Raw genomic sequence first — 72,089 nt, forward strand, 5'->3', positions numbered from 1 at the left:
CCCCAATAGCATAGTCAGAGGCATCTGTCTCGATCTCAAATGGTTGTTGCAAGTCTAGTAAAGTGAGCACTGGTGTAGAAAATAGGTGATGTTTCAACTCTACGAATGCCTTATATTAAGTTTCAGACCAAAATAATTTTGCTTTAGCTCCTCCCTCAGTGACTTGACTCAAGGTCCAAGTGATATGAGAGAATCCCAACATGAACCTGCGGTAGAAATTAGCAAGACCCATAAAGTTGCGGAGCTCCGTCAGAGTGGTTGGGGTTGGGCAATCCCGAATGACTTGGATCTTGGTTGGATCCACATTCACCCCCTGTTCATCAATAATGTATCCCAGATACTGAACCTGGGTCATGCCAAAAGTGCATTTCTCCAAATTGGCACACAGCTTGTGTTGCCACAATGTTTGGAGAACCTTTTGGATGTGGCGAGGGTGCTCTTCCCAACTCTGGCTGAAGATCAAGATGTCATCCAACTATATCACTACAAATGAGTTGGTGAATGGCCGAAAGATGTCATTCATCAACCTCATAAAGGTTGGAGGAGAATTCGTCAACCCAAAGGCATAACCAACCATTCGAAAAGGCCCACCTTTGCTTTGAAGGCAGTCTTCCACACACGGAGGGTTCGATTGGTACCTGGTGATATATGGACTTGAAGTCAATCTTTCTGAAATATTTTGCCCCCTTGAGTTGGTCCAGAAGGTCATCAATCTATGGGATATGTTACTTATTCCAGATAGTGATCTTGTTCAACTCCCGATAGTCAATACAAAGTCTCCAAGTCCCAACCTTCTTCTCTACCAACATGATCGGGCTCCCACAGGGTGATAAACTCAGCCAGATGTCACCTTTCTGAAGTAGCTCCTGAATTTGCCTCTTGATTTCGTCGTTCTCTAGAATGGATCGCTAATAGATTGTTCCATTGGGCAACGACGCACCTGAGGTCAGATCGATGGAGTGCTTTACCTGACAGTGTAGAGGCACCCCTACGGGGGAGGTGAAGATGTCCTCGTACTCCTCCACAACCTTGTCCACCTATTGTTTTCGTGCAGAGGGGCCCTATCCGAAGGTCGTGGCCACTGTCTTCTTCTTTCCCTGAAGGTGTATCATGAGGAAAACAAATTTCTCGATTTTGGAAATGATCTTACTACATTGTTTTGCAGTAACCAAGGAGATGGTGATAGGCAGTGCTACCTCCGGTATCCTGTACAACTTATTTCCCAAAGTAACAATAACAGCGCGAGGCCTTGACTCATACACAGCATGTTTCTTCCACAAGTATGGTTGGCCTAATAATACATCACAAACATCAAGGGGAGAAACGCCACATAATACCTCATTGTGAAGGGCTTGATGTTGTATGGAAGGCGACACTACTGGCTCACGCGAAGATCCCGTCCTTCGTGAAGCCACCCAATGGTGTACGATTGTGGGTGTGTTGTGGTCGGTAAGCCCATCTGCTTCACGACCTCTACCAAAATGAAGTTCTTTTGGCTCCCGCCCTCGATAATGAACTGTAGCGAGGAACCCTTTACCTACATCTGGGAGTGGAAGAGGTGCTCCTCCTCCTCTGGATCTTTGGGTTCCTCCTTCTAGCTCTTAATGGTGGAAACAGTGGTATTGGGCTCTACATCGATAATCTGCTTCCCTTTTTCATTCCCCTTGTCAGGTTCTGACTCAGAGTCGGAACATGCATCTGATTCCAAAGCCTTCAACTCGGCCACCAGTGACTGCTTGGCCCAACACTCACTTTTGTTGTGAGTGGAGCTCTTACGGAACTCACACCACTTTCCCGTGTCCTTCATCGACTTCGCGGTGTTGTTCTTTGCTTGTGGCTTTGGCGGGTTGTCGTGGGCGCCCCACCTTGGCTTTGTCCTTTGTTCTACAGTTTGGGGGCACCTTTCCCCTACTTCATATTCACAAATTCAAAGTCTCTCTTCTTCTGTTTAAACTTTTGCTCGATCTTGACAGCGTAGAGGTACGTCGTGCCGAGTGAGGAGATGTCCAGGAACTTGATCTCATCCTGGATGTACCTGTATAGGTAGTCACAATACTTGAGTACCAAATGTTTCTCAGAATCCTTGATACCCAACTTCGTGTGAAAGGTATGAAAAACATTGGTAAACTCTGGCACATCTTGGTCCCTTCCCTGCCGCAGTGTTGTCCACTTTATGTATTTATCCTCATAGCTCCCGACAGGGTAGTATTGCTCCTTGATGGCATCCCAAAATAAATTCCAAGTGGGTGTGTCTGAAAAAAGTGAGCTCCTACTTTCATCCTTCTGCTCACAGTAGGTTTCCCACCGGTCCTTGACGTGGAGGGCAACTTTGAGAAGAGCAAAAGTAATATTTTCTCGGCTGGAAAAATCATGAACATAAAAATATCCTTCTAGCAAATTTGAGCATTTATCTATGGCATCTGCATCTATTTGGCCCTCAAATATGGTAATGTCAAAGTTTACTTGTACCTTAAAAGGAGTGGAGACTCCAAAGTGGTTGTTGGATGTGGATGCACCACCAGTGGGCAATGCTTGAAGGATCTGAGCAAAGTTATCCATCATCGTGTTCCTTTGTTTCTTGAGGACCTCCTCAAGCAATATTTTAATAGGATCTCCTACCCCCTCATCTTTCTTTTCCTCCCCCATAGGTGGACGTCTTTGTTTGCGACGCTGATCTTGCAAAGGTTCAACCAGATCAAGCCCTAACTCCTTATATCTCGACCTTGTTGGGGACATGCAAATAAAAACAGAGAAGGAGCATACCTCTCTGATACCACTGATCCAGATTTAAACAGGAACACAAAAAATTACATATATAACTATAAATACAAAGATGCAGTAGAAACAACACTTCATTTCCTTAATATCAAATATTGAATTATGCTTACAAACATAATGGAAATAAGAGTAGCTCGGGCGATGGTAGCTTATCTCTGAGAAGAGATGTGGCAGCTACATGCCTCTGAACTATGTTACAATGAGGCTCAAAGGCCTATTTATTATTAATAAACAATGGAAAACCCTAAACATCCAAAAATCTAACCCTAAGAGATGAAGCTCCAAACTATTGGCCCCGTTTGGGTAAATTGGTACATCAACTTCCCGGGGTTGTAACTTTGGCATACGATCTTCGTTTTATGTGCACAATACCTCGTTAGAAAGATCTACGAGAGGACAACAACTTATGAATGACAAAAATTCTTTTATGACCCATGTTGGTCCAAGTCTTCCCTAAAAACGTCATTTATGGCCTCAAAACGGCTCTAGAAGTTCAGGACCCAAAAAACTACCCAAAATAGCAAATTGTGCTACAAATAAGGAAACTGAAAAACTAAAAGAAACAATGGTGGGGGTCCAAATGGAATAGGCAAGTGGTCACCAATATCCCCTTGGATCAAGAAGGCTCAAAACCTACAAATCCATATAAGCGAGAGTTGTGATCTACTGTCCATATGAAACAACAACTTCTGGATCTTGTAGTTCTTGAATGACTGCATCATTGGAAGAAAACACAATTGTTTTCCCATCACCAAAATGGTAGGTCTGATAAATAGAAAGTAAATTTGCAGAGATGTCAGGCACAAGCAAAACATTCTTGATGCAACCATCATCTAACTGCACAGGTCCTGATCCATGAACATCAAGTTGTGAAGAGTCTCCCACTGCAATCTGGGAAACACTACAATCAGATGGAGATGGAAGCAACTTACTAGAATGAGTCATATGATGAGATGCACCTGATTCAAGTATCCAACTGTCTGAGAATGCATGTAAAGCTCGAGCAGATAAAGCATGCCCTCTACCAGATGAAAAGGGTTTGGACACTGAAATATTTTGCTACTTCATCACTTCATTCAGTGACTCAAGTTTCTTATAACACTTGGAGTCTGGATGCCCTTCTCCTCCACAAAAGGTTCAAGCTTCATTTGACCTCTTCTTCCATGGATTCGAGGAAAACCTTTTGGACTTGGAAAAGGATGGGGAGGTCTTTGACTTTTGCTAAGGTTTGGAGAGACACTCACTACTTTGAGTAGAATCCTTCTTCTTTTAAGGACTAGCTTTGGATTCGCCTTTGGAGATATGTGCTACAAGAGCTTGAGATGTAGAGCTAGAAAGAGCATCTAACTACCGAAGTTTAGATTGTTCTCTTGTTAAGCATTCACAAAATAACTCAAAAGAAGGCATTTTAAAATTATCACCAAGTGCATCCATTGTAGAATAAAATGTAGAAGCAAATACCTGATACAGACCCTTTAGCTTGGATAGAATTGGGAAAATGCACTCATTGTCTGATTTGATGTCTCTGCATCCTTTCTGTTGTGCAACCAATGGTCGAAATTTGACAAGAGAGTCTTCAATAGAGTCATGTTCATCAGGGATCAATGAAGACAATTATGTTTCCAATTGTAAGGCCTTGAACTCATTGACTTTGCTAAATAGAGAGGTCATCTTGTCCCAACTTTTCTTTGGAGTATCACATTTATCAAGATGGAATAGCAAATTTTCCTCAACATGAAGCCCAATTAACCCCATGGCTTCATCAAGCTTGTTTTTGTAAGCAAACTTCTTCATTTCTTTGGTGAAGGTGGGTTGATTTTCTACTAAAGTTTGCCACAATCCCTTTGATTGCAAGAGTTGCTACATTTTGAGCTTCCAAGTATGATAATTTTGGGGAGTGAGGAGCTCAACCATCCTAAATTCGGCCATATTCTCACAAATAATAATAAAATCCCGATTCAAATGAAGCCCACAACAACCAAAAATTGCAAAAAAAAACGTTCAATTAAAAATACCTTTAGTTTCAAATTTGCGGATGATATGTAGTTCTAGCACTGAATTTTAAATGCATAGCGACAATTTTCCAGCACTTAAGAAAACATGTCACACTGCAGAAAAATAGAAAAAATGGGCAAAAAACCAATATGGATGGATGCCAAACTTTTGGCACGATCCAAAAAATCTTCCAAACACGAATTAAATAAACTGTTTGCACTATCTAAAGAAAGGGTGCCACAATCTCAATGATTGCAAAGCTGAGGAATCAATCTAGCTCTGGCAATCATAAGTCTGAACGTGCCCCACCAATCCAAGAACTAATGGCAACAAAGAAGCCAAATGTGTCAACAAAGAAGACAAAAATTTATGTTGTGATTTGCAATTATTTTGCTCCAAGATTGATATAATATGGGTCTAATATGTATGGATATAACTCCAAGAAAACAATCAACAAAAAATCCACGGAAACAATCAAACAAAGAGAAGGTGCTTGCAGATCTTCTATGATACCATGAAAGAGTCTCAAACTGTCCAGGATCAAAGTGCAAAGCCAACCTTCTACTTTATTAAACACAAAAAAATAAATAAAAAAAATAAAATAAAAAAAATAAATAAATAAAAATGATTGTGTATATATATAATGGCATGAGCCCCATGGATAACCTCCATGGTGGGGAAAATAGAAAACCGATGTGAGCTTACAACTCACAACACAACTAGGAAAATTAATTTCCTTTGAATTTACTTTCTTTTGAAATAACCAACACCAACATAATGCATACAAGCAAAAAGAATGGTGCAGTTTAACTTATAGACAAAATGATCTTTTTTACCTAAATCTAGCTATACAATTTAAAGCAAGATTGTGATTTTGTGTTATTTTAAATACATTTTTGAATGCATAAATGGATTCAGTGCCTTGAAAAACCCCTAGGACACCGGAATTCTCTAGATTAAACAACTTAAACTCAAGTTTTCAAAAATCTTTCCCGGATATATATATATATATATATATATATATATATATATATATATATATATATATATATATATATATATATATATATATATAGTTGAGCTAAGGGTGGGAAAATCGATAAGTAATGCCAACACTACAACATGAAAGCACTAAGGTATCATCAATGCCCCGAGGAGAAGGTGAAGGTCAGCACAATAGCTACTTCACAGGATAAAGTAGTATTCCATCCTTAGAGGCCTTACTGTTGTTGCAAGTTAAAGTAGTATACCTACATTAGGAGACCTACTAGTTGTAAAGGGAGTGAGCTATTATCCATCCTAGCAACTATCATATAACTATAAACCAACTTATGGCTTACTTGTTTAATTTTAGCACAAATGTCAATACTTTCCCAAATTAGACTAACGAGATGAACTCACCTTCCAAATCTTTATCTTAATCAAGAAAGATAAAGTGTCTTCCCCATTGTTTGGGAAATCAATCATGTTTTTATCACATCATTATTAAGTTGTGAAGGATTTATTTATGTGTAGTTTAATTTTAGAAAAATTGTAAATACTTTTAAATTTAGATTAAAAATATGACCTCACTATTTAAGATTTTGCCTTCATTTATATAAAAATAATGGCTTCCCCTTGCTTAGGGGTATAAAACTCTTTCTCGTTGAACTCAAACATTACTTTTAAATTTTGAGTCTTAATTTATTTTGGCCATCATATTTATTGAATTTAATATGTTGAAAATACCTAAATAAGCATCATAGTGTTGAACTTTGGCCTCTGCTATAATTAAATGTTCTAGAAATTACGATGTAAATTTGCAACTACTCGTGAAGTTTTAATCAAAATCACAAGAGAAAACCTACTCTATTGCTCTGTGGAAGTTAATTCACAATTTAGAACAAAAATCTCAAACATGCAATAAGGAATCACACACATGCAAATAGTATTTTTCCTGGGGAAAGAAAACTACTAAAAACCTCAATTCTTGTTTGCATTAATTTGATGAATAGATATTATTATAATTGCTTTTCTCAACTAAGCACAACCTGCAAGTGCATAACCTATCTCTCTGCTCACTAAGAAGCTTTGACCCAGACTTAGTCAATTTATGCCTCTGCTTGAGCCCCTATTTTCTTGCACAATTCTTGAGGAAATAGGCCCCTATTAATTAGGAATTTCCTCCAAAATGCTTACGCAATTCCTCAAGGTTGATCACCTGACCTCATGCAACACTTGTACACTCAACTAGTTTACAACTGTTGTTTAACCGCCTTGGAAACTCCACCACAACTAGACAACTCGTATGAGCTAATTATTAGTTGTTTGATCAGTTAACTAGATGATCTCTGAGTTAGACTGATGTCCCACTACTTAACTAACCATCAACTAGTCCTATTAACAGTTAGAACTAGTTTAACTGATTACAGCTGAAATTAACTCAACCTAGGCTCCTAAAATTTAGGAATCACTATATATAATTGAACTTCATGCCCCTAAGTTGAATTAATTGAGCTAACTGAGTGACAAGAGCCATGTCACCTCAGTGAACTCCTCCAAGTTGTCTGTTGATGTGGAATTTCGAATTTTCTCAATTTAATTAAGGCAAAATCAAATTGAGAATTTCTTGTTGCATTTTTCAACAAATGTGTGATTTAGTGATAGTAGCAGGGTCATTTCTTGGGTGTATAATGATTAGTTGTTTGGGTATGTGTAATGAGTTTGATTATTTGGGAATGAATATGTTGTTTGGTTTATGTGTAATATATTTGTTTGGAAATGGGTGAGGGAAAAGTAATCACATTGTGACTAATGATGCAATTTTGTAATTGTTGGCTAGTGTGGCTCACCATTTGGTGTATGGGTAATGATTCAATTGCGTAATTGTTGGCTATTGTGGCTAATTGTTCATTGTACCAGTAATTATATAACTCTATGAGGTTATTTACAGGGGAATGATCCCTTATTTTTTTAGCATCATCTTGACCCCTATTTGGGTAGTGGGTGCATCATATGTCTTGGGCACAATAGTGCCTTGGTGGCGATAGTATTATATCATCTTTTATAATGGATAGAAAGTGTTGTTTTGTACTCTAGATTGAAAGCAATGATGCTAATACCCTCACAAATTGTAGGGTTTATATTTTAAAACTTTGTCTTTTACATGGGAGAAAATTTCCTCAAAGTGCCTTGAAATTATTTGGTTACTCTATTTGCATTCATTATAATAATTGCCTCTTCCCTTAATTTATCCACTAAATTGGTCAACCTTCTCCTTTTTTAAAGTTCATTTGTAGTCATGTCAAGCTCCTCGGTCCTCTCTTCTTCCTTTTCAAGTTTTTGTAGCTCTTCCATCATTATTTTTCATGTGTTAAAAGTTGTTTAGTTGCTCTTTTTCTTTCCTTTCCTTTTCTCTTTGAAGCATTTCCTGCATTGGTTGTTCATTTGCAATAATCCTTGTGATCCTCCTATCATTCACAAGGCCTTTCTCCTGTTATTTCATTTCTTACATCTCCTTTATCTTCTCTTCTACCTCACGAAGAGCATGATGTAGCCTCTAAACTTAGTAACTAGGAACCCCTACTTAATTGAAAGAACATATTTGGGTTTTGTTCCTATATCTATCTATCTCATTATACTAGTAGCCTTAGGGATTGCGAGAGTAATGGACTAGTACTTGAATTATTGTGAGATTAATAAGGAAATTATAATTCTTCACATTAGCACCTCTATTTGGATTTTCTTCATCTCTAACTCCTTTTTGTTCTTCGAAAACTTCAAAATCCACAAAATAATGGACAACTTCATTCTTGTTCATATGTGTTGGCAAGGAAGGTTGTTACGCAGCATTTTTTCAAGTGTCCCCGCACTCCCCATCCACAATCCTGGAGGACCTCTACAATGAACCCTACATGCTTTTCCATCATGAAGAAACTTTCAGTATGTCCCTCTTCATTAGCAGAATAATTCCCCTTTGTGTCATTTCCTAAGAATCTTCCTTTTACCCCAGTTTACAAGACCGACGCTACTGACCAATTTCCTCCTCGCACTGATTTGCAGAGATTAACACTAGTACTAGCGTCATATGGAGCCACTAAGCCCTTTTTCAGTCGTGCCGATCCTCTTTTGGCAAGTTTTTTAAATATTGAGTCGAAGCTTCCAGGTATAGAAGCTTCGTAACAGAAGTCTGGTAGATGGTTGGGCTGGATGGAGCTGAGGAATTCAGTTTGGGCTCCTTTCCCCTATTAGGATGGAACAAACTCAAGAGATAAGACCTTCTCCCATGATGAGAGGAACCATCTCCCATCCATCCAGGCTATATAAACCTCTCTTTTCCCAAGCTAAACTAGTTTGGGAGTTTCAGTGTTAGTTTTAGAGTGAGTTTGAATGATCAGCAAGACATCTATAGCTTGTAGCCTTCTAGTGTATGTTTGAGGGAGAATAGTGTGTTTGGTTTGAGTTGAGACTAAAGGGAAGAGGCCTTAAAACCTCAATTGTTAGGGCTATCCATGAGATTCTAGCAGAAGTGTGGGAACCCGGATACGTCAAAGGAGACCAAAAATGTCAAGGCATTGGTTGTAATCTCTTTCTGAATTTATATGAATACAACTATTTATTGATTTCCTACATGAAGTTTTAGCTTACAACTTTATGGCTTAATTTTCCTTGACCTATTAAGTAGGTTCAATACAATATTGTATGTTATCACGTTTGTTGTTGTTGTTTGCTTGTTTCAGGTATTCGAAGGAAGGAAACGAAAGATAGTTAGAGTGAGGAAGCAGGATCATCACCAAGCGAAATAGCATTCTAAGAGGTAGGCCCTCTTATTTGATTCTAGCTTAAGGAAGTTTTCCATAGATTGTTTGTTTGTGGCTAGACCTGCTCTCTCGGGCTAGAGGAATTGTTTGTGTCCACACTAAGAATTTACTTGCACCATAAAGGCATGTTAAGGATTCTTCATTAGTGTTGGTAGCAATACTTCAATTTGTATTCATTGTGGCTTTTTCTAAGCACCTAGGTTGGGTTACCTGGCTTGACAATGTCAATTTCTCATTTATGCTTCCCTTTGCTTGAAAATTGTCAATCATATTCAATTCCATAATGTCATTTTGATTATGTTCTACAAAGTATTATGTGTGATATATTTTTGAATAATTAGTTTTTCGTTGTATTAATATCAATTACAGATTTCTAAACATGTGCTTGCTTATTGCTTTTTGAACTGAGGTTTCTTTAGCTGTTTGTGTATGTCAACAGGTAAATTTCCTTAAGTTTAATATGACATTCATGAGAAAAATAGCTTCAAAAACAAATAGTAAACAACAGACATTCAAAGTACATCAAACCATCAAAGAGACACTTTAACATAGTGTTTTGATGAAGGAGTTCACCCCTCTTGGGCTACATCTCCTTACTTCAGCTTCCATGGCCTGGGCCTCTGTATTAGCTCAATGTGGCAAAATGTTGTTTTACAAAGCTATATGGCTCCTGATACTTGCACAAATGTGTTCAGAATGTCCAAATTAGCCAAGAACACCTCTTCCTGTGCTCAATTTGGTCGAAAAATTCCTTCTTTATGACTCAGACAATCTTTTCCTACAATTTCTCCTCTAATTATGGAATTACTCTAGTTAGCCCTGCTAAATGTGGAGGCATGCCTGAAATTGGGGCACCGCAAAACTAAACTCGGAGTTAACTAGTGGTAAACTTCACTTAATTGCTTTAAACCTAGATTAATTAACTTAAATCCCGCGATTAGTGTTAACTGAAATCTTTATATCCGACGTTTTGGTGGGTTGTCACATGTGACGGTTAACATCGCATTAACTGCTGCATTAAATGTACGTCGAAAGTTCTGACCCTTAGGGGTTATGGCAATTGCATTCACATGTGGAGATTGACCATCGCGGTATGGTGAACTATCCACCGAGTTAATTGTAACCATTTGCAGTTTGTAACAAATGCATTCACATGCGGGAGGGTTGGCCCTCCGCTAACCGCCCAACTCCTAACCATTGCACTTTAAATAAATGTGGAGAACATACATGGTAAGAACCACAGTGGTAGCGGAGGCGGTTAAGGTATGTGGAAGGTGTGTCGAAGGTCACGGGTTCAACCCTAACCTCCACCATAATATTTTTCTCCACTGTGTCGAGACTGTCAAGGCCCTTGGGACATGCCACATGGTGGCCCCTGGGCTTGCCACGTGGCATTCTTCCATTGCCCAAAATGAACCAATAGAAGCATGTCAACATACCAACTGAAACCCAATAGAATGATGCCACTTTTCCATTTATGATTCGTCATTGACCATACCTACTCACTTGCCACGTCAGTAATACGGACTACTGACTGTGCAGTGACTAGGCAATTTTTTTGCAAATTTCACATGTTTAGCAAAGCGATCATAACACAATAACTTTCTCATACGAACTTGGTTTTCAACGAAACGAGTTGTGGAGGATCATTTTCCGAGACGGGCACGGTCGTTCAAGTTTCGAGCCATTATGAGAACTTTGATTTTTGAGCTAAATACTAAGCACCTAATCATTCCTCCCCACTAGAAGCCTTTTGGACCCAAAAAGATACTATAATTTTTTCAACAGGTGAGGGTACAACTCCCTCACCTTCTCGATCTAAAACCATTTGGCTTGAGAAGGCTTTTTTCCCTTGAGTCCCACTTTAAGGTATTCAACATCCCCTCTCTTTGAAGTTCTGATTCTTTTGTCAAGTATGAGATCTTGATAAAGCTCATCTAGATATTCTGGCAAGAAATCATGTATTGATGGAAACTGAACATGCTCTCCTTGATCATCAAACAAACAAGACTCAAATAATCTCAAATTCTCAACATTAACAATAGAGTATATTTGCATATAAGGAGGCAAATCAAGCTTAAAAGCATTGTTAACAATCGTTTCCAGAATTTTAAAAGGACCATTACGGAATGGCTTAAGCTTTTTACCTTCCCCTTGAAGTCTCTCTTTACTAATATATAACCAAACTTCGTCGCCCACTTTAAATTTGTGATCAACCCGGTGTTTGTCATGCCTTGCCTTGTAGCTGCTTTGACTTTTCTCAAGTTGTTCCTACACTGTATGATGTATTAACTGAATTTGCTCTATGAACTTCCTTGCCTTATTGATGTCACTATGACCATTGATGGTGACATCTTTTTCAAAGATGAAGTCCAATGGTGATATTGGCAAGTACCCATAACATGCCTCAAATGGCGATGTGTTTGTGAAGAATGCTTTGCCCAGTTGTATGCGTGTTGTATGTAATGCAATTGTTCATCCCACATCTTGGGATGTTTGTTGCAATATCCTCTAAGAAGGTGAATAACTATTCAATTGACCACCTCAGTTTGTCCATCTGTTTGTGGATGAAAGGTTGTACTCTTCGTCAACTTTGTGTCCATCATGTCCCACAAATTTGACCAAAACTTCCCAACAAATCGAGAATCTCGATCACTTACAATAGAAGTAGGAAGGCCAAAATGAACCCAAATGTTTTGGAAGAAAAGATGAGTTGTTTGTTCACTTGTAATTTTCTTTTCACATGGTGTTAGTATGCACATCTTGTTGAACCTGTCTACAACTACATACAAGTAATCATGACCTTTCCTTGACAATGGAAGACCTCCTACAAAATCCATTGAGATACTCTCCCATGGACGTGAAGGTACCAAAAGTGGAGTGTATAAACCAAGGTTCCTATTGATAGGATTACTTGCAGCACATAAAGAACATCCTCTTATGAAACGAGAAACATTATCCAACATGTGTGGCCAATAGCAATACCTTTGAAGATTCGCTACTTTCTTTCCTACACCAAAGTGTCCATAAATCAATGAAGTGTGCACCTCCCTTATGATATTGTTTCTTTCTCCTTGTGGAATACACAACTTGCCCAAGTGATACAACAAAATGTTATGTACATGATAATCCAACTCTTCAATTTGGTTTGCTTGACTCAAGCTTGCATATACTTCTTGAAAGTCACTATCATTTGCATATTCTTCTATGTAACTTTCATGCAAAATAGAATTATGGTTGAGTATAACAAATGAATTTACAATAGGACTTGAAAGCATATCAGCTACCTTATTGTATATTCCCTTTTTATACCTGATAACCAAATGAAATTGTTGTAGAAAATCCATCCATATGAAATGTCATGATTGTTGCAACTTTGACTGTGACTGTAAATACTGCAATGGTTGATGGTCGGTATGGATGATGGTCTCCTTCCCCATCAAATAGTGCTTCCATTTCTTAACACTTTGTACCAATGCATAAAGTTCTTTTTCATAGGTGGGATAGTTAGTTACAGCTCCATTAAAGATTTCAGAATGAAATGAAATGGGCTTACCATGCTACAATAGAACTACTCCCATGGCATAATCGCTTGCGTCCGTTTGAATCTTGAATGGTTATCTGAGATCTGAAAGTTCCAATGCCGGTGTTGAACTTATCTTTTGCTTAAAAGCATCAAATGCTTTTTGATGTGCATCTCCCCAATGGAAGACTTTCTTGACACTTGTCAATGCATGTAATGGAGCTGCAACGGAAGAAAAATTAGCAATAAACTTTCTCCAATATTATGTTGCCCCTAAAAATCTTCTTACCTCTGTAGTTGTATTGGTCTTGGGCCAATTCAGAATGACCTCAACCTTAGAGGGGTCGATCTTCAACTCACCTCCTCCAACAATGTGTCGCAAATACACCAAAGAAGTCTTGCCAAATTCACACTTCGACATCTTTAAAAACAACTATTCTTTTCTCAAGACATCAAGTACTTTGTTTGCATGCATGATATGTTCATCTCTTGACTTGTTGAATATGAGGATATCATCTAAGAAATGGTCTCAATACATCATTCATTACCCTCATGAAAGTAGCTCGAGCATTTTAAGAGCGAAAGGCATAACAAGCCACTCAAACAATCTGTGTTTAGTTTTAAATGCAGTTTTCCAAATGTCTTCTTCAACTATCCTAACTAGATGATAACCACTTCGTGAGTCTAACTTAGTGAAATACTTTGCATACCTCAACTAACCAAGAAAATCATCAATTCTTGGGAGTGGATAACGATTCTTTACCGTGATTTTGTTCAGTGCACGGAAATCCACACATATGCCCAAGTTCCATCCTTCTTTGGCACCAAGACAATGGGCGAACCACATGGGGAAGTAGATGGGCGTATGATACCTTTGTTCAGCAATTATTGAATTTGCTTTTTGATTTCCATGCTCTCCATAATAGACATGCGATACATGCCAATTTTTGGAAGTGGAACATCCTGTTGCAACAGAATCTCATGCTGAATTCCCCTCTTGGTAGGTAACCCCTTTGGTTCCTAAAACATCTTGCAATGCTTTCTTACCACATCAAACAAATCAGATTTCAATTTATCATCACAACCTTCAAAAGATTCATAATCAATATCATTCTTTTTCTTGATCATGGGAGGCACAAAATTTTTACTTGCATTTACTAGTCTCTTCATCTACCCTACATTAACCAAAGAAATGTTCAGCTTTTTACGATGGGATCTCACAATGTACTCCACCCCATTATTGATCAATATATATTTGTTGTCATGGCGATAAAATACTCCTTTCTTATCATACAAATAATGACTAACCAAAATGATTCCTGAGATGTCAAGTGGAACTACATCTAACTCAACTTCATCAATGAACTTTTCAGTAATGGTGAACTTGAATAAACACTTCCTTGTAACTTGTAAGTTTGCATTGCTAACTATCCAACCCAATGGATATGACTTATGATGAAGTACAGTTTCAAGGTTTAGTTTTTTTACCAAGTCTTCTGAAATCAAGTTTGCTTGTGACCCACTATCAAAAAATGCATCAATCTTTGTATGATTTGAAATCACTCTTACATGAAACAACTCTATTCTTGACTCTTCATTTGGAGTGTTGTTTTGACTATGTGATGAACTAGTGCTTGCAACATTTTCTTTCCCTTTCATAACCATGGCTTAAATCTTGGTCTCATCACCAGAATCTGAACCAAGTTCACGCTGTGTGGTAGTGGTCATCTTTTGTTTCCCTTATTGTTTTGTTTCTTAGGCCTTAATTCGAGATGCAATTTCCAGCAGTGGGCTTCATCATGCCCCTCTTTGGAACAATGTTTGCATGTGATTTTCTCCCCTTGTTTCTTCACACTCGCATTTTTCTGTCCCTTCCCTTTTCCACCCTTCTCTTTCTCCTTGCCCTTGAATGGCTTCCTCTTACTGCCCTCTTCCTGAATGTTCTTTCCTCTAGATTCAAGGTGTGTGGCTTGCACACATACCTCATCTAAATTGTTTGGATTGAACATAAGGATAGTATGTTTCAAATAGGAATGTAAACCCCTAATATATTTCAGCAGTGTATCTTGGGAATTCAGATTCACTCCTAACAAAAAATCCCTTTTCCTAAACTCCTGTGTATAATCTTGGATTATTTGGCCTTTAAGCTACCTAAAATTAACTCAACTCATAATGGCTTTTTGCATATAGGCTAAAGGATAAAACTGTCTTTTAATTGCATAAAGAAATTCAACCCAAGTAATGGATATCTTACCATGGATTCACATTTCCTTTTGAGTCTTTGCTTCCCACCAAACTAAGGCAGCTTATTCTAGCCTCAGTGAATCCAACTGGATTTTTATGTCGTCTTCTTGAAGGTTCTGAATTCTACAGTATACCTCCAACTATCGAATCCAATTGTCCAACTTTTTTGCATTCACCTCTCCATTGTACATGGGAAGTTTCAATTTTATGTCCAATTTAAGTAAAGGAGTCTTTCCTTTTGGGGTTTTTGAATGAGTATGGGCAGTTTCAATGGTGGTAGTGGAAGATGATGTTGTGTGAGATGGTGAAGATGATGAGGATGGTGGAGATGGAGTTGGATTTCCACCATTCCCTTTGGAATCCTTCATCTCGTCTTTTTTATCCTCTAAGCTTCCTTCTCCATGTGGAGGTTTAGAACACTCTCCAACCATTCTAGTGTTCCTCTATTAGTAGAGGACTTTAACCATCTCAGTCAAAGTATAGAAATATTTCTTGAATTATTCGTCTTCTAAAGAAGGACCTTCAGGCTCTCTTTCTCCAAACATAATGGCTATGGGTTCAGGCTCAGAAACTAGTATTGCTGGTACCTCTTCAATCTTAGTTGAAGGCAAAACTTGAGGAGTTTCAAGTGCATCTAGAATTGGAACTTTGGGTGGTGGAGATTGTGACCTTGTGGCTCTCCTTCTTCTGGGCATTACCTCAGGAGTTGCAACCAATAGCTTCACTTCTCCTTTCTGCAACTTTAACATTGTAAGCATCACAATTTTGCAACCATTAAAACCCTAATTGCACAAACTCAAGCAATCAAGCAATTCAACCTTTGCTCTGATACCAACTTGATCTGTTTTGGAATGATTAGTTTTTTTTTTGTGCTAATATTAATTACAGATTTCTAAACATGTGATTGCTTATTGCTTCTTGTACTGAGGTTTCATTAGTTGTTTTTCTATGTCAACAAGTAAATTTCCTTAAGTTTAATATGACATTCATGAGCAAAATAGCTTCAAAAACAAATACTGAACAATAGACATTCAAAGTATAGCAAACAATCAAAGAGACACTTTAACACAGTGTTTTGATGAAGAAGTTCACCCCTCCAGGGCTACATCTCCTTGGTCCAACTTCCATGGCTTGGGCCTCTGTATTAACCCAATGTGGTAAAATTTTGTTTTGCAAATTTCTATGGCTCCTGATACTTGCAACGATGTGTTTAGAATGTCCAAATTAGTCAAGAACACCTCTTCCTATGCTCAATTTGGTCGAAAATTGCCTCCTCTATGATTCAGACAGTCTTTTCCTACAATTTCTCATCTAATTCTAGAATGACTCCAGTTAGCCCCGCTAAATGTGGAGGCAGGCTCAAAATTGGGGCACTTCCAAACTAAAATCAGAGTTAACTAGTGTTAAATTGCACTTAATTGCTTTAAACATGAATTAATTAACTTAAATCTCGCGATTAGTGTTAACTAAAACCTTTATATCTGGCGATTTTGGTGGGCTATCACATGTAACAGTTAACATCGCATTAACCGCTGCGTTAAATGTCCGTCAAAAGTGTTGACCGTTAGGGGTTATGGAAATTGCGTTCACATGCGGAGACTGACCATCGGGGTATGGTGAATTGTTCATTGGGTTAACTGTAACTGTTTGCGGTTTGTAACAAATGTGTTCACATGGGGGAGGGTTGGCCTACGGGCTGGCCCTCCTTTAACAACCCAACTCCTAACCGTTGCACTTTAAATAAATATGGAGAAAATACATGGTAAGAACCACGGTGGTAGCGGAGGCGGTTAAGGTATGTGGATGGTATGTTGGAGGTCACGGTTCGACCCCAACCTCCACCATAATATTTTGCTCCAATGTGTCGAGACTATCAAGGCCTTTAGGAGGTGCCACGTGGCGACCTTCGGGCTTGCCACGTGGCATTCTTCCATTGGTCCAAAACAAACCAATAGTAATGTGCCAACACACCAACTAAAACCCAATAGAACGATGCCACCTGTCAACCTATGATTCTCCGTTGACCATGCCTAATCACTTGCCATGTCAGTAGTACGAACTGTTGACTATGCGGCGATTGGGTTTTTTTTTTTTTTTTCAAATTTCACCTATTTAGTAAAGCGATCAGAACACAATAACTTTCTTATATGAACTCGGTTTTCAATGAAATGAGTTGCACTCGGATCGTTTTTCCGGGACGGACGCGGTCGTTCAAGTTTCGAGCCATTCTGAGAACTTTTATTTTTGAGCTAAATACTAAGCACCTAATCAATGTGGTATGTGTGATGCAACAACTTATGTAATATTTTGAACCGTGTAATTAACTTTGAGTAGAACTTACATGTTCATCATCGACATCACCTACTTGATGCAATTGTCCTTGAGAGAGGCTCAACATGTTCATTATAGCATTTGCATTTCCTCACCACGTATATCAAAAGCTTAGTTGTGAGTTATATAATTGGTAAAAGAAACATAATTTAGTGGCCAAATTCCCTAGTTACATAAAATCCAACATTGACACTAAAGGGTGATAACCATTTCAAAAATGTTACTACCAAGTTATATTGATTCAAACCATTTTACCTTTATCCCTAGGTTATTTGCCATCCATAATATTCTTAGAGTTGAAATAATACTTAAAAGGCCCAAACATACCCACATGAATGGGTTGAAACCTATGAGTAGTGTGTGCATGCAATGTTAACAAGTTTATGCCTACCTCATTTACCTCCTCCACAATTTTTAAAGCTATGTGGCTGTCATGGCCATTAAAAATCAAGAAGTCTTTTTTCGTATGTGAGATACCACTGAGCACAAAAGAAACAAAAAGATAAATAAAATTCATAAATAATTCTTTCATCATCCATGCATTGATATGTGTAGCCATGCACTCCCTTGGTTCACTATTTTAGATATAGTTATTTCTTTCCCTTAGAACAAACATAACCCAAGGATCGATAAAATGATTATGTAACACCCCCCGTTAAAAATTCATGTAAAAAATATAAGACCAAGTTAATGGGACACTTATTCCAAGTTGAATGGTGGGTAAATCATCCTAGTGGGTGTTCATTTGGTTTATTAATGGCTAAGGAAAATGGAAAAGGCTTTGGAAAGGCAATTGGCATTAATTGACATTTTGTTTATGAAGATAATGGAAATTAGGAGAAAGGGAAGGTGAAAGGTCATAGGTTACATGTGAGGAGGAAAATTGAGGTAAACAATGGAAAATTGAAGAAATTAGAGGCCTCTTTAATAAAAAGGCTTTTGAGGATCAATTGGAAACTTTTGCTCAAACTTTTGCCAATTGAGTTTTGGAGATCTCTTATTCTCTCTCTCTCGTACTCTTGGACACTTAGAGATTCTTGGAGCACTCTTGGAGGAGTGTGGCATACCTGGAGTTTTGGAGAAAGAAAGCAAAGGAAAATCAAGAAAGTGCAAGAGGGCATCAAGATCAACAGCCACAACGGGTTTTGCTTGCAGGTACCAAGTTGCATGTATGATTTCATTACTAGTTTTGGCATGCATGGCATATGCATGTGGTTATTTGGTTATGATTTGTCATTGGCATGGAGGATTCCCTGGATTGACAATGGTTTTGCCTAGCCTTGCCATTTACTAAATAGTGATGGTGTTGTAGGTTTTCCCTTTTGTTTTCTAGTTGCCGCTCATGTTCCTTATGGTTGTGGGTTGAGTTATTGGTTCCTGGAGCTTTGGTTGGACAAATGCTCTGGAAGCCCTGTAATGGCTTGGGTTGAGTTACTAGTCCTAGAGCCTTGGTTGGACAAATGATCTAAAGCCTTGGAACAACTTGGGTTGAGTTATTAGTCCTCGAGCCTCGGTTGGACAAATGATTTGGAGCCCTTGGTAGGTTGAGTTACTAGTCCTGAAGCTTTGGTTGGACAAACGCTTTGGAGCCCGACAATAGCTGTGGGTTGAGTTACTAGTCCTGGAGCCTTGGTTGGACAAACGCTCTAGAGCCCGACAGTAGTCATGGATTGAGTTACTTGTCCTGGAAGCCGGGTTGGAACAAACACACTCTGGAACCCTCAACAGCTTGGGTAGAGACTAATTTGGTGATGGTTAGTGGTGTCTGACTATGAGGTGGAATCACTGGTTAAGGGTTGAGGTGGTTGGCCTCTAGAAGCCCTGGTTTGGTTGTGCTTGATGTGTTTCATGAGATCCCAGATTCATGCTTGGAATATGGCACAGGGGTGACTGGTTGAAAGAAAGATTTGGTTCAACATGTTCTATGGTTGGTGGTTTGTGGAAGTCCCATACCTAGTCGTCTTATGCAATCATCAATAAGAGCTCTCTTTCTCCTTGGTATTTTATGGGTAAATATACTTGTTTATATGTGGTTTATATGGTTTTTATTCCCTTGATATTTTTGTTGGTTATATGTTGGTTATGAATGAGTTTTATGACAATGGAAATGTATGGCTCTCATCATGTTTTCGTTAATCACTAAATGTACAATGAATATATGGCTTAATAGATGGTAAATGCAGTTATTATGATGAGGTATCAATGCTTCTCAATGATACTCAGATAAGTATGAGACCCCTATGCTCAGATTTTATGTTTAAGCCCATAGATTGCATCTTTGTGACATGTTTGATGAAATGCCAGTCATGGCTAGTATGGGTCTAGTCAAGTCCTTGTTCAAGTAATTGCATTTGTATCATTATTTCGCAGTTATCTTTGATTTTTGGAAGTGTCATGGAGTTTTGGGCAGTGACTTGAGCCTTAGGCTTGAAAAATTGGCACAAAATCCGGAGTCTCAGGCACATAACTGCTTGGGAAAGTCCCTAGTCGTAGGCATACCCATGTCGTGGGAGTGACTATAAGGTCTCAGTTACACTCATGCCCATGTCATGGGAGCGACTGCAGGATTAATGTAGTAAAAGGTCATTTTGTCTCAGGGGCTAGTCACCTAAAAGGTTTGGAAGGCTCCTAAGGGTTGTATGTCTGGAAGGTCTACGTAGTGTGTTCTGTCAGTTCCACTTCCTTAAGTGACACATGGGGAGTTGAATCATATCATAGTAACTCTTCGTTGCATGTTTACCGCGGTTGGTCGGTTACTTGGGTAGATGTGGGAGGAGGGTGTTACAAAGTGGTATCAGAGCGGGGTTCGTTCTATTTGGGTGGTGTCTAGTTTTCGTTCTCTTTGTGTGATATCTGATATCACAGAGTGGTATCAAAGCATGGTTCAACATTTGGGTTGGATGGGTGGAATGAGTTTGTCATGCATGCATGTAGGTTGTATATGTGTTTGTTATGTATGCATGGTGGTAGTCATTGTTGCAGTTGTTTTTTCATGTAGAAGTTGATGATGTTGTTGTTGGGATGTATTTGTCATAAATGCATGTTAGTTGTGTATGCATTTGTTATGCATGTCAGTTGTATATGCATTTGTTATGCATGTCAATGTATATATGTTGTTATGCATGCATTGTCATGGCTACAGTTATGCGTGTATAGTAGGTCAAGCATGCATTGTGAGGCCATTGTATGCAATTAGGTCATCATGATGCTAATGTGTTGGTTGAGATAGAGGAAGAGATGTAGACCATCAGAGTGAGGTTGCAGCACTAGACTTTGGGGTAAGAGAAGATCGTCATACAAGTATTGTATGTTTGTAATGCAGGTATGTTAGTTAATGGATTGTTATATGCATTAGGTTTATATACGTGTTTGTCATTTTATTTTTGTTGTGGTTACATGCATGGTAGATGCTAGTTGATCCGTGTAGTCATATGCACATGTATTGGATAGTCATGCATGGTAGTAACTTGTTGTTGTTTTGTGTTAGTTAACTTGATGATTAGGGTTATTGAATTTAAGATCTTGATATTATATGTATTGTGTTAATCTGGATTGGCCTATGCAGATTGTTATGGTTATGCCATTCAAGTATGAATCGACCTATTTGTGATATTATGTTATATTAATATAGACTAATTGTGCATATGTGATTATTATGCATGAATGATAATTGTTTATGATTTTATGATGTGAACATGTTAGCTAGTTATTGTTATTGATATCATGACCTTATTTATGTTTGAGTTGATGTGTTGTGAAGTTATATCATGCTAAACTAGATTGATTGTGAAAACAAGATAGCCTCCCCTAAGATACATCAAGGGCAACATGCTTGGTATTAGCATGAGAAGGTAATAGTTGATTTTCTTATATATACTTAACAGTTGGGTGAAGTGATAACATATAGTAAGACTCAATTGTAGCAAGGTAAATGGTAAAAGAAAGGAATTGGGAAAGAATTCCTTTGGATATGTTTGGAAAACCTAATTCCAAATGAATGAGTGGTTTACATACAAGAATTATTCTTAACCTTTGATTTTTTTGACATTATGTGGATATGTGCTATAGTTATGAACATGTATATGACAAGAATATCAACTAGTTTCTAGTTATAGTTGGATTCATCAAGGAATTGGGGTCCCTTGAGAGATGGCATGGATGTGTTAGGTTACAAGGCAGCATGCTTGGCACAACAAGATAAGGCAATTGGTGTATTTTTATGTTTATTTATGCACTAAGAGTTATGCGTTTATGGCAATATGATATAGGGGATTGCATGGAAAAAGAGACTATTGTGAAGTTGTGAAGAAGGCTCAGGTTGGGTTTTCCCTTAGAGGCTTTGGGAACCATGGGGATTGAGTCATGGTGTTTGTTGTTATTCTTGTGCTTTTGGTCTTTTGTGATTTGTTGCTCTTGATTGTGACTTTGTCTATGTCTAGTTTATGGCCATACCACTTTGTTTGTGGTGTCATATTGCTATTGGTCTTTCATGGTTTGCTTCTTGTTTGTTTCTTGTTTTTCCTTTTATGTTTTGAGGGTCTTGGGAATTGGTTGAGGAAGAGGAAAGTTAATGGATCTCGGGGAGAGATGAATGAAACCTAGCAGGTAATGTAAGACCCAAGCGAAGATCGGTGCATGCGTAAGGGAAGTTGAAGGTAAGAATATGACAATCGGTTGGATTGTTTTGGTCCATTGGTGTAAATGGACAGTGGTAGTACATTCATGAGCAAGGTAATCAGGAAACGTAAGGTAAATAGATTTGAGTCGTCAAATGCCTTGGTTATGTTGGGAAATGTTGTTCTCGATGCTTTGCATGTTGTTCATGGATAAAGTGTTTTCTCTTAAACTTGACCTTATGTTATCTGGTAATCATTTTGTGATCATGATTATGTTGATGTTTATATGTATATATGTGTGTATGTATGTCATTGTCTGACAGGATCATGAATGTTTTATGCTAATGTTTATGGATATCTATGTATGTATCTATGTCACTATCCCACAGGGTTGTCATGGATCATTCTTGTGGAGGAGTGATTGCTTATGTAGGTGAATGGAATGAAGAGGTTCTTGGTCTTAAGGGAATCAAGTGGGAAGCGTAGCCTCAACAAATTTATGAGGTTAGTATCATGTGGATATGAATTTATATTATGTGATTATACTATGTTTATGTTATGGACAGGTAACACTGAAGAATACATCAGTGGAATGAAAGCAGTGTGATCCACGACATGCTGGGACAAGCATGGGAAGTTGGTAAAACATTGGAAGCATGGATGCTTGGTAGAGACAGTTTGGTTTTGGATGTGCAATGCTATTGTTGTGTATATGTTGTGCATATTGTATATTCAACGATTGTACCTATGGTGTTGAGTGTCTGTTGTATATATGGTGTTGTGTGCATATTGCATATGCAGTGTTGGGTATAGATGGTGCTATGTACATGTTGGATATGCAGTGTTGTGTACATATTATATTGTGCACATGATGTATGTGAAGTGTTGTGTGCATATGGTGTTGTGCGCATGTTGGATATGGGGTGTTGTGTACATATGGTGCTATGTACATGTTGTATATGCAATGTTATATATATATGGTGGTGTGTTCATGTTGTACATGTGGTGCTATGGACATATGGTGTTGTGTACATGTGGTGTCATGTACATGTCATGCATGTGGTGTTGTGTACATGTGGTATTGTGTATATTTTGTACAGGTGGTGCAGTGTACATGTGGCGTTGTGTACACGTTGTGCAGGTGGTACCATGTACATGTGATGTTGTGCATACATTGTGCAGGTGGTGTTGTTAGAGATGGTATTGTGTACATGTTGTACATATGGTACTAGTATACATGTGGTATTGTGTGCATGTCACACATGTTGTGTTGTGGGCATGTGGTACTATGTATGTGTATTGTGTATTTGTGGTATCATGACATGTGTATTCGTTGTGTTGTACTTTGTGTATGAATGTATATTGTGTTGTACACCGGATGTAGGTGTATGTATTTTGTTGTGTTGTACACCGAGTGTAGGTGTATGTGTTGTATGTCAGATGTAGGTGCAGGTATTGTATGGTGTTATATGTCATGTGTGGATGTATGTGTTGTGATGTACACTGTGTGTATGTATATGTGATTGAAGAGAATTAAAAGCACAAGGTGTTTTCCGGGTGTGGCAACCTAACTGATGGGTGTACAGAAAGAACAAAGGCAGATGTAAGGACCGATTAAAGGATAAGTATCATTATTTTATTTCAGTTTTATTATACATATGATCTATAATTGTGATTTATGATGGTTACATGAGATCTATGATTATGGTTTATGATGATTTCATGCGATTCATGATTTTAATTTATGATGGTTGCATTTTGAGCTAAATGGATGTAATATGTTTATTCATGATGATTTGATCAAACAGTTTGTTTGAGTTGTTATGACAGGAAGTAAACAAAGTTACAAGTGTACCTTATTGACGAGCTATTAATGAGGTATGATTTGAGGTTATTTCAATTTATTTTGAATCTAATGGAAGTGATGTGCTTGGTACAGGAAATCATGGAAATGACCGATTTGGGATGGTTGAAACCGACTGCAAGAACTCGCAACATCACTAAAAGGAATTGGAACATGTAGCATTATGTTGGTAAAGCACTTCAAGAGCAGGGCCATTGTGGGACACTCGTACCCAATAGTGTCCAATCGTTTCCATAAGCATGTTATGGCCGGTATTATGGTTTTGAGGTAGGTACGTGCCTTGGTTTTGTATCTTCTGATGCAAGGAAGTCTTCCCAAGGGATGGACTGCCCAGGATGGGGGTGCCAACAAAACTTGGAAGGTGTGTGACTTCACAGAAGGGGGTGACTGGATTACCTGAGGGACTATGTAGAAGAGAAGGGAAGCTCGTGGATGAATTTGTTTTGGTCATTAGCATTGCCATATGGAATCAGACGCATATTGGGAGTGAGCCTTGGAAAAATGAGTCGATCATTGTTCATTGAGGGTATGGTAGTGCATGACTATAGCGTTGGATGTTAGATGCAGGCTTTGACTTTGGCAGTGGATTTTGGACTTCCTGGGAAGGAGGTGAATCCTGGTACTACTTTGAGGATGGAGGTGTAAGCCTCTGAATTCCCTTGTTGCTCATGCAGGCATCATATCCTTTATTTGCTGGTTGAAAAAATATAGATATGTGTACATTATTGTAAATATTGTATTGAGCTGGATTTATAAAGCTCCATAGACAATATGGTTATTTGTTGGTTGCAGCAAATGTGCATTTGTATATGTGGTTATTATTGAAAATACTGTAGTGATCCGTGTTATAAAGCTCCAATAAGCGGTACGCTTGTCATGTTTTCAGCAATGGTCATTGTAAATACTGCAATGAGTTGTGTTATAAAGCTCCATGGGCAGTATGTTTTGCTTTCGCAATCTTATTGGTTGTAGGTGTAATTGAACACTAAGGGTGGTGTTCCCCAAAGGGGAGGGTTTTGTAACAACCCTGGTTAAAAATTCATGTAAAAAGTATAAGACAAAGGTCATGGGACACGTATTCCAAGTTGGATGGTGGGAAAAACATCCTAGTGGGTGTTCATTTGGTTTATTAATGGCTAAGGGAAATGGAAAAGGCAATGATAAAGGCTTTAGAAAGGCAAGTGGCATTTTATTTATGAAAATAATGGAAATTAGGAGAAATGGAAGGTGAAAGGTCATACGTTGCATGTGAGGAGAAAAATGAAAGTAAATAATGGAAAATTGAAGAAATTAGAGGCCTCATTAATAAAAAGGCTTATGAGGATCAAATTGCAAGATTTTGCTTCGACTTTTGTTAGTTTAGTTTTGGAGCTCTCTCTTTATTCTCTCTCTCTCTCTCTCTCTCTCTCTCTCTCTCTCTCTCATACTCTTGGACACTAGAGTTTCTTGGAGCACTCTTAGATGAGTGTGGCATAATTAGATTTTGGGAGCAAGAAAGAAAAGGAAAAGTAGGAAAGCGCAAGAGGACGTCAGGATCATCAGCTACAATGGGTTTTGCTTGTAAGTACCGAGTTGCATATATGATTTCCTTTCTAGTTTTGGTATGCTTGGCATATGCATGTGGTTATTTGGTTATGATCTGTCATGGGCATGGAGGATTGCCTGGATTGATAGTGGTTTTGCCTAGCCCTGTCATTTCCTAGATAGCCATGGTGTTATGTTGTTTCCCTTTTGTTTTCTGGTTGGTGGTCAGGTTCCTTATGGTTGTGGGTTGAGTTATTGTTTCCTTGAGCCTTAGTTGGACAAACGCTTTGGAAGCCCTGTAACGACTTGGGTTGAGTTACTAGTCCTAAAGCCTTGGTTGGACAAACACTCTAAAGCCTTGTAACAACTTGGGTTGAGTTATTAGTCATGGAGCCTTGGTTCGAAAAAGGCTCTGGAGCCCTTGGTGGGTTGAGTTACTAGTCTTGGAAGCCGGGTTGGAACAAACATTATGGAGCCCTTGACAACTTGAGTAGAGACCAATCTAGTGATGGTTAATGATGTTTGACCATGGGGTGGAATCATTGGTTGAGGGTTGAGGTGGTTGGCCTTTGGAAGCCCTAGTTTGGTTGTGCTTGATGTGTTTCATGAGATCCCACATTCATGCTTAGAATATGGCACAACGGTGATTGGCAGCAAGAAAGACTTTGTTCAACCTAGTCTACGGTCAAGTGGTTCATGGAAGTCCCATACATGGTCGGCTTATTCAATCATCAATAAGAGATATATTTCTCCTTGGTATTTTATGGGACAATATACCTGTTTATATGTGGTTTATATGGTTGTTATTCCCTTGATATTTATGTTAGTTATAAGCTAGTTATGAATGAGTTTTATGACAGTGGAAATGTATGGATCTCATCATGTTTTAGTTAATCACTAAATGTATAATGAATATATGGCTTAATATATGGTAATGCAATGATGAGGCATCAATGCTTCTCAGTGATTCTCATATAAGTATGAGACCCCTATTCTTAGATATGTTGTTTAAACTTGTAGATTGCATCTTTGTGACATGTTTGACAAAATGTCAATCATGGCTCAGTATGGGTCTAGTCAATTCCTTGTTCAAGTAGTTGCATTTGTATCATTATTCCATTGTTATCTTTCATTTCTGGAAGTGTCATGGAGTTCTGGGCAGTGACCTGAGACTTGAGCCTGAAAAAGTGGCACAAATCCAGAGTCGCAGGCACATAACTGCTTAGGAAAGTCCCCAGTCATAGGCATACCCATGATGTGGGAATGGTTGGAGGGTCTCAGTCACACTCATGCCCATTTCGTGGGAGCGACTGGGGAATTCATGCAGTAAAAGGTTAGTTTGTCACTCGCAAGGTTTGGATGGCTCCTGGTTATTCTGCAGTATGTCTGGAAGGTTTGTGTAGTGTGTTTTTTCGGTTCCACTTCCTTAACTGACACATGGGGAGTTGAATCATATAATAGTAACTGTTCGTCACATGTTTACCCTAGTTGGCTAGTTACTTAGGTATATGCACGAGGAGGGTGTTACAGATTACAAGTACAAAAAATATATAGTTATCCACTCGTTACTCTTAGGGAACACCTTTTGTTATTTCCTACACTCTCTGTTGGAAATAATACTGAGTGGGGGGGGGGGGGGGGGTGAATCAATATTTACAGTTCAATAATATTTCATTTCCTAAACAGATTTATATACGCTACTTCAGTGAAGTCAACTTGCATGTACACGCTACTGTGTTTAGAGAAACCAACGTATACCTAAATAACTTATGATTTGGTCAATTTATCATGTGTTGATCTTTAATCAGTGCATCAGTAACTTATTATGCAGTAACTATGTGCAATAATAACATAATAAACCATCACACATAAGCAACACACATGAACACCAAGATTTAAGGTGGAAACCCAAAGCAGGAGAAAAACCACTTGTTGTTGTCGTCTCTGTCTTCTTTTAATATAAAGAAAATATGTTTACAATATTGTACTGGTGCAGACTCATATCAGTACGCAGGCACCCACTTGCAGAAGGCTACAACCTTCTCTCATTTTCCAGCTTGTACTGGAAGGGAGCTACAACCCCCTAGCTCTTGTACTAGCCAATGTGTTTACTAGAAAGTAGGCGCTGACCTACACAAGGCTACAACCTTCTCTCTTCCTCCAGGGACCACGTTTCATTAATTTTCAGACTGGATGCTCCTGGTACACAACAATACAATATGAAGGCCCCGTTTCATCAAATTTTCACGTTGGACCCATCAGAACTTTCAAACTGCATCAATCAATAATCAGTTAATCTGAACAGTCAGATCACTATCCCCAGAACATTGACCTGAACCCAGAGACCTGCATCATCATTCAGAACCAGCTGCAACCTCAAAAATCATACATCAAAATGTATACGCTACTTCACTGACCACAACTAACAATATATTGAACATCTACTCTCAATTTACAGAGCTCTAGATAGGTAGTAGTAGAGATAACCCTATTGTATACACGCCTTTACCGAGGCAAACCATCGTATACATTTGCAAAATATTAACTCACAACTTCGTTGCTATTCCAAACTTCAGACATACCCATATCATGACATTTAAAGAATAAAAACAGTTGTACGCAATCAAATCTAGCCCAACCTATATCAGATCATTTAATGATAAGTCATTTCAGGTCTCATGATCCTGATCCAACATGGAATTCAAGGTGCACAAAATATTTTAGATCATATCACAAACATAGCCCCTGCAACATAAAATATACTTCAGATAGAAGTATTCCTGAGAAACCATTTCACTTGCACACCATGGCCCTTTGATCTTCTCATCCTTATAAAGTTTTTGGCCTTTCTCAATATCTCAGAACAAAACCACACTTAGGGCCTATGTTATTCCTGGATGAAATCAAATAGTCGTTACTCTGCTCAATATTGTGGGCTAATACCATGGTATTAACCCCTGGTATTCTTTACTCTTGAATTTTCTTGATTTTCCAACCTATACGCACTTTTCCTCTTGTGACAATGTGTGCATACGTATATGCTCTTTTTGTTCTATGAACCTGCGTGTATATGCTCCTTTGACAAAGTGGACCTACGTATACATCTTAAACTGCTTTACACCATCCTTTTCCTTCAACTTCTTCATTCTGATCAATAGACCTTAGTTCCATATTCATGTTCTTCTGTACCAATGCCCTGTTACCTCTGAATTGACCTGTTATACCGTGAGTTGCCTTTTATCAAGATTGAACTGACCTGTGAGTGAGTTTCCATCAAGGACAATACTTGTATCATAATGCCAACAATCTCCCCCTTTGGACTTGATGGCAACCATGTTGGTGTTGATTACTGCAAGTTGTAGAAACTGTTAGAGATAACAAGCAACACCAACATACTCTCCCCCTTTGACATCAAGGGCCAAGGGCGAATCAATATTTACAATTCAATAATATTTCATTTCCCAAATAGATTTATATACGCTACTTCAGTGAAGTGAACTTGCATGTACACGCTACCATGTTTAGAGAAACCAGCGTATACCCAAAGAACTTATGATTTAGTCAATTTATCATGTGTTGATCTTTAATCAGTCATCAATAACTTATTATACAGTAACTATGTGTAGTAATAACATTATAAACCATCACACATGAACACCAAGATTTAAGGTGGAAACCCAATGCGGGAGAAAAACCACCTGTTGTTGTTGTCTCTGTCTTCTTTTAATATAAAGAAAAAAATTTTACAATCTTGTACTTGTGCAGACTCATACCAGTACGTAGGCACCCACCTACAGAAGGCTGCAACCTTCTCTCATTTTCCAGCTTGTACTGGAAGGGAGCTACAACCCCCTAACTCTTGTACTAGCCAATGTGTTTACTAGAAAGTAAGCGTAGACCTACAGAAGGCTACAACCTTCTCTCTTCCTCCAAGGACCACGTTTCATTAATTTTTAGAATGGATGCTCTTGGTACACAACAATACAATATGAAGGCCTTGCTTCATCAATTTTTCACACTGGACCCATCAGAACTTTCAAACTGCATCAATCAATAATAAGTTTATATGAATAGTCAAATCACTGTCATCAAAACACTGTGTTGAACCCAGAAACCTGCATAATCATTCAGAACCAGCTGCAACCTCAAAAATCATACATCAGAATGTATACGCTACTTCACTGACCCCAACTAGCAATATATTGAACATCTACTGTTAATTTACATAGCTCTAGACAGGCAGTAGCAGAGATAACACTACGTGTATATGCGCCTTACCGAGGAAAACCATCGTATACATCTACAAAATATTAACTCACAACTTCACTACTATTCCAGACTTCAGACATACCTAGATCATGACATTTAAAGAATAAAAACCGGTGTACGCAATCAAATCTAGCCCGATCAATATCAGATCATCCAATGATAAGTCAGTTTAGGTCTCATGATCCTGATCCAACATTAAAATCAAGGTGCACAAAATATTTCAGATCATATCACAAACATAGCCCCTACAACATAAAATATAATTTAGATAGAAGTATTCTTGAGAAACCCTTTCACTTGCACACCATGGCCCTTTGATCTTCTCCTCCTTATATAGTTTTTGGCCTTTCTCAATACCTCAGACCAAAACCACACTTAGGACCTATGGTATTCCTGGATGAGATCAAATAGTCGTTACTCTACTCAATATTGTGGCTAATACCATGGTATTGACCCCTAGTATTCTTTACTCTTGAATTTTCTTGATTTTCCAACCTATACGCACTTTTCCTCATGTGAAAGTGTGTGCATACGTATATGCTCTTTTTGTTCTGTGTACTTGTGTGTATACGCTCCTTTGACAAAGTGGACCTATGTATACATCTGAAACTGATTTACACCATCCTTTTCCCTAAACTTCTTCATTCTTATCAGTAGACCTTAGTTCCACCTTCCTTTTCTTCTGTACCAATGCCCTGTTACCTCTGAATTGACCTGTTATACTGTGAGTTGCCTTTTATCAAGACTGAACTGACCTATGAGTGAGTTTCCATCAAGGAAAACACTTGTATCGTAATGCCAACAATCTCCCCCTTTGGACTTGATGGAAACCATGTTGGTGTTGATTACTACAAGCTGTAGAAACTATTAGAGATAACAAGCAACACCAGCATACTCTCCCACTTTGACATCAAGGGAAAAGGGCGAACCAAGATACTCTCCCCCTTTGACATCAAGGGCAAAGGGCGGACCAAGATACTCTCCCCCTTTGATATACATTATGTTTTCCATGCTCCCCCTGAGTACATGCAAAGTCTGCAGAGATATGTTTCAAAAGAATAACATGACTCTATAACTCAACTAAGTGAGTATGACATCCCTAAGACCAAACCTGAAATCAGCGACCATAATGCCAACAATGCAGAATGTGTGTGAAGTCTAATGCTCCCCCTAAACCTATGCTACTTGTGCATTGTCACCAAGACATTCATCAAGGCATCTTTGTCAGTCAAATAAAAATCAATGAATAAAGCATATCGTCAAACTGTAATAATCAATATCAGACTGAGAACCCATATCAGAGTCTGACCCACTGTTTTTCTGTCAGAAAAACATATACGCTTCTCTAGCCAGAGAAACCCGCATATATACGTGACTATACTTCATGAAACTCGTGTATATGAACCTTCCTCTAGAAAAAAACTGGATTTAACAGCAAGATAATGTAGAAACTACTCCCAGCTTTTGTCTGAGATATTCAAATGTTTCTCTGCAAAGTGGTGTTAGGTCCCTATACTACTAGTGTAACCCCTTATTGTTATTAGTACAACCCCCTTATTATATTGTTGTACCCATGTAGTCCCCATATTGTTATTATTGTGCCCCATAGAAGCCCACTATTGTTATTATTGCGCCCTTACATTATTATTGTTATGTCGACTCTGATTATATTATGACCCCTTAGACTCCTATATATAGAAATGAGGTATTGTCATTTGTATCATCCAAGAATTGTTCATTTGTGTAATGTAAAGGAGGTTGCCCCCTCGAAGAGGCTGAATTCTAAGGCATTGATCTATCTTTTCTATCTTTTTGTGAGTTGATTTCATAACATTTGGTATCAGAGCTTTAGATTCTAGGGTTTCGCTGCTCCAAACAAGTCATCGTCGAATTTTCGCTATAACTTTTTTCTGCGACGTTTCAGAAGCTAAAAAAAAACCCATTTGAGAAGAAATCTTGCTAAACCGTGCATCCGAATTTCAGATCTTGTCTCACTCAATTTTCGGAGATATGATATGAGGAATTTAGGGTTTTGCAAGCTCCAGAATTTCATCTAAAACGGGACATTGTGGTATTTTCACTGTAAACTTTTCGCTATGAAGTTTCAGAAGCTAAAGAAAATACCCATTTGAGAAGAAATCATTATGAATCTCAGGTCAGAATTTCAGATCTTGTCTCGCTATATTTTCGGATATATGATCTGAGGAAGTTAGGGTTTTTGCAAACTCCCAAATTACATCCTAAACAGGTGACCTTGGGAAAATCGTCGTAACTTTCTCTCTGAGCAACAAATTGAAATTTCGTAAGAAGTTACAGAAAGAGGACAGACTTTAGTTTTTTGTGCATAGTTTTCAGATCCGAAGGTCGAAACAGTGATACGTGGCATGTCGTACAAGTTTTCTCTACTAAAACATTATATAATCAGGTCATCTTAGGAGATTGGGCACAACTCTTTCTTGGAGAATCAAATTCTGGCCAGACTTGTGGGGTTAGAAAGAGGACTCAAAGGGCTACTGTAGGAGTCAATTTCAGAACTTTAAGATCTGAAAGTACAGAGTTACAATCATTTCAAGATCGAGCTCTTGAAATCAAGAAAAGGCGATATGAGGAAGTTTGATGGAAAGGATCCAGTAAATTAGATACTATAGATGGAGCAATATTTTGATATACATGGTGTACCACTGTTACAAAAGGTATGTATTTCATCTTCATATTTAGAACCGAATCAATTTTTATGGTATAAAGGGCTTTGTTCTCGTAAACAACTTGTTACGTGGTCAATTTTCATGGAGGAAATGATAGCACATTATGAGGATACAAAGAGCAACACCTTCTTTAGAGAAACACCACAACAATTGGAAGAAAAAAGAGAAAAAGGGCTTTGTTACAAAGTGGAAAGAAAAATTATGGCAACAAGGAAGTCTAACCCTCACAACTATAAAGATGGAAGTGTTGTTTCTCCTAGCCTTCCACAACCTACAAGGGTTACACCACAACAATTGGAAGAAAAAGAGAAAAAGGGCTTTGTTACAATTGTGATAACAAATACATTAAAGGTCATAAGTGTGCTGAGAAGAAATTATTTTACATTGATTGTGGAGAGGAGGAGAAAAGGATCAAGAAACGTAAAAAGAAGAGTATATACACTAGGAACCAACCCTAGAGAAAGAAGAAATGAATCTGACCATATCTTGTAAAGCATTGGCAAGAATTACCACTCCTCAAACTCTCAAGATAGAAGGACATATCAAAAAGAAAAAGGTTCAAGAAGTGAAATATCACATCGAGAAAGAAGAAATGAGTCCAACCATATCTTGTAATGCATTGGCTGGAATTACCACTCCTCAAACTATCAAGATAGAAGGACATATCAAGAAGAAAAATGTTCAAGAAGTGAAAGATCACATCGAGCATCAAGAAATTAATCCGACCATATCTTGTAAAGCATTGGAAGAAATTACCTCTCCTCAAACTCTCAAGATAGAAGGACATATCAAGAAGAAAAAGTTTCAAATAGTGAAAGATCACATCAAGCATCGACAAAAAGTTCTCCAACAAACAAAGGATAACGCCACTTTGGTGCAGAATTGAATGAAACAACAAGTGAATCAACATCGCAGTGAATAAAGTTTTGATGTAGGTGATTGGGTATTTTTACAAATACATCACAAGCAAGCTATTTATGAGAAGGAAATGTTGGAAATACTACATGCACTTAAGAAATGGCCACCTTACCCAATGGGAAGACGCTTCAAGGTAAAAATGGATCAGGATAGTCTTAAATACTTTTTAGAACAAATATTATCTTTAGAAGAATAGAAAAAATGGGTCAGAAATATGTTGGGTTATGACTTTGACATCATCTACAGAAAAGGGAAGCAAAATTTTGTTGCAGATGCACTCTCAAGAAAGGATGAGGATGTGGAAGCATTGTTTTGTGCTATTTCTATTATCCAACTAGATTGGATAAATGAAGCAAGGGATGAATGGAAGAAGGACGAAGAAGTGTGGCCACTCATTCAAAAGTTGCAGAAGATCCCAATTCAAACAATATTGCCAAAACTTGAAGAGGAAGGAAAAATCATAGTGGAACCCGGAGCAGTGACAGAAACAAGTACCCGACAGCTACAAAATCAATCATTTTCAGAGTATCTCATCAAGTGGAAAAAATTACCCGCTGAAGATTCCACATGGGAGGACAAGAATTTTATACAGAAGCATCAAAAACTACTCAAGCGTTGAGGACAACACTTTTTGAAGGAGAGGGGCATGTTAGGCCCCTATACTACTAGTGTAACCCCTTATTGTTATTAGTACAACCCCTTATTATATTGTTGTACCCATGTAGTCCCCGTATTGTTATTATTGTGCCCCATAGAAGACCACTATTGTTATTATTGTGCCCTTACATTATTATTGTTATGTCGGCTCTGATTATATTATGACCCCTTAGACTCCTGTATATAGAAAGGAGGTCTTTTCATTTGTGTCATCCAAGAATTGTTCATTTGTGTAATGTAAATGAGGTTTCCCCCTCGAAGAGGCTGAATTCTAAGGCATTGATCTATCTTTTCTATCTTTTTTTGAGTTGGTTTCATATCAAGAGGTTTGGTGAATATATCAACAACCTGTTCTTTGGAGGGAACATACTCTAATTTAACCTTCTGTCCAAGCACTTGTTCTCGTAGAAAATGGTACTTAATGGGTATGTGCTTGGTCTTGGAGTGCATGACTGGATTTTTCGAAATACTCGTGGCACTTATATTATCACATAGAATGGAGATGGGTGGAGTACATGTGATTTGAATGTCTTTCAATATTTGCATCATCCAAAGTAGTTGTGTGTAGCAAGATGCAGCAACCACATATTTTGCTTCAGTTGTAGATAAAGCAATTGAAATTTTTTTCTTGCTGAACCAAGACATCAACCGTGAGCCCATATAGAATGCTCCTCCACTAATCTCTTTCGATCATCAACATTTCCTGCCCTATCTGCATATATATATGCATGAAGAGTAAGATTTGTATCTCTATAATACCATAGGCCAAAGTCTTGAGTTCCTTGAGGATATTTGAAAAATATTTTTACTGTCTGAAGATGTGATTCCTTTGGATTTGCTTGGAACCTTCCAACAATTCCTACTACATGCATGATATCAGGTCTGGTACCTATTAGATAAAGCAAAGTTCCAATCATATATTTGTAAGTTGGTTGGTGTACTACTGGTGATTCATCATTAGAACTAAGACTGCATCCTGTTACCATTGGAGTACATACTGGTTTAGAATCTTCCATTACGTACTTCTTCAAAATTTGTTTGAGTTATTTGGTTTGTGAAAGAAAAATACCATCTTTTGTTTGTTGTACTTGTAGACCAAGAAAATAAGTAAGTTCACCAAGTAAGGACATTTCAAATTCTTGTTGCATAACCGAATCAAAGTTTAGACTCATAAATTCTTCATTGCTACCAAAGATGATGTCATCAATGTAAACAACAATAATTAGAAGTTACCATTTTCAATCTTTGTATATAAGTTGTTATCTGCAAAACCTTTTGTGAAACCTTGTTGTTGTAGATATTTTTCAAGGTGATAGTACCAAGCCCTTGGAGCTTGTTTTAGTCCATAAAGAGCCTTTTTGAGCTTGCATACAAGTTTTGCATCATTTCCTAGAATGAATCCTTCTGATTGCTCAATATAAACTTCTTCTTCTAAATATCCATTAAGAAAAGTTGATTTTACATCCATTTGATATTCTTTGAATTTTCAAAAGCTAGAAAGAGCAAGAAACATTCTTATGGCTTCAAGTCTGGCAACAGGTGCAAAAATTTCTTCAAAGTCTATAACTTCTTGTTGAGCATACCTTTTACAAACAAGTCTTGCCTTGTTTCTAATAACCTCTCCATTTTCATTCAACTTATTCTTAAATATTCATTTTTTTCCTATAACATTTTTATCATGAGTTCTAGGAACTAATCCCCAATTATCATTCTTTTCAATTTGGTCAAGTTCTTCATCCATAGAATTAACCCAAAATTCATCTTTGCTAGCTTCATTTACATTCTGTGGTTCTATGGAGGATAGTAATGCTAAATAACTTGAGGTCCTTGTATGAGTTCTTCTTGTCTGTACTCCAAACCCTTTTTCTCCTAGAATTTGAGATTCTGGATGATACTTTTGAACATACCTGGATGGAGTCTTTTCCCTATCTATTTTATCTTGTTCTGGTGCTTCATTGGTTTCTTCCTCTATATCATTTTGATTTTATATGGGAAAGCATTCACCGTCTTCCTCATTGTCATATTCCTCTGTTGATTTCATTGGTTCTAGATTTTTGCATGCTTCATCAATTACATCATCGATGCATTCAACAATTTTCCGAAGTCTTTTATTGTAACATTTGTATCCTTTAATTTTGGATGAATAACCAAGAAGAATTCCTTCGTCTGCTCTGGGTTCAAACTTTCCAAGTTTTTCATCAGTCCTTTTGATAAAAAAATTGCTTCCAAAAACTCTAAAGTGTTTTATAGTACGAGGCTTACCATACCAAAGATCATATGGAGTTTGATCGCTATTTACCCGAACATTCACTTTGTTGAGAATAGTCACAACAACAAATGAAACTTCACCCCAGAAGGTTGCAAGAGTTCTAGATTCATCAAGCATAGCTCGAGCCATTTGTTGAAATGTTATGTTCATTCTTTCCACCACGCCATTTTATTGAGGAGTTCTGGTGACAGAGAGCTACCTTTTTATTCCATTTTGTTCACAAAAATCAAAGAATTCATCTTATATGAATTCTCCCCCTCGATCAGATCTGAGACATTTGATTTTTTGATCTGATTCATTTTCAACTAAAGCTTTGAAGGCTTTAAACTTTTCAAATGCTTCATCTTTATACTTTAGTAGATCTATCCAACACATCCTAGAAAAATCATCAATGAATAAAATAAAGTATTCTTCTCCACGAGGTGACTTTTTCCTTGTTGGTCCACATAAATCAGTATGGATGAGTTCAAGAGGCTTACTTGCAAATCCTTCTTTTTCAATGAAATGAAATCTGGTTTTCTTACTGACTTGACATGGTTTGCATATGGTATTTTTTGGGATGCTGATATCTGGAAGATCACGGACTGCCTTGGGCCAGCATGCTTTTCTTATTTGAGAAAATCTTAGATGTCCCAATCTTCTGTTCTATAACCAGTTTTCATATGTTTTGCTTAGATAGCATTGTTGTTGTCCTCCTTTGAGTATGTATAAATTGTTTGGAGTTCTTGTACCTTTAATTACAGTATTTCCTGTATCCAGCTTACGAACCACACATCCGTTTGATCGAAACGCAACTTCATTTCCTTGATCACACATTTCACTGACAGTCAACAAGTTATGCTTTAAACCATCTACATACATGACATTTCCAGCTTTAACCTTTTCTTTCAAGAAAACAGAACCTTTACCTTTAATGACAGCTGGTGTGTCATTTCCAAATGGGACATTCTTTTCCTTTTATAACTCATTATATGAATGAAGTTTCTCTTTATCACCTGTCATGTGTTTGGAGCATTCGTTGTCGATGTACCACTGATTCTCTTGTCCTTCTGCATACAAAGCTATGCCACAACTTTCTGATTGAAACTCCTTCTTTCTCCATATCTTGGAATTTGATGATTTTTGCTCCTTTTGAAGTGTTGGGCGAAATTTGCTCCTACATTCAGATTCTTCATGACCAAAGTTGTTACAAAACGAATATTCATTTTCATCTTCAAGAGGAGAAAAGTTATTATAGGAACTTTTCTTTATTCCTGTTACACTCCTTTGATTTCATGCTTCTCTAGTCATGATGGTTTTGTAAGCAACACATTGAGTAGCCTTATGCCCAAAGTTATGGCATGAAAAACATTGTCCATTAAAGAAGTTTCTACGATCATAGAATCTTTTGGCATTGTTTACCTGTTAGTTGAATCTTCTATTGATATTCATCCTTGGAGTGAATTGAGCATGATTTATGTGATGAGTACTTTTAGGCCTTTGCTAACGATTGACATACTGTTCACTGGGCTTTGATGCATCAAGATAGCTTCTGGTGGAGGCTGACGACTTTTGTGAATGGGATGATTCTTCAGTATATCCAAGACCTGTATTTATAAGAGGAGAACGTTGAACTTTGATGATTTCATTTAAAGTTCCTGATCCTTTAGCAAATCTAAGATTAAGATATTTTGTCTTCTCAAGTTCTTTTCTTAGACCCACAATTTCACATTCTAGTTTTTCATTGTGCTTTTCTCTTTCAGTGAGTTGATGTGTTATCGTGTCTATGATCATATTATTTTCTTCTAAATAGATTTTGAGTTTTGTGATTTCTTCAAGAAAGTCTTCCTCTTCTAAGGCATCCAAAAAATCATCATTGTCATAAGCCACGAGTAGTCTATAATCTTGTTCATTTTCATCTCCATCACTATTGGATAAACCATCACTATCTTCATGGGTATCATAACTTCTTTTATTAACCACTTATTTTCTATTGCCTTTTGCATATTCCTTTCCCTTATCTTTATGAGGACATTTGGCAGCATAATGGCAGACTCTACCACAAACAAAGCATTTGAATGGTAGCTTACCTCTAAATCTTCTGAAACCCCGTTGAAGTTTCTTGACAAAGTTTGCCTCATATTCTTCTTTTGAAATATATCCTAATTCATCGTGCTCTTCCTTTTATTTTCCCTTTGCTGAGGCTTCTCTATTATCTGAAGGACTTGATTTCCTCATTTCAAAGGCAGTTAGAATTCCATGAAGTTGAACCACAGTAATAGCTTGAAGATCCTGCTTTTCTTCTATGGCAAATACTTTTGACTCAAATTTAGAAGACAAAGATCTTAAAAAATTCTCAACTAAAGTAGCCTCCTTTATCTCTTCACCCAGATTCTTCATACAATTAACAATCTCATCTACACATAGAAAGTAACTAGTTATACTCTCATCACTATGCATCTTAAGAGTTTCATACTAAATCCTGAGAGTTTGGAGCTTAGAATGTTTTACCCAGGAGTCTCCTTTGTAGCTCTAAATGATTTTGTCCCATATCTCTTTGGTTGTATTGAGCTGCATGACTTTGACGAATTATGATTCTGACAGGCTTCCCAATAAAGTATTTATTGCTTTGCCATTGGTTTTGTATAACTTCTTACCTGCTAAATCTGAAGGTATTGCTACTGGAAATTGATATCCTCCTTCCACAATTTCCCAAACATCAGCTCCAAGCAACTGAAGATAGGCTCTAGTTCTTATTTTCCAATACACCAAGTTGTTCCCATTGAAGATTGGTGGTCTGATAGATCCCATGCCTTCGTGATTGTTCATCATGAAATATCTTCCTTCAAGTGATCAAGCTTCTTCTAAAGGACTTGCTCTGATACCAATTGTTGGAAATAATACTAAGGGGGGTGGGTGAATCAATATTTACAGGTCAATAATATTTCATTTCCAAAATAGATTTATATACGCTACTTCAGTGATGTGAACTTGCGTGTACACGCTACCATGTTTAGAGAAACCAACGTATACCCAGAGAAATTATGATTTAGTTAATTTATCATGTGTTTATCTTTAATCAATGCATCAATAACTTATTATATAGTAACTATGTGCAGTAATAACATAATAAACCATCACACATAAGCAACACACATGAACACCAAGATTTAAGGTGGAAACCAATGCGGGAGAAAAACCACCTGCTACTGTCGTCTCTATCTTCTTTTAAAATAAAGAAAATATGTTTACAATATTGTACTGGTGCAGACTCATACCAGTATGCAGGCACCCACCTACAGAAGGCTACAACCTTCTCTCGTTTTCCAGCTTGTACTGGAAGGGAGCTACAACCCCCTAGCTCTTGTACTAGCCAATGTTTTTACTAGTACGTAGGCGATGGCCTACAGAAAGCTACAACCCTCTCTCTTCCTCCAAGGACCACTTTTCATTAATTTTCAGACTGGATGCTCTTGGTACACAACAATACAATATGAAGGCCTCGTTTCATCAAATTTTCATACTGGACCCATCAGAACTTTCAAACTGCATCAATCAATAATCAGTTAATCTGAACAGTCAGATCACTGTCACCAGAACACTGTGTTGAACCCAGAAACTTGCATCATCATTCAGAACCAGATGCAACCTCAAAAATCATACATCAAAATGTATACGCTACTTCACTTACCCCAACCAATAATATATTGAACATCTACTATCAATTTACAGAACTCTAGACACGTAGTAGCAAAGATAACCCTACGTGTATACACGCCTTTACCGAGGCGAACCAACATATAGATCTACAAAATATTAACTCACAACTTCGCTACTATTCCAGACTTCAGACATACTCAAATCATGACATTTAAAGAATAAAAACAGGTGTATGCTATCAAATCTAGCCCAACCAATATCAGATCATTTAATGATAAGTCATTTCAGGTCTCGTGATCCTGATCCAACATTGAATTCAAGGTGCACAAAATATTTCAGATTATATCACAAACATAGCCCCTGCAACATAAAATATACTTCAGATAGAAGTATTCCTGAGAAACCCTTTCACTTGCACACCATAGCCATTTGATCTTCTCCTCCTTATATAGTTTTTGGCCTTTATCAATACCTCAGACCAAAACCACACTTAGGACCTGTGGTATTCCTGGACGAGATCAAATAGTTGTTACTCTGCTCAATATTGTGGGCTGATACCATGGTATTGACCCCTGGTATTCTTTACTCTTGAATTTTCTTGATTTTCCAACCTATACTCGCTTTTCCTCTTGTGAAAGTGTGTGCATACGTATATGCTCTTTTTGTTCTGTGTACTTGTGTGTATACGCTCCTTTGACAAAGTGGACCTATGTATACATCTTAAACTAATTTACACCATCCTTTTCCCTAAACTTCTTCATTCTGATCAGTAGACCTTAGTTCCATCTTCCTGTTCTTCTGTACCAATGCCCTGTTACCTCTGAATTGACCTGTTATACTGTGAGTTGCCTTTTATCAAGACTGAACTGACTTGTGAGTGAGTTGCCATCAAGCACAACACTTGTATCATAATGCCAACGCTCTCTCTTGGTAATTACTTGCATGCCATAATTCTTTCTAGCTTTTAAACCAACCTTGTCAGAATTCCATATATTTTGTGGACTATATGAACATGAGTTTTGGATGCCCTTTCTTGAATTTTGTTTACCATGATTTTCCAATAAATCCATCGTTGAATGTATTTAGCCTTGACTAACATATTTGAATAACATTGGCCTTTAGTTGTGTGAACTCAAATCCATGGACCATTTCAACCTTATCCTTACCCCAAACATATATTCTTCCTTAGTTGTTTAGTTAACATTGTATGAAGGTCTTTCCTCCTTATATAGTTTAAACCATTAAGCTAATAATTCATTGGTGATGGTGTAATTCCATATATTCTTTCAATTGCTCTTACTGAGTATCCATTGAATTCAACATCATCAATCGCCTTCATTCTGGCCTTTTTGGTCCATCCTATGTTAATACTTATGTCTCGTTTGAACTTTCACTTTGGACCATTATTAATGGAAGAGTAGCCCCTTGAGCCTCTACCTCATATGCTCTTAAAACTTTGTAATTATATTATTTTTAGCATCAACCTAGTTTAGCTCCTCATTTAAGGAAAAATATTGTAGTTAGGCATCACTTGTTATTAGCATTCTTGCCTTCCTTATACAAGTAGTAGAAGTCCCTCTTGCCATGATTACAAAAACCATTAAACATAAACATAATGTAGAATAACACATTTTTATGCAAATTATAACATGTAGAAGCATATGTGATAATAAACAAAACAAAAATGATACTATTATAGTTTTCAACATTGTATTAGTAGTTGGATTGAAGATAATGTGTGAGGAAGTGTTGACATTTGTTGAGAAATGTTGATTGTGAGTTGTAGAAATGGCGCTTTTACATATGATAGATTATATTTTAATACTCCATTGTAAAATTTTATTAGTGAATGGTCATTGTCATGGATTGCATACTTGAATGGAATTTGTGTCTATGGTTGATTTTATTATGATCTAATGGTTGAGAAATACACTTTAATGATCCTTATGCTTCTAAAAAGTTTAACAATTCTAGTAGGCCGATTTGATGAATTTAATCAATTGTATTTCTTTAATATAATACAAATTATGAATTTAAGGTAGTGTTGTTGTTGCATTGGAAGGTAATTCTTACCATAGATGTTTGATCAAATATGTAGCTGGAATATAGCAATGTGCTTTATTTGGACTTGATTTTAGGCCTATTGAAATGGAATTTGTTGTAAACATTCTCCATCTATCGACCAATCTACTTGATACGATATGTAATCAACACTTCAATATTGAACACTATTAGATTGGATTTCAGATAATTTCAAATGTTTACGGATTTGAAAAGTATTGTTTCAAAAACTTTAATTCGTGTGTATTGTACATGATGTTTGGTATGATAAAGCTAACAACCATGTATCTTGGTGCAATAAAAGTCATTTTCTAGATGATAGCGGGATGATGAATTTATGGACATATTTTGAACTTCTTTTAGACTATTTAAGTTATTTTGATACAACTTTTATTGTTTTCTATCATCATATGTGATGTCGAATTGTTAGAAGTTTACTTGTTGGGTTCTATCTCCATCATTGGTCTCTGCTCCACTATTAACCTCCCTCCTCTACTAATATACTTTTCCTTCCTACTTACAATTATAATTCATTCCACGGAATTAAATAATACGCATATACTTCTTCACATTTAATACTTAGGGATGTCTAGTCATGTAACCCATTTTCATGCATAATTAGTGTGCATCCTTCACCTACTACTTTTCTCTACTCAATTCACTAATTTAGATTTGGAAAGAAATTCCATGTAAGATAGAATGCAATCATTGCATTGAATAAGCTCCAAAGTCAACAAACAATTTAAACCAAGGTTTCTATCATAAACTTTCCTCCTTTCTACCAACTCCATTGCATTTGATATACTCCAAAATTAATAAACTATTTGTGGGGTTCTCGTAAACCACGTTCATTCAAAAATACATTACAAATTGATGATAAATATTAAATTGCAAATACACGATAATTTATGTCAGTATCGACACTATTTTAGGTTGAATTTGCCTCATTGGTCCTAGAGTAAGAACTAAAACTCCTTTTGGTTGGCTAAGGGATCATATTCCTAAAACATAAGGAAACATGTAGATCCCAAGACCCAGACGCATTTAGTTGAAGTGAAAGTATTCTCCCTTACCAACCACTAGTGATTTATTTCAAGTGGCTTTGTTTTCTTTGAATAACAAAGATGATATTAGTATATAAACTTGAAGTTTCCCCTTAAACAAGCATGTTGTAATTGAATTTAACGATCAAAATAAAAAACCCAATAAAAAAAATATGCAACAAATATCTTGGACATTCTCAAATGACATGTACGATCATAAAGAACAGGTTGAACCTGTTAGGTGTGGATCCTAAGTATCTTCCTAATGCAGAGGCATTTCTTTTAGCTGGATGTATACCGCAGGAAGACTAGACACCCCTCCATGCAGGGGGGACTTCTCCCCCCGTGGTGATACGGGGGCCAGTGAGCCCCGAAGCTAAAAATAGATGTAAAATTGCCTTGTAGAATATTGTAATTTCGTAGTCAATCTGGGTCGTTCATTAGGCAGATTATCTGACAGTAGAAGTTATGTTTAATTTAGGGTTTTTTTCCCTAGAAGGCAACCCCTCAATTTATATGAAGGAATTGTATTGAGGCTGTGTATAATGTGTATTCTGAGTGAGAAAGAGAGAGGAGGTTATGTTAGAGCAAAGAGGAAATTACAACAGATTTGTTGTATGTTGTATCTCTTCATTTTTCTGGATAATATAAAAGGAAGGATTGGTTGTTTCTCCATGGATGTAGCCCAAAATGGGTGAACCATGTATATCTTGGTCTCTCTTGTTTCATGTGTTTTCTGTGTTTGTGTTTCTGTAATATTTTATGTGTTCCATTGCTCTGTAATATATATTTTTCTAACAACTAGTATCAAATCTGAAGTTTTATTTGGCTATTAAACTCGTAAGAGAGAAGGGTTCCTGGTTCGAGTGGGAGCAATGGCAGAAGATGGTAGGTTTAGGGTCAAGAAATTTAACGACCAAAACTGCCATTTGTGGAAGATGCAGATGGAAGATTATTTGTATCCAAAAGATCTGTACCTACCATTGATCGGAAAAATAAAGAAGTCGGCGAGTATGACAAACATAGAATGGGAGATTCTCAACAGAAAGGCACTTGGAACAATACGGTTGTGCCTAGAAGCGTCGGTGGCCTTTGATATTTCAACGGAAATGAAAACAAAGGGCTTAATGATGGCGTTGACCAAACTATATGAAAAACCTTCAACCTCAAACAAAGTATTTCTTATGAAGTGTTTATTTAATATGAAGATGTCAGAAGGTGGATCTATTATTGATCATTTAAATGAATCTAATACGATTACTAGTCAATTTAGTTTTGTAGGGGTAAATTTTGATGATGAAGTTAGGCTCTGTTATTTCTGTGCTCATTACCAGAAAGTTGGAATGGTTTAGTTATGGTCATTAGTTACTCTATCTTTGGATCTAGTACTTTAAAGTTTGATGATGTTATCGGTGCTATCCTTAGTGAGGAAATGTGACAGAAAAGTTTTGGTGAGACATCAGTTAATGCTTTGACCGTAGAGACTAGGGGAAGAAAAATGGAAAGAAGAAAGAGCTCAAGGTATTGTAGTAATTCAAGGAAAGGCAGATCCGAATCCAGATCAGGGATTGTGTGTTGGAAATGCGGGAAGAAATGACACCTCAAAAAAGACTGTAAGTATCGGAAGGGAAAATAAGGAGACACACAACAAGAAAACAATCATGAAACGAATGTGACAGGTGATGTGTTGCAAAATGCTTTGGTTCTTTCATTAGAAAATATTATTGATGTTTGGGTGGTAGATTTAGGGGCCTCATTCCATGCCACGCCTGATAGGAAACATTTTCATGATTATGTTTAAGGAGATTTTGGACAAATTCGTATGGGTGATGATAAACCCTGTAAAATCATTCGAATGGGTAAAGTTTTCATAAAACAACAAAATGGAAACCAATGGATATTGAAGGAGGTAGGGCATGTTCCAGATCTGAAGAAAAATCTAATTTCAACAAGTCAGTTGGGAGGAGAAGGTTGTGTAATTACTTTTACATATAAAACTTGGAAGGTCACTAAAGGAGCCCTAGTAATAGAAAAAGGAGAAAAGGTTGGTACATTGTATTTATGCAATGTTATTTCTATTTTTGTTAATGCTTTAACCTCCACAGGAACAGATACAACATTATGGCATCATAGGCTTGGGCACATGAGTGAGAAGGGGATGCAAATTCTTCACTCTAGAAATTTGTTGCCAGGTTTGAAGCATGTTGATTTGGATTTTTGTGATAAGTGTGTTTATGGAAAACAGAAGGGAGCCAGATTTCTCAAAGTTGGGAAAGAAAAGAAGAGCGAAAAATTAGAGCTTGTTCATACAGATGTATGGGGACCTGCTCAGGTATCATCTCTCGGTGGCTCTCATTATTATGTTACTTTTATTGATGATACAACTAGAAAACCCTCGATTTATTAAATTTGAAATAAATATGATGTATTTGATACTTTCAAGAAATGGAAAGCTTTGGTTGAGAATGAGACAAGAATGAAGTTGAAGTATCTCAGTTCAGACAATGGAGGAGAATATTGTATCAAAGAATTTGATAAGTATTGTTCAAAGCATGGAATTCATAGAGAGAAGACAGTTCCAGGAACACCACAAGAAAATGGTGTGTTATAAAGGATGAACAGGACAATCATGGAGCGTGCAAGGTGCATGAGATTGCATTCTAGATTTCCTTTACAATTTTTAGTAGATGTTGTAGATATTGTTGTTTATCTAATAAACCGAGGGCCTTCAAGTTCTTTGAATGGTGGTATTCTATAGGAGGCATGGACAGGTAAAAATGTAAACTACTCATTTTTAAAGACTTTCGGTTGTGAAGCCTTTGTCCACATTAATAAAGAAAATAGAACAAAGCTTAAGGCAAAATCAAAGAAATGTACCTTTATTAGATATGGTGTTAATGATTTTGGTTATCACTTATATGATTATGAAAACCGCAAAATAATTAGGAGTAGAGTTGTCATATTCAATGAAAAGTTCTTGTATAAGGATCAAATGCAGGAAAGAAACAGGAAAAAGAAAATAGAGAAAACATAATGCTTGATGAGATCACAAAAAAAGTAAAGGTGTCTGAAAATCATAATGATCAACAACCAAAACAACAACATGCACCTCAAACACCTGAAAGTGGTATTAGAAGATCTACCATGATACATAGACCCCCTGAATGATAATCTCCTTCATTATATTATGTATTGTTGGTTGATTATGGTGAACCAAAATATTATGAAGAAGCAATGCAGGTAGAAACCAAGAAGAAGTGGGAGCTAGCCATGAAAGAAGAGATGGACTCCTTGGTACATAACTAAACTTGGGGCTTAGTCAGGTTACCTGCAGGTAAAACAATATTGCAAAATAAATGGGTTTATAGATTGAAGGAAGAAGATGGAGGTAGAAAAAGGTATAAATCTAGACTTGTGGTGAAAAGGTTTGCATAAAACAAAGGTATAGATTTTGATGAAATATTTTTTCATGTTGTTAAAGTGACTTCAATCATAACTATTTTAAGTCTAGTAGCAACAGAAGATTTGCATCTTGAGCAGTTAGATGTAAAGATGGAATTTCTCCACGGGGATTTGGAGGAAGAGATCTATATGCAACAACTAAAAGGGTATGAGGTCAAAGGGAAGGAGAAACTAGTGTGCAGGTTTAAGAAGATCTTGTATGGCCTAAAACAGGCTCCAAGGTAGTGGTATCTAAAATTTGGCAGGTTTATGCCTGAACAAGGTTATAATAGATGTCACTCTAATCATTGTGTCTATCTGAAAAGGCAAAATGATGGCAACTATATTATATTGTTATTGTATGTAGATGAAATACTCGTTGCAAGGTCTAACATGCAGTAAATAAATGTGCTCAAAGAAAAATTGGCAAATTCATTTGCAATGAAGGATTTGGGTGCTACAAAACAAATCCTTGCTATGAGAATAACTAAAGACAAGAAAAATCACAAATTAACATTGTCTCGTAGTGAGTACATACAAAAGGTGTTGGAAATATTTAATATGCAGAATGAAAAACCAGTTACTACACCTTTGGCTAGCCATTTCAAACTAAGTAACAAGACGTGTCCTAAGACTCGGGAAGAGATGGATTATATGCCTAAAGTTCCATGTGCATCAGTTGTTGGAAGATTAATGTATGCAATGGTTTGCACAAGGCCTGATATTGCACATGTAGTGGGAGTTGTAAGCAGGTACATGAACAATCCAGGAAAATAACATTGGATGGCAGTGAAATGGATTCTCATGTATTTGAGAGGTACCACAAATAAAGCATTATGTTTTGGTGGTTCAAACATTGCTCTACAGGGATATGTTGATGCAGATATGGCAGGTGATAAATATAACAGGAGGAGCACCACAGGGTGTGTGTTTAATGTAGGTGGAGGTTTCAAAAATGCAAAGTGTTGTTTCACTTTTAACAACAGACGCAGAGTATGATGCTACTACAAAGGCTAGTAAAGAAATGATTTGGTTGCAAAGATTTATGGATGACTTGGGTAAGAAGCAGGAGATGGTCAGATTATACAATAACAACCAAAGTTCCATTCATCTTTCAAAGAACTCAACATTTCATTCTAAGACTAAACATATACAACTCAAGTACCATTTCATACGGTCAGTGTTGGAAGATGGATAGCTGGAGTTGGAAAAGATACACACTAGCGAAAATCCTGCAAATATGTTAACAGAAGTTGTAACCAGGGAGAAACTGAGATTCTTCTCAGTTTCAAATGGTCTTCAAGTATGATGATGAAGATGAGAAACAACCAGGTCCAAAGTGGAGTCATTGTCTAGCAAATCAAGCAACGGTAGATTTTATATAATCAGTCTCCAAGTGGGAGATTGTTGGGCGTGGAGCCTAATTATCTTCCTGATTCAAAGGTTTTTGTTTTCGCCGAATGTATACCATAGTACCCTAGGAGGATTGTACACCTGTCCATGCATGGGGGGACTTGTCCAACCCCCTGCAAGGGTTTAGGGGCAGTGCCCTCGAAGATAAAAATAGATGTAAAATTTCCTTGTAAAATATTGTAATTTCGTAGTCATTCTAGGTTGTTCATTAGGCGGATGATCTGACAGTAGAAGTTATGTTTAATTTAGGGTTTTCTTTCCCTAGAAGGCAACCCCTTGATTTATATGAGGGAATTGTATTGTGACTATGTATAATGTGTATTATGAGTGAGAAAGAGAGAGGATACTGTGTGAGAGCAAAGAGGAAATTACATTGGATCTATTGTAGGTTGTATCTCTTCATTTTGCTGGATAATATAAAAAGAAGGACTAATTATTTCTCAATGGACCTAGCTTAAATTGGGTTAACCACGTATATTTGTGTCTCTCTTGTTTTATGTGTTTGTGTTTCTGCAATATTTTATGTGTTCCATTGCCCCATAATATATATTATTCTCTAACATAACCATAGTGAACTACAAGAAGTAATTTATTAGGGCCTCAATGTGGACATGGATGTATAGTTAATTTTTTGTTCTAATTAACTAATAATAACTCTAATTATGGAATAATATCTCCAACATCTTAGCACCCACCTCTACTACGTACCTTCCCAATGTATTCTTATGCATTCTTCCCTAACTTCCATTTGTTACTTCCAATATCACAAAATCAATTCCATTGTCCAATAATGTCTTTGCTACCATTGTTACTGCACATAAACAAATCAAAATCTATGAATTAGTGAACTTAATTATCATTACAATAATTTGTTGCTCTCTGTATTACAATGTAAATATATTGTATAAAATATTGAGAATACATGACATTCTCACTCTCACTGTTATTTTATCCTCTAGTAAGCCTGAATGAAAAGTTCTCAAAGTGAAGCGAGGATAAAAACATGCATCAACATTAGCTCATAGTAGGAGAAAAGGTCTTTGTCCACTCAACTTTGATTTTTTTGCTTTATAATTTCTTGTAGTGTCTTCAACTTGAATTAGCCATAGCCATTAATTCATTGCTAGGCCTCCATAATATAAAACCTTGAAATAAAAATCTAGGAGTTAGGAGTTTTGTCATCCAAAATTTTGCAGCAGTGACCACTCATTTCTCATTTCATGCAATTAATTATTCTTGATAAATTTCCCATTCACTCTTTCCCACAATCAATTTTAGGTACAAAGGTTCTTATGACGACAAGCTCTGTTTTGATTGGCAGTGAGAGATTCTTCATATAATTTCTAAGATGTATGGACTCTCTTAACTTAGTACATAAGTTCAAAGAGAAGACCTAATATGTGATATTTAATTGTGTATTGTATTTCTTGTCACTTATTGTAATAATTTTCTTTCACATTCAATGACCATTTAGATTGATCAAGTTTTCCCTTTTCCTTGTCTCCCAAATACCAAGGCACCAAATAAAAAGCATGTAACTTATGTGTGAATTTTCAAAGAAAAAGAAAACACTATCAAGTTGAAGTACCCATGGGGAAGGAGAAACCAAGGCTAAGGTATGAGAGAAGCCAAAGTTAAAAATGAAAAAGGACCAGATGAAAACAAAATGTTGGAGTAAAAAAAAAAGCCTTGAGATAAAGTGGATATTATCTTCCCACTCCATGAGGCATAATACGTCAAGGCATTTTGAAATTTTTACATTGTTCTGTGTATTTATTAAAAAAACATGTTTCTTCATATTCCTTATAACCACCTATCGCCACACAAAAATTCACATCAGGGTAAAGGGTTATATTGGCTAGTAAAATAGATTTCAAATTTGGCAAACATTTAGGGATTGAATTTAGGGAGATGTGGGAGAATTTTATGTTCCCTCTAAAATATAAATTGAATTATAGCATAAACTATGGTTAACCATTTTTCTTTTATTTAAATCTAAATAGGATGAGTTGTTAATGTTTGAACAAATATATGAAGTAGGTTAAACTTGCAGCACTTTCCCTCCCTTGTTAAAAAAATACAACTAACAAACCAAATTTATAATCGATTAGTAATCATAATCAATTTTCTAAACATGTAGATCAATTAAAATGGAACAAAGTTTTATACATGGAATTTGGATCATTCAAAACTCAAGTGTCCCTAAATTTTTGGTTGAATTTGGTCTCTTTATATCCTAAAATTGGGATTTGATTGCTCCTAGATTGGCGTATTCCCAAATGGATAGGTATGCAACCAAATTTAAAAACATTAATCGAGAGGATATAGAACACTTCACATAGCTTAATAGCTTGACTTTAAACTAGACAACTGAAATACATAATAATAATAATAATAAAATGGCGATGCTTTTGCTCCTAAACACAAATCCAAAAGTATTTTGTTTACCCACCCTAAACACAAATCCAAAAGTATTTTGTTTACCCACACTTGCAAGGTAAGAAACAAAGGCAAACACATTGGAAGCAAACAAATTAAATCACAAAGCCTATTTCTTTTTCATGTGATGATCCAAATCCAATTATACCCTTTTTGTACTTGATTAAATAATATATTATTAGGCATCTAAGTGAGCATCAACAAAGCTCTATCTTGGGAGATTTATTTCAAGTGTTTGACTAATATAGTTTCTCGATTGAAATCAACGAATTATGACACGTTACACATTTTTCACTAAAAAGGAAGGGTACTTGGTTGGAGTATTTATAAAGTAAAACATCTTTACTTAAACGCTTTTCATAGTCTAGTCCTTTAATTTAGGGTTTTCTTGAAAATGAAGGCTTATTTGTTTTTAATCTTCATGAGTAGCCTATTTGTCAATAGCTTAACCCTTAGTTAGGAGCCCCAAATGTTGCCATTGAGATTTTGTTTAAGTAATAACATCTTGGATTTTATGTATTTTTCAAAAACTTTATCACACATATTAATTTTGAGATAAATTTACTTGTGAATTTAGTTGGAAAAAAATTATGCATTGCTACTAAACTATTATGATGGATCTACGTGCTACACTTAAGAATGATAATTTAAAAATATGTTATAAATAATTTGTTAGTTCATGTATAGTCCGATTAAAACAATACAGGAAAGGGAAAATATCCTTAACAAGGGACCATGGTTCTGGGGCAATGCAGGACTTTTTATGACCCCTTGGTTTCTAGATTTCGACGCCAACACAATGGTGGTATCAAAGATGCCAGTTTGGGTCAGGTTGCACAACCTCCCGCTACATTTCTGGCACCACAATGTTTTAATCGCCATAGGAAATACATTGGGAAAATTCCTTAAAATCGACGAGGACAGACTTACAAGAGGAATATTTACTTTTGCCAGGATATGTATTGAGGTAGATCTCAGTGAAGGATTACCAGCAAGCATAACATTGAACTTTAATAATACACAGTGGACACAACAACTAGACTACGAAAATACAGCCTTCTGATGTCGTGGGTGTTTACAAACAGGACACCTCCACAGTGCATGTTTGAAAGCCAAACAAACACCCAGATGGAACAAGAAGCAACAGAAACAACCAAAAGGATGGCAATACACAGCCCCCCTGGAGGAAGAAGAAGAACAAGCAGAAACAACATAATACAAAGCAGAAATGGAGGAGCAAAAGACACAAAAAAGCACACCTAATGAGGAGAAAGACCCCAACAACCCATTGCAGCACCAAGAAACTCAACCAACAGGAATGGAAATAATCGACATCAAGCGAACTCATGGATCAGAAGGATCCAAATCTGACAAAGACTCTCCCAACCATACAAGTGAAAATCAGCTTTCCATTGTAACCACTCCCAACACCAGAGGTTGGCGAAAAGTGGAAAAAAAGAAAGGGAGAAAAGAGTAATATCAATTTTATTTTTTTATTTTTCCTTTTTATTTCTCCAGGGTAGCGCTACTACTCCATGTGCCTCATGCACACAAGTCCTGCTACTTTGTGTGCTTCATGCACCTGATTCCTTCGGGACAACTCTAGAGTGCTTCATTGCATATACTACAATGTAACTCTCCGTTTTAATTAATAGAAAGTTGCTACCTTTTTCTTTGAAAAAAAACTATTAATTCCCGTTTTGTTAGGAACTCTAATATTCGCCTCGCATTGACGTGCATTGATTTTTAATATTTTCTTGAGTTTATTGCAATTTTAACCAAATTTTGGAAAAAATGCTTAATATTTATATTTTCTCATTAATATATATATATATATATATATCTACAAATCTTATTTTTATTTTCGATTGGTTGAGCGGGTTCTGATGGGACATAATTCCCCAAGTGGAGGGCGTTTTATTTTTGGTATTTGTCAGTGCTTGCCAAACAATTTTGAAACCAAAAAAAAGACTAATTTTGTGAGTGACCATTTCGTCGGTGGGTGCTCTGACACTGACATTAACATTGGCACGGTTATACTATTTCTCTACCCACTAATGCCAGAACTGACGCGGTTGCAGGTCCTTTACGTAGGCAAGGGCCTAAATAATTGTGCGGAGGAAGCAAATCCTTTATGAGATATGTGGGGAGGGAGGGGGGGAGCTTGAACAATTGTGCGAAGCTTTCTTGTGCAGAGGAAGCAAGTCACAAGAAAGTTGTAGCTTACTTTAATAGTTTATAATTAATCACCATGAAACAAGTTTTAAGATGAGCATATTTGACATGACACCACATGGACAAGCAACTAAATTCATTGACAAGGAATTTCCTAGCATCAACTGAGATTCGAGAGATTTTATTCTCATTTAAAGAGAAGTATTGGACCACTTATAAAGTTGAATGTGACATTACAGTTACACACATCACAAGAGGTCGATTTCAATAAAAAGAAACTAAGGATGATGAGTTTTGTAGCTACAGTAAGGCTTACTCCATGCTCAAATCGTTAGTATCAATATATTATTAAAACCTATATAAAGGCATATGGCATGCATTTGATGCCAAACTTTCCTGTAGTGGAATTACAAAGTGCTCCTTAAAGCTCAGAGTACAATGACATTTTTTTTAATAATAATATAAAACCCAACACAGTGTTCACTTGAGGACCATCAAGCAACAATGAGCACACACTAATTACCATGTTGCAACCTTCACAATAACAGCCATGTTGTTGCTCTCCAGGATTGCCTTGAATTCATTGATTACAAGTCACCTTTGATTGTTGAACAAGGTAGGCATAATCAGACTGACTAAGAACCGCAACGAGAAAATCAGAGTTATCAATAAGAATAAGCATATTAAGCTAACTAAGTATTCAATAATAATATATGTGTGTGTGTGTCCTGGTATATATCCTAGTTTCCCGATATAACTATATAAGCATGATATACCCAAAGAACGACTTCACGTATACCATCGAATCATTCATTGCTATTATGTGTATATTAGTTAATCTCATAAGTATTCTTACGCTACATATAGTTATTCACATAAATATAGTCACCAATTACGACGACAACTGCCCAATTCGGCTATATGAAGAAGCTTTAACATTCATCGGAGGCCACTACTCCAATATTTCTAGTATTCTTTTTTGTGTCTAGAAGAATCTCATTCCCAACTAATCACCGATGATGCAACTAAGTAAGTTGACTTGAGCTATGTCTAAATCACTCATTAGATTCTATAATTAGTGACTTAAATACTTAGACATCAAATTTACAGTTTTTTTGTTTGTTTAACTATCACTTTTAGCGTTTCAAAATTTAAAAATGGAAAAAAATTCCTATAAACCATGAAATTCTAGGCCTCACACCCAGTTGTGATTTATTTCTTTGATTACCTACATACATTCAGTCACTGCATAATAACTAGACTTGTACACAAAATTTGTTATTACATTCTATAAAGTCATAGTTCGCCATACATGTGATCAATGTGCCTCCCTTTCCTACAAGACTATTTATTGGCTATAGAAATCAATCTCTAGTGATTGATTACCCTGTATCACGTCCTTCTGAATTAAGTTTAGTCTCCATTGATTAAACTGTATCACGTCCTTTCGAGTTCCCAAGGCTGACATTTTTTACTCACCTTGCGGACAGAGGCTATGTTTTACCTAAATTTATAGATCACTAGAATTTCTAAGCTTACATGTAGTTTTGCTCCCATCATCCATGTCAATTGCAACCAGTTAGAATTATTATAGGATCTCTATCATAAAGCAATGATCATGTGTACCATTTTTTGGAAATCATTTTGGATATACTAAAGCATTGTCCATCACCGTCTATTAATGGAAGGGATCATTGCAATAGATGTGTATTTCGTTGTGCAAAGTTCGAAGGCACCTCCACACTCCGCACACATTCCCCTGCATAAAGGGGTCATTTAGCCAACACATAATTCAATATTATAGACACTCACCTTCACAATTATGTCCTTTACAAATGATCTGTACAACATATATTCAAAGTATTGGTATTGGTGAATTACATAGTCAATGACATTTGTTGGGTTGCATTCAAATATTATTGTTATAAGCTATGGCTCTATCAACTCCGCTGAGAACTTGAACGAAGTAAAAAGTAAGGTTATGGTTTTCGTAATGAATGATCAAAGCGATAGCCAAAAAGCGTTTGTCTTTGTTTTTGTTTTGGATTGAGAGGACCTTTAGGGAAACACTCTCAAATGAATTTTGGAGCTCGATTGGAAACATGCACCTTATTTTTTGTTGACTTCCCCATCTGTACATCTTGACTTTCATCCATGATTTATCATTTAATGCTACAATGTTAAATCCTCCTTCCAAGGCCGAGATAGCAGAGTTAAAGCCATCTTGGAGTGAGTTCACTCAGATGTGTGTGGACCATTTTCCACAATCTCAATTGCAAAGCATAGGTATTATGTGATCTTCATAGATGATTTTTCCCAAAAATGTTGGATCTATTTCATGAAGAATAAAGATGAGGTTTATTCAAAGTTTGTTGAATTTAAAGCCTTAGTTGAAAATGAGGCTGGAAAGAAAATTAAATCCCTAAGAAGTGATAATGGAGGAGAGTATGTGTTTAATGCCTTCAAATAATTATGTGCCAAGGAGGGTATTAGAAGGGAGTTGATTGCACCCCACAACCCACAACAAAATGGGGTTGTAGAGAGGAAAAATAAAAGTATTGTAGGAGTTGCTAGAGCAATGTTGCATGACCAGGGATTGCCACTATCCTTGTGGGCAAAAGCTTGCAATACAACTTCTTATTTGTAGAATAGGAGACCTCACAAAATTCTTGGGATGATTACACCAGAATAGGCTTTCACTAGGAGGAAGACAAATGTCTCCCACTTTCACATTTTTGGATCCATAGTCTATTGTCATGTCTCCAAAGATAGCAGGAAAACGTTGGAGCCCACTGCAGAGAGGGTGATCTTTGTAGGATACACAGAGACGCTTCATATTTATCGGGTGTACATTCCCTTACTCGGGATGACTGTGATGAGGAGGGATGTGAGATTTGATGAGAAGAAAGCCATGAGGATCTCTTTACAGTGAGAAATGAACATATCACTAGAGGATGGGCTTCTAGTTCCAAAGGAGGAGCCTTAGTTAGATCCATAGAGTCAGATCTTGCCCAAAGGTAAGAGGACATTATAGGAGGATGATGTGGAGTAGCCACATGTGGAGGAGAAGAGAGCAGACTGAGTGGAGGCACCCCTCATGAAAATACTTCTAGAGAAGGGAGGAAGAGGACCAGGATGGTTGACAGAGTGCAAGAAGCTCAAGAGTATGTTGGATCTCTTAGCTCTTTGCGCAGGCAGAGGAGATCACCAGAAAAATACACATGATATATGGCACTCATTTCAGAGTTGATTGATTCTGAGCCATCTTCTTTTGAAGAGGCGATTTCCTAGCAGGTTTGGGCAACTGCCACGGAGGAGGAGTATGACTTCATCATGAAGAATGATGCTTGGGAGGTTGTGCCTAGACCTGAGGACAAATATATTATTGGCTCTAGGTGGTTGTATAAGGTGAAACATGCAATTGATGGCAATATTGAGAAGTACAAGGCCAGATTTGTGTCCAATGGCTTCTCATAGGTGGAGGGGATTGATTATGAGGAGTGATGCAGCCTAAGCCGCACATACCCACAACATGCATATAAAATGCATGTCATATACATGTCCCAGGAATTTTAATATTCTTGTTTAGTAAAACCTTCCATAACCCAAGGTTTAACTCTCTTTAATTAAATGCTTAAGCGGAATCTAATAAATCACATCTTAATCAGATTATACCCGCGGATTTTTCTTACCGTCCGATTCACAACAAACCTGACCAATCACCGTCAATCGTGTGTCGCATATCTGACGTATTTATTTCAACATTGGACTTTTGTGCGCCCCAAATCTCCACCATCGATCTGTCTCGTCCAATCCAATGGCTATCGCGCAATAACTCGCACCAACTAGCCCAACCGATCTCCACCGTTTATTTCTCCTACCTCAATCCAACGGTGATCGCGTAATCTCGCGTGAAATCTTGCACGACCGATATCAGGTCGAGAGCGCGCGAGAAAAGTGGTTTTCCCGTGCTACATGTCAACCCCTCAGGTTAATCGTGTGAAATCGTAGAATACCATTTACAGCTTTTAGGGCGCGCGAGATACCACTTACCCCTTGCGAAGACCGCTCCATCCTTATGCTAACACATGGTTTTAATATGATCCATTCACTCTTGACTTCATTTTGCGTGACTTAATCCTAGCCGTCTATCTCCCTCACTCTCGTTCGTTGATCTGATTGATCCAACGACTGTGCTTCGCTACTACATTCTTCTGCATCTCACCGTGTAATAGTCTTCTCGCTTCTCTATCTGTGTATTTATTCTCGCCTTATGGTCTTCAATTGTTCTGATCCCGATCTTCAGCTCTGTTACTTCACTCCTTCGCACCTTTACGCTTCCTTCGTAAATCCTTAGGTTTTTAGGAAACCTTGCAGTTATACCTTCGTTGTAACATTAAAGGTTTTCTCCAATACTGTCTGTGTGCAAGCCCATAACACTCCTCTCTGTATTTCGTCTCTGGTTCTGCACACCTGCAAACCTATGTTACGCAGATTTATTCTAATCCACACACAATTTATAATTCAATTACTCAATCCACACTTGCACAATTTAGAATTAAAATCTCTGTGTATATATAAACAAATAATTACATAATGAGTCTCTCTCTCTCTGGCTTGATTTTCTAATCAGTGGCCTTTTCCTTTCCTGCTCGTAGGCTTACAGTCAACCCTATCTAATCTCTGAACTCCAAATCTCTAACTAACTAACTCTCTCTATGCCTTTTAGGCTTACATTTATACAAAAGGTTTTGTAACCCATTTCTTGGTTTAGATCCATAACCTTCTCAAGAACATCCTAAAATATCTTCTTTATCTCTAAGGATCAACTCTAATCCACAAAATCATCAACTAATTCCTAATCTAAGATTTATCAATCCCTATGAACTCTCAACTATCCTAATTCTCTCATGTTCTCCAACATTTGAGAACATTTACAAAATCCTCCCAATATTTAATTAATTCCTATTCCAAATCACTCAAAACATTAATAATTACATTTATTTGATACATAGGAATCCAACTTCCTTGAAAACACAAGACCCCTTAAGTTAACTAGAATACAATGAAATTGTTGAGCTGGATGCTCCTGCATCAGACTCCCAAGGTTAAAATAATCATGATCTCCAGATCATGTGCTCCCAACCTTTGTCCTCCTGGATCCCATACTTTGTTATGTAATTTGTCTTTGGTTGCTGCTGTTGTTTGTTGTTGTTCTCCAGGTCTCCACACTTTATGTTGCTCTGCCCCACTAGCTATGCTTTCAAAGTTTGCTGCTATCTTCCTCTTGTTGTTGCTTAGCCTTATTACTGCTGCTTTCTTATGAGGCACCTTCATCATCAATCTTATTATTCTTTCAATCTCTATGTCCAATTTATCTTTTGACTGATAATTACTTTGCCATTTGTTGTTGTACTCTGTCCACTCATCTTCAAACTGTTGTTTATTGTCTTCTCTTTGAAGTTGTTGGATTCTTACTACAGCCCTTTCATCCTTACCCTCTTGTGGCTTTCCAAACAACCTCTGTTCAATATTTGTATCTTTACTTTCATGAAGTAAATTATCTTCCAATTCCCTTTGTACTTGATTCCTCTCAAATACATCACTATGTTGTTCATCAATTCCAACATATTTTCCTTTCTCTTCCTTGACAACCCTCAGTAATTGTCCTTCACTTCCTTGACTGATTCTGATAGTCAATTTAACTTCTTCAAGCACGGTATCTTCATGCTTTTCATTTTCCTCATCAGTATGTCTAACCTAGCAACTTCCAGTCTTCTTCAGTTCTAAAACTGACTCTTCAACTTGAAACATGTCTATCTCATCTTCATCAAATCCTGTAATCATAAAACAATTATCAAAATTAAAAATATAAGGCCTCATTACCTTTTCCTTCTCTGGCAACATCTCAGTATGTTGCTCTGAGTTTTCCTTCAATTCCTTTGTCAACACGTCAATATGTTGATTTAAACTCTCCTTCATATCATCTGTTTCAATGATATCTCTCTATTTTGGTTCACAATAATGAACTCCTCCTTCTGTAATGTCAATTTGCTGAACTTTTATTACCATTCTCTTTTCCTTATGATTGTCATTCATGACAATTTCTTTGTCTTCCTTTTTCAGCAATTTATCCTGAGTATATATCCTCTGCTTTTCCAACTTTCTTCTTTGAAAGTCTAATTTTCTATATAACTCAATAATTTCAATTGGAATAGAATTTGGAAATTTTACACAATTTTCCATACCTTCACTTGTTATTGACCAATCATTAGATGTCCTTTCTCCCTTTGCTAAATCTTTTGCATAGACTTCTTCTTTCTTAACATCTTTCAGTAGATGTCCTTCTTCTTCAATACATTTTGCCTTGTTGTCTCTTTGTAAACCTTCTTCAAGAGCTATCCTTGCCCCATCATCTGCATTAATATTCTCCTGCATTTGTTCTTCATCAATAACATTAATCAAATTCATTAGATTACCTCTCTGAGACAATATTCCTTCATTCTTCATCAGAATAAGATCTTGATCTTCCATCTCTATGACAACTTCAAATGACTTTCTTCTCTCATTAAGTAACTCATCCATAGACTCTTTCTGTTGTAACCATTCAAATTCTTCCTCTTATGATAAATTCTCTTTCTCACCTTTTACTTCAAGATCTTCATCCATCCTCAAGACATCTTCACAAAGTTGCTTTTCTCCTATAATACCTGCAATCATACACAAACTATCAGTTTTAAAAACATAAGATCTTGTGGTTTCACTTGATGCTTCAGTCACCATATCTCCTTGCTGCTTTGAATCCTTCATATGATTCATCCCCCTCTGTAGATTCCTTCTCTGTCTCTTCATTGCTTTCAGAAAGTAATGGACCATATTCGGGTTCACATACATACTCATTTAATCTGAGTAACTCTTCCTTCAATCGAGCGTTCACCCTTTGCTCCCATTTTACTTGCAATCTATGCCATTTGACTCTCCTTTTCATGATCCATCCATGCCTCTGGTCTTCCTTATTCATTTTCAATATCTCCATCAGCAACTCAAGATGGAAATTTATCCCAGCTTTCTCTCTTTTGTAGTGACCTTCAATAGTCATCCTTTCTTGTTTTGTGAACTTTATCTGTTCACTTGTGAATTGCACCTAAACTTCCCTTTTTAGAAAGTCTTTGTACCTGCCCTTCATCAAGATTTTCCCCTTAACTTGATCTATGGTTCTATACCTCTGGAACCATCTCCTTGTCAAGCTCCTCTTGACTCATCTGTTTCCTGCGGATCACTTTAGCACCCTTTTCCTTCATCTTGTAGCCTTCTTTTGAACCTTCCATATGACTTTCCATAGCCACCTTCTCTTTGTGTGAGCTTATACACCTGCAACCAATCAACTTCCTTCTGAGTTGATCTTCTCACCAAGCTTCTCCTCTATCCGGTTCCCAAGTCCTCTTTTCCTTAGAACTTGCACTAAGCACTCTTGCTTTCTCTCTGGTTGCTACACTCACTTCTCTTAAGGACTCCTCTGGCCCTATCTCTTCCAAGCCTCAGCTAGAATAAGGTTCTGCTACAATCTCTAAGAACTTCCTACAGTTTTACTGTTGTAGTCTTGTGCCAAACTTTGCCATTCATTCAACTGCTACAAAATTTCATACCTTTGTAATCAATTTATGTCTCTGCTAGTTGTCTCCTGCAAACATGCAACTTTTGCACCCCCTTGATCTGTTTCAATCTGTAAAATATCATTAATTAATCAAAACTTATGGATTCCCTCTTCTTAACATCACCTGTCTTTAGGATCTCCTTATCTGTTGGTCTTTACCATTCCTGTGAATCTGATTCTGCAGTTCTGTCTCTGATCTCCATGCTTCCACTGTGCATTCTTTCAACATACAATTGTTGCCACAACAATCAATCCTGAACAAGACTTCCATTCACATCAATTTGGATCTCATTCCTAGAATGATCAAAATGCGTCCTTGCCTTTGAATAATGCTTTGAATCTAAACCTCAACAAATTAGAATTTACATAGAACTTTATTTGCTTTCTAAGCATCTATTTCACCAGCAATATCCAATCATAACACAGTTCATAATTTTGCGTTAATGGTTTGAATTTCAACAATACAATACCCTGCAAACATAACAAGTCATCTCTTCCTCATGCAATCTGCGTAAATACAGTATAAAGGTCACTTCAAACTTCCTCAAAAGTTCCCTTCCTAGTAGAAAACAATATTCCTTTGTTATCACAGCCTACCACCTGTGATCAATCTTCATCATGCTTGTTCTTCCTTCTACTGGATAAAACCTGCTTTACTATGATCATCCTTTCTGCAACTCACTTAATTCACTGTTGGAACTATCAATCTCTGTCTAAATGAGGAAAATAATTTATGTGTTTGTTACTCAATTTTCAAAGAACGCTTTGCTCTGATACCAAATGATGCAGCCTAAGCCACACATACCCACAGCATGCATATAAAATGCATGTCATATACATGTCCCAGGAATTTTAATATTCATGTTTAGTAAAACCTTCCATAACCCAAGGTTTAACTCTCTTTAATTAAATTCTTAAGCAGAATCTAATAAATCACATCTTAATCAGATTATACCCGCAGATTTTTCTTACCGTCCGATTCACAACAAACCTAACCAATCACCGTCAACCGTGTGTTGCATAGCTGATGTATTTATTTCAACGTTAGACTTTTGTACACCCCAAATCTCCATCGTAGATCTGTCTCATTCGATCCAATGACCATCGCGCAATAACTCATACCAAGTAGCCCGACCAATCTCCACCGTTTATTTCTCCTACCTCAATCCAACAGTGATCGTGTAATCTCGTGTGAAATCTTGCACGACCAATATCAAGTCGAGAGCATGCGAGAAAATTGGTTTTCCCGTGCTACGTGTCAACCCCTCAGGTTAATCGCGTGAAATCATAGAATACCATTTACAGCTTTTAGGGCGCACAAGATACCGCTTACCCCTTGCGAAGACCGCTCCATCCTTCTACTAACACGTGGTTTTAATCTGATCCATTCACTCTTGACTTCATTTTGCGCGACTTAATCCTAGCCATCTATCTCCCTCACTCTCGTTCGTTGATCTGATTGATCCAATGACTGTGCTTCGCTACTACATTCTTTTGCATCTCACCGTGTAATAGTCTTCTCGCTTCTCTGTCTGTGTATTTATTCTCGCCTTACGGTCTTCAATTGTTCTGATCCCGATCTTCAGCTTCGTTACTTCACTCCTTCACACCTTTACGTTTCCTTCGTAAATCCTTAGGTTTTTAGGAAACCTTGCAGTTATACCTTCGTTATAACATTAAAGGTTTTCTCCAATACTGTTAGTGTGCAAGCCCATAACACTCCTCTTTGTATTTCGTCTCTGGTTTTGCACACCTACAAACCTATGTTACGCAGATTTATTCTAATCCACACACAATTTATAATTCAATTACTCAATCCACACTTGCACAATTTAGAATTAAAATCTTTGTGTATATATAAACAACTAATTACATAATGAGTCTCTTTCTCTCTGGCCTGATTTTCCTGCTCGTAGGTTTACAGTCAACCCTATCTAATCTCTGAACTCCATATCTCTAACTAACTAACTCTCTCTATGCCTTTTAGGCTTACATTTATACAAAAGGTTCTGTAACCCATTTCCTGGTTTAGATCCATAACCTTCTCAACAAAATCCTAAAATCTCTTCTTTATCTCTAAGGATCCTTTCTAATCCACAAAATCATCAACTAATTCCTAATCTAAGCTTTATCAATCCCTATGAACTCTCAGTTGTCCTAATTCTCTCATGTTCTCCAACATTCGAAAACATTTACAAAATCCTCCCAATATTTAATTAATTCCTATTCCAAATCACCCAAAACATTAATAATTACATTTATTTGAAACATAGGAATCCAACTTCCTTGAAAACACAAGACCCCTTAAGTTAACTAGAATACAATGAAATTGTTGAGCTGGATGCTCTTGCATCAAGGAGACTTTTTCCCCTATGGTAAGAAACTAATCTATCAGGACCATACGTTCATTGGCAACACAAATGGGGTGGAGGATCCACCAAATGGATGTGAAGACTACCTTCCTCAATGGAGTGGTTGAGGAAGAGATCTACATTGAATAGCCTGAGGGGTTTGAGACCTTTAGTAGGGAGACACATGTGTGTAGGCTCAAGAGAGCCCTCTATGGTCTCAAGCAGGCACCTCATGCTTGGTACACTCGCATAGATTCTTATCTCAGTGGATTGGGCTTCACTAAGAGTGAAGCATATGCCAATCTCTACTACATTATGGTAGATGGCAGTTTTCTCATCTTAGTTCTCTATGTGGATGATTTGATACTGACAAGAGATGATAATTTGATCCAATCTTGCAAGGAGGACCTTGCAAGATAGTTCAAGATGAAGGATATGGGTTTGATGCACTACTTCCTTGGCTTGGAGGTGTGGCAAGGAGATGGAGAGATATTTGTTGGACAGGGGAAGTACACCTTTGAAATCCTTCAGAGATTCCATATGTAGGATTGCAAACCCATGGATACTCCTCTAGGTACTAACTGGAGGAAAGAGGATTCTTCTACAAGTGAGGCAATAAATAGAACTATCTACAAAAAAAATGATGGGGTTCTTGATGTACTTTGTGAACACAAGGCCCAATATTTGTTTTGCAGTTAATCAACTTAGTCAATTCATGGTGGAGCCTACCAAGCTTCACTAGAAAGCAACAAAACATGTTCTAAGATACCTCAGAGGCACAACATACTTTGGTTTATGGTACAAACATACTGATGGAGTGAAGCTCCAAGGCTTCACAGATGCAGATTAGGCAAGGGGTCCCTCAGATAGGAAGAGCATATTGAGAGCAGTCTTTAGTGACATTGGGTCAACAATAGTTACATGGTACAACAGGAAATAAAGATTTGTAACACTCAACTTAGTAGAGGTCGAGTATATGGCTGCTAGTCAAGCAACATGCAAGGCTATTTGGATGAGGAAGATCCTATTTGATCTCTTCAATTAGGGGATGGAGCCTATGTTGATCCACTGTGACAATCATAGTTGTATAAAAATATATAAAAATCTATTGTTTCATGATAGGTCCAGGCATATAGACACTAGGTACCATCACCTAAGATATTGTGTGCAACGAAGGATTGTTATTTTACAATACATTCCTACAGAGGATCAGGATACAAATATCTTAAAAAATGTTTTATGAAGAGGCAAGTTCGAGTTCCACAAGAGCAGGATTGGGGTTGTTCAAAACCATTTTCTTTCTAAGAGGGAGTGTTAAATTGTAGCAAGAAAAGGCTTCATTTGACTTGTGCTTTAGTCAAATGGAGAAATTTGAATTTCCACTTTAGCGGGATAACTTGAGTTGCAGTTAGTAGGAGTGACATGGCCAAGTCACTCAATTAAGTAAGTCAATTCAAGTTTGTGGGCAAGAAGTAGAGTTGTGCAAGAGTTGATTTTATGATCTAGCTATCTAGTGGAGTTATATTTAGTGAAACTCAGTTATTTTAGCTATAGTCTATAATAGAGTTAGTTGAGTAGTTGTAACTATTGTTAACACACTGATCTCTTAGTTAACTAGTCAATTTACTAAAAATAGCCCTAGTCATGCATGCAAGCCGAATTGCCTAGTGAAGTTGGAGAGAAGAGGCATAATGTAATCATTGTTGTATATTAGTGTGTGTACAGAGTTTGCATTAACAAGGTGAGTTAATTCTCTTGGGATTTATGAAAGGAAATAAGAGCGTCCCTTTTTTTTAGGAGAAATAACTGTGCAAGGAAATAGGAAGAAGCAGGAGGCCTATTTTGCCTAAGTATTGTGTAGAGCTGACTCAGGAGGAGGAGATCAGTATTGCAGTGTAGGTTGAGCTTCAAGGATTGAATTTGTCATTGTAATATATCAATGTTCTTATCCGATTTAACACAAACAGAGAAGGATTTTTTCCCAATTAGGTTATGTTAGCCTCCTGTTGCGACATGTGTTCATTTTTCATGATTGACATCTTTACATGCCAAATATGTCATACTTTGCATGCTGCAGTGTTCCATATTTCCAAAAAGAGGTTAAAGAAGATACTGTTAAAGTGTGCCAATCCAAATGCCACTGCTGAATTCCAATTTTGATGACTCAACCATTTTTGTCCTATAAAAGGGAGGGCCAAACAACTTAAACCTAGTCTCCCTAGGTTTCAATTTCTTGTTTTAGAATATAGAGGATGATATCTGTCCAAACAGTTTAATCTTGGCAGATTTGTATATAGGTAGAGAATCAAAGGAGCCCAACTGCTTAATCTGGGCCCTTGGCAGAAATAAGTGTAGACTTAGATAAGATAACATGAAAAAGAAAAATTTGTAAAGCTGGGCCTGCAAGTCTAAGTGCACCCAAACCAAAGAGAAGAAAAAATGTGAGGATGGTAGGCTGGGTAGGTAGTTTTTGAGGTTGCAGAATGATGATTCATGATCATATTGTGTTTCTAAGTGTTATATCTTTTCAGATCACAGCCATGATGCAGTTTTCATCTGGAGGAAGTCAAGTTGGACATAACTAACTCCCCTGTTCATTTTTATTCCCCAAATCAGTCACTAATTTTCCCAAAGAGGTCAAGATCTGCTTGATGCCTCTTAGTCATCATTTTCCACATCATTGGCCTTGGTGAAGATCTGCTTTACTCAAGGATTTCCATTCTTCTATTACAAAGTCCTATTCCCCCATAATGGCCTAAGGTTCCTTACCTTAGCGCTTTCTCATCATCTCCATATTAACTCCTGACTATATTATATAGCCCCCTATCTATTTCCCCCTCCCCTACTAAATCTATACTAAATAACTCCCCTATATACATACCCCGCCCTCTAGCACTATAGTTATGTATTTATCAGTTCTAGGACATAATAGTCTACCTGGGACTATCATGAACCCGTCCGTGTCCTAACAGGAGTTAGTGTGACACCTGGTCATGCTAACAACCTTTTTCCCTAACCCTAGCCCTGAAAAACCCTCTTTTCCACCCTCAACCTAAAGTTGTGTGCATAAAACATTAACCCCGCTCGTTAAACAATCCCATTACTCACATTTCCTAAGTTCTAAACCCCCCTCCGCGCCGTATAAAGATTCGCATATTCGAGCGCCCATCCATTATGCTCCCGCCAGCTCCGCGCTCCGTCCACCATCGGATCGGGCCCTCCCCATCCAACGGCTCTCGGCGTTTTCGGAGGCGCCCCGCTGCTCGGTCGTTAACTTCCGATAGCGAGGCGGTTTTTCCACCGTACCCAAAGACACTTGTCCACTTCCTATTGCATCGGAGGGGCTCTGAAGGATACCACCCCCATATAGAAAGCGGTCCAATGAAACCGCTTTCCACCTTCTGTACGCGCGCCCCATGTCGCATGTCCAGTTCCACGTGTCTGCCGAGTCACCTTCACCACGTCATCTGCACACGTCGGCCCTCTGCCGAGTCACCCTTGCCACGTCATCTATCGTACATGCTGACGTCACCCTGCCACGTCATATGTCGTACCATGGTCCCACCCGCTGACGTCATCATCAATTTTGAGGCGAAAGGCGAAAATCGTGCTTAGGAGGCCTGGATTCAAATTCCGAGGCAGTTTTTCATGCGCGATTAGCGCCTGGCGCTAATCTCGCATGGCTACGGGAAAAAGGCCGAAATGGAAAATCCCTCATTGCGCAGCCCCCAACAAGCCCAAAAGGCACCGAATGACCTATTTTTCTTCCCGAGGCATGCAGAGATGAACAAAAGACAATTCTAAAGAAAGCAGAGGGCCAAACAACGGCCATTAAGTTTTGATTTGACCCGCAACGAGAGAGAAACCAACCCAATTCATTTGTCAAAGAGTATCAGAGGAGAGATGAAGCGGCAAAGAGTATCAGTTAATTTTTTAATGGAAACCTTCAGTTCCCAAGGCAGGTCATCATTAATTGGCCTCCAGCAGAGTCAAGTCAGGAGGTGTAAGCCCATCCCAGCCCTCAAATCACAGTTAAAGCATTTAAAGCCACCGAACTACAATGGAGCAGAAGTCCATGCTCAATTATTACAGAAGCACTGCACCAAGCCACCGAGGACAACGCATTGATTCAGTTCTGATACGGCTACCCTCATTGTAGCTCATAGATGTTTTTTGCATTTATAAGTTTAGGTTAGAGTAATCATTTACTTTCAGGCCTGCTTAGGTCACAGCTGTAATAAACAATTTTGGAGAATCTCACCTATATATACCACCCACTGTATTGTTTCAAGGGTTGGTTGATTGATAACTTTTCATTAGAGACTCGCACTGTATGTCTGAGACTTTTCTTTAATTAAAGATTGCTGAAGAGATTGGAAGAATGACTGCCTGATCTGTTTTTTCTGGTCTCTAGAGACTGAATGATGGAATTCTTGTGCTGCGACATGAATCAATAAGTGCCTCTTACCTCTGTTTTCATTTTTCACCATCCAAATAGCAGAAAGAAAGATTAGCTTAGAACTTGTTTAACTGCACTCTAGGCTCAGTTTCTGCTATTTCTTTATGTTTTTTCATCTGAAATGAACTGGACATGAATATGAATTCCTTGTGGCTCATATTTACTCTTATTCACATGTGTTTGACAGTTATCTAAGGATTCTTTACTGCCCTTAGATAGAGATCATCCGCTTTCCTCTGTTAAGCTGACTGAGAGATTCTTAATTGCCTCTCCTTCCTTAGCATTCTTTCCATCCTTTAAATTTGGAAAATTGTTCCATGTGCAGCTACCTTGCTCCTTATTCCTCTTGTGACCAAGAAAACGCACCAGCAATCTTACATCCTTGACTCCATGCCTAATGGTTTGAAACTTTCACACCACACTTGCCTCTTTACTTGAAAACATCAATTTTCCCACCAAAACACAAACAAAAAATCCCTGAACTCGATAGCTAGCCTAGAATCATCATCAACAAAGCTAAAATCATAAAGAGAGAGCCCTCTCTGACTGCAAGTGGGCTAGAACTTGCAGTCCAAAGTTGGTTTGTGGTTACCTCGGTCGTATCCCTTTACTCCGACCTGGGGGACAACCTGAGTGATAACATAATGGCGACTCCACTGGGGAACATCCTCAGTTAATTTCACGAAGAAGGTTGGAAAAATCCACTGAGCAAATCGATTTTCTAATTGTTGTATATCCCTTTAAACTACAGATGAAGCCTGAATGTCAGCCAGGAAGCCTTTGAAACTGTCTCTGCTTTGCATTGACAGAAGTAAATAAAAGCTGCTTCAGTCAATCTTCATGCTAGTTTTAAGCTATACATAGCTGTTTCAAAATTTGATCAGTTCCTTGCTAATTCTAAAAAACATTCCCAGAAAAAATACCAAAATAGTTCGGAAGCTGGCTCCCAAAAAGAATCCACGATACACAAGGTCAAATCTAGATCCAGACCCTCCGGCTGTTTTTGAAAATCCGAATCTAATCCCAAAGATCCTCAGGAAGCAAGAGCAAAGACAAGATTTTGCTGATTTGAGTCCTGAAGCAGCTCCTCCGAGTTGTGTTCCAACCCCTGTTAAAGTTTTATTTCGTTCAACCCCTACTTCCCCTTATTCGTCATCCACATCTCAAAGTACTCCATCCACACCTCCATTCACTGCACATACTACAAAAACTACAACTGTTGTTCCAGTTACTTCAGTCACTCCTGTTATCCCTGTTATCCCTGTTATCCCCTTCGTCCGACTTATCCCTGCCAATATGGCTAATAGATATGCACCCCTGCAATTGCCTGCTAATCCCGGGGCTTTACCGCAGGAGTACCAATCTAAAATTACCTATTTTGACAGCACCGATCTTTTCACAGCCCTTCAGCATACCAAAAAGATGCAAGACTATTTTGAAAACTACGAGATAGATGATGATAGCGTGAGAATGAGAATTTTTGTTCAAAGTTTAACCGGTGACGTAAGAACTTGGTTTAGATCACTTGCTGCAAATTCCATAACTACTCCAGATGAGCTTTACCAATCCTTTACCAACAGATGGGAGAAAAAGAAAGACCCCTTGCACATACTAGCTGAATATGATACAATTAAAAGAGGTTCTCAGGAGACTATCTTGGAGTACTGCGCAAGGTTCAACAATGTCTATAATGCAATACCACAGAACTTAAGACCCCCACCTGACCTTGCCTTGTATAAATTTCCTGATGGATTTGATCCAGATATGGCATACCAGTTAAAAGAAAGAGCTCCTCAGACCCTTGCAGACATGCAAAATGTTGTTGTCAGCATTGAGGCCAACCTAATTGCCAAAAGAAACAGAGCCAGAATGGAAAGAAGAACCACCTTTAAGGAAGAACCCTCAACCTTTGATCACAAGCTTGATGCGATTATCAGTGGCCTACAAAGGCTGGGAGAAAGAGTAGAAAATGTTGAGAGAAGATCATCATGGGAAGGGCAACAGTCCAATACCATAAGGAACCCAAATTTTAGGAAAACGCAGAACACAAATGTTGGTAGGTCAAGCCCAGACCATGACATAAGACCCCCTTTTCAAGATAATTATGTTGAAGGATCTACATCCAATGAGCAAACAGAAGACAATCATATGAATCTGATGGATCTAAAGGGTGAGCATCAGACTTTTCTAAGCCAAGAAGACCAAGATGAATATAACTTTAGCCAATTTCAGACTAAGTCTGGCAAGTCTTTTGACTTTAAACAAAGATATGATACTGTTGTGTACGAAGTACACAAACAATACAAGCTGAGAACTAGAACCATTGACATTTCCGAACCTAACAAAATAAAGGATGGCAAATAGCCCAACAAGATTAAGAGCAAGGCTGTCATAACAGAACCAGCTCATACAACTGTCCCAAATCCGCATCAAGTAACTGTAGAAGACATTACAGAAACACAGCCTTTTGTAGATCAACTTTTGCCACTTTCTTCCTCTGAGCAAAACTCGAACAACGCTCAAAAGGCCTTCATGAGGTTGAAAAACCACAAGCAATCAATTCCATAACACTGATAAAAAAGAGCAAAACGCTGATAATGCAAATGAAACAGAAAAAACTACCAGCATCAATACGAAGACTCCATTGGAAAAGCCATTTAATTTAGAGGCAGAAATAACCAATTTGAAGATATCCATCCCCCTCTGAGAACTTGCCAAACATGATGTATATAGGCAACAAATTCAAAGATCACTTCAAATCCCAGAGAATAAGGACGATGTGAATGTCCTGGATGATACCCCTGAACTGTTGTTTGGCCCAGAAGTTAATGGAAAATCAACATATGGATCTATTCCACCCTTTTATGTCAGTTTGCATATACATGACAAAGTTCTGCACTACGCTATGTTTGACTCAGGAGCATCACACAATTTGATGCCCAAAGCAGCTATGGAAAAGCTGAACCTTGATATTACAAGACCCTACAAAGATTTGTACTCATTTGACTCAAGTCAAGTCAAGTGTTTAGGCCTCATCAAAGACTTGTGTGTCTCCTTAGCCCAATATCCCAATAAAACCATCCTCATGGACGTAGTAGTGGCTGACATCCCACCAAAATATGGTATGCTCCTATCAAGATCATGGGGAGCAAAGCTCCAAGGATCCCTTCAACTAGACCTCTCCTATGCTACTATTTCGGTCTTTGGGCAACCAAAGAGACTGTACAGAGAAACCCTCATGAAATATGTGGTGAGTAGTGAGAGTAAGCCTGAAAATTTTCCCATTTACTCAATCCATTCTGATATGGATTCTTTTATTTTGTTTAATGATAATACAAATTCTCTAACTGATGATGAGTCGTTGGCTCTAGAACAACGAGCACAAATCAATGAAGAATCGATTGCATATACCCATGAGATTGTCACAATAATTAATGCAACCAGCATGATAGAGGAAACTCCCCAAACAGAAATTTCAACTCTGCCCAATCCTAACATAGCTGAAACTCTTAGCACAAACCACAAGCAAGAAATCACATGGTATTTAGAGTTTTATGGCTCTGTCAACAAGTTGGGAGCAGGGGTAGGTGTTTGGATTCACAATACACATGACAACCATGCAGAAGGCCATGCCTACAGACTGAATTTCAAATGCACCAACATGGCAGAGTATGAGGCTCTGTTGTTAGGCCTTAAACTGCTCAAAGCTCTAGGAGTTGCAAAGGTGTCTATTTTAGGAGATTCTGACCTAGTCATACAGCAGATGAAAGGTAACTTTGTAACCAATGATAATAGAATGAGGGCCTATAGGACTGCTGCCACTAATATACTCAATGCATTTACTGAATTCAAACTGGCCAAAATTTCAAGAGAGCATAACATTCATGCACACAGCCTAGCCACCTTTGCTAGTACATGCAAGCTTCCTTTTGACCCAAACCATCACTTCACAGTCGAAATAAAACATAGGCCCACTGTCCCAAACAACGTGAAAGATTGGCAAGTGTTTGAAAATGATGCCCAGATCAGCAATTTCCTCACCCTTGAGCATGAGTTCTCTAATATCAACATTGGAGTTCTCTAATATCAACATTGACATGGATGCTATGAACGATGTCCAACAGCAAACAAATGAAAACCAGCAGGTCGTAACAACTACAACATCCAAACAAATCCTAAACCCCACTGTTTTTGACAAAACAAACATAGGACAACTGAAACAAATAAATTTGGAGGAAATTTCCAAAACAGAGGCAGAAATCATTGACCTGAAGGATAATTTTTTGCCTGCTGGCCTAACCCCATTAGAAGACATGTTTGACGCCAATGATGTTCCTAGAAAGCCAAAATTGCAACCATTGAACACTGCTATAGAAGAACACAGCATTGGGACAGCAGAGAATCCCAAGATGATCAAATTGTCCAGAAATTTACCACCTGATCAAAAGCCCAAGTACGTTGATTTGTTCAAAGAATTCCAAGATGTATTTGCTTGGAGTTATGAGGATTTGAAATCCTATGACACCTCGGTGATCCAACACACAATTCCCTTAAAACCAAACCAGAAACCTTTCAAATAGAAACTTAGGAGAATTAACCCTATGCTTCTTCCCATGATTGAGAAGGAAGTAAAGAGGATGTTTGAAGTAGGCATAATAGCACCCATCAGATTTTCTGAATGGGCATCCAACCTAGTTCCTACAAGAAAAAAGACAGGTGAGATTAGACTCTGTGTAGATCTAAGAAATTTAAACCAAGTCTCCCTAAAACACCACTATCCTTTGCCCAAAATGGACCACATCTTACAAAGAGTAGTGGGTTCATCTAGAATCTCTTTGCTAGATGGCTTTTCAGGTTTCAATCAAATACTTGTTCACCTGGATGACCAAGACAAGACAGCCTTTACCACACCCTGGGGAACA

Source organism: Pinus tabuliformis, chromosome 7, assembly GCF_031772625.1.
Source record: "Pinus tabuliformis cultivar Carrire ecotype Pingquan chromosome 7, CPIR1, whole genome shotgun sequence".
Lineage (NCBI taxonomy): Eukaryota > Viridiplantae > Streptophyta > Pinopsida > Pinales > Pinaceae > Pinus > Pinus tabuliformis.